The sequence below is a fragment of the Scomber japonicus genome, chromosome 4 (assembly GCF_027409825.1).
Source record: "Scomber japonicus isolate fScoJap1 chromosome 4, fScoJap1.pri, whole genome shotgun sequence".
NCBI lineage: Eukaryota > Metazoa > Chordata > Actinopteri > Scombriformes > Scombridae > Scomber > Scomber japonicus.
Window position 1 is genome coordinate 17,465,583 of NC_070581.1, and position 54,068 is coordinate 17,519,650.

Here is a 54,068-nt window from a genome sequence, read left to right on the forward strand (position 1 = left end):
CCCCTTCACCTAACAACCCCCCCTCCTCCCTCCCTCACATCTCCTCTCTATTGACTGGCTATACTGCATCATACTGGAGACCCCGTTGAGAGGATCTTTTCTCTCTATAAAGAGAAGATGCAGCTCAGGCGCTTTTAAGATGATCGCAATGATTTACTCCGCGCCTCTCCACGTCTAACTTCAGATCCTCGACTTCAACACTAAATGTTCTGGACTGCTAGCACACTTAAATATTTACCTAGTGGACTGAGGGACATTTGAATGACGCGGGATTTCCCTGTCTACACTACCAAAGTGTCGGAGTCATCCAACTGCCGAATGTGAAAGCATCGCTTTCTTCTGCGCTGTAGTTTAGACTTTGTGCGTCGTCGCCTCTCGGCGCAGTTTGTGTTGCAGGTGCAGAAGGAGCACAAGGACAGATGGCTGCGCTGACGATACAAAGGACTGACAACTTTTTACACACCTTTTTACAGGTTTGTTGTATGATCATCTTTTTGACGCAATGCCCCGGTTTATGACATGTTTTTTGTGGTGGTGGAAGCGCACTGCTCCACAGCTGTGCGTAATGAATTAACATGCCTGAAATGTCTGATCTGTATGGAAATAACTCAACTTATTGTAATTGTAAAATAAATTTCAATCATCGGTTTAATAGACAAAAGGCCCAGTTCGTGAAAAATATTAAGAAAAAGTAATTAGCATGTAAAAATAAATACATAATAAATTATTTGGAAAATTGATCATTAATGTAAAACTCCTTGGATAACATAAAGACTCAGTTTGTGAACATTTTTGATAGTATAAATTAAAAGAACATGCTTATATTATCAAGGATTTTAAACTTTTTTGTCCGATTGGTGACTCATGTAATCTGATGTGTGCTGGTGTTTCACACAGGATCGGACGCCCAGCTCCTCTCCTGAGGGAACCCCTAACACCCTCTCCTTCCTGGCCACCACCTGTAGCCAGGCTTGGCAGGTGGGAGGCGCAGCGGCCCCAGAAAGCTCCCAGTTCCCCTACGAGAGCACCGTCAGCTCCACGTCTGGAATGTTTCAACTGTGGAGCAACGAGATGGCACCCACCACAGCTCTCAGCACACACCAGATGACCTTCACAGTGCCCAAGGTGCAGTTCCCTGGACACATGCAGTCTGGCCTGGGGCACCATCATCATCACCCCCATCATCACCACCATGAACTGCCTCTCACCCCTCCAGCTGAACCTCCCTCATCCTACTCCTTCGAACTCTCCCCTGTCAAAGTTCTGTCCTCGCAGCCGCAGGCCAACAGCACCTATTATCCTCAACACAACAGTGTGGGACAAAACTTCCCCAGCTTCCTCCAGAACTCCTCAGCGAGGCATCACCTGCCTGGAAGCCACGTGGAGGAAGGGCAGCAATGGTGGAGCCTACCCCAAACCAACGCCACCACCTCCAACCATCCCTTCTCCCTGGGCAGACAGTTGGTTTTGGGCCACCAGCCCCAGATAGCTGCTCTTCTCCAGGGGACCTCCAAAGGCCTGCTGAGCTCCACACGCCGCTGCCGACGCTGCAAGTGTCCCAACTGCCAGGCTAACGGTGGCGGGTTAGAGTTTGGAAAGAAGAGACTGCACATTTGCCACATCCCAGAGTGTGGCAAAGTGTACAAGAAGACGTCTCACCTCAAGGCCCATCTGCGCTGGCATGCCGGGGAGAGGCCCTTCATCTGTAACTGGCTCTTCTGCGGTAAAAGCTTCACCCGTTCAGATGAGCTACAAAGGCACCTCCGCACACACACCGGAGAGAAACGCTTTGGGTGCCAACAGTGTGGCAAGAGGTTCATGAGGAGTGACCACCTTTCCAAACACGTCAAGACCCACCAGACCAGGAAGAGCCGGTCTGGGCAGCCTTCACAGAGCACGGACCCTCTGCTCACCAACATCAAGAGAGAGTAATCTCTGTGGTTCATTATTCAAAAATGATAATCAACAATGAGCAGACCAGGTGATTTACACTTACTGCCATAGGTTTGCACTAGAGGGTAAGCACCAAGCTCCCCTAACATCCTTTATTATCAAAGCCCTACTTTTGACTTCCAAGTATTACAATGAAAATATATCTATAGACCATTTTGTGTACTCTTTGAGACAAAGCACCTTTAAAGAAAACTTGAAGCCTTTTTTCTTTCAGTGTACTGTTCAAGATGCCACACAGACGGATTTCACCCAGAACAAAATTGATCTTATGCCTTTAACAATTCAAGATTTGTTTAAGTTTCAACAGATGTCAAAATCTAAATTTTCAGGTTGTGATGTAAATATTTTATCCGCGTGAAGGACACGGTACCAAAATTCCACAAGGTTAACTTTAATATGTTATATATTATAATGTTCAAAATAAATGTATGCCTTATTACAGCTGAAGGTTGCTGTATAAAAAAATTTGCTCTCTGGAAAAGAGGTTCACAAAGGAAAAATGCCTGTTAATAATTCGTTTTTTTCCCCCAAACATATCCTAATTTGTCCACTTCAAGGTAGGGATCTTTTTTGAAATGTAAACATGAAAGTGTTTGATCTACAGATTTATCTCATCTGCTCTTAAACAGCAGCAATGTTGAGCACAATTTCTTCAGATTAGAAAACATTTTAAATTTTTAAGTTCTTTGTAAATTATGTATAAATATCATTAGCAATTTTATTGGGGTTATGGCCGCATGTAAATTTTAATAAACATTGTCCTTGCCGAAACAATTTCTCTGTTTCCTAAAGTTGTTTTCTTGCATCTTTACAATTGATTGTGAAGTAAATATCTCCGCCTGACAGTGAGAGTCAATGGTTTTAACTTTCTTGCCCACTCATTCAATAAATGTGTGAATTTCTCTGAATGCCCCAGAGCTCCTAAAGATCTAACATTTTATTTAAATGTTAATTTGATTTCACTCACAATACCAATGCTGCTCATTGTGCTCTTGGTGTGAAGGAAGAAGCCCCTAAAGAAGACCTAACATGGTGGGCTGTTCAAAGATTTTCACACCTCAAAGTAAATACTCATGCCATTGATGGGGCAGTTTGTCTCGCCTTTTGCAATCAAGTTCACAGTCATGTGGCTTTTAATGAGTGTTTTCTTTCTCTCAATGGAGAAGATTGAGTCAACAGATGCAACAGAGGGCACTGGAGAGGAATTCCCTGTGAATGGGACCCCTGTTGCTAAGACCCCCCCAGTGGTGACAGGAACTCCCTTTGATTTTGCACCCTTGTGAAAGTTAATACCCCTTTCCCCCCCTCCGTCCTCAGCCTCCATATATCACAGTCGTGTTACGATCGGCCCTGCTTTACTGCCTAGAATGGGGCTTTATTCAGGGGCCAGCCAACCAGATGTCTGCTCATCCAGGGGTTTCTTCTCTTTGTCTTTAAACCTGTTTGAACCTTCTCCAAGGGGGTTGTCGAAGAAAGCAAAATGCTTTGGCTTTGTCCTTATCAGTGCTTCCCAAAGTCCATAGCAAAATACTTACAGTAAGTTGCACTGTTACTTAAATTTATAAGAAATAAGCACACTGAGAAGTCTTATCATATTGATAATATCAATTAATACAAAATATTAAATTCCACAGAACAAAAGATTATGTAAAGAAACACAAACACTGCTTTCAGTTTCATAAAGACACTTTTTATTTGATATGATACAACAGTTTTGACTCAGTCAAACATGGCATTAACCAACCCTCTCTTGGTCTATATGTCTTTTAATTTGTTTCTCTGTAGTGGTATTCCTTTGTGTTACATGCAAAACTGTCTAATCGGTAATTCCCATGAAAACAGACCAGTTCACATTAACTGCAAATTAATTTTTGAGAGAAGGTTCCACTTATCTGACACCTCACTATTCAGTAAACTTTATGGAATTTAGTTAAGCAGCTCTTGCTTCATCGTGAGCTCTAAAATGTGAGGCCTATTGATCTTTGGTGCAGCTGCATGGTCCAACTTAACTGGAAGTAAAAGCTTTGTGCGGCCCTCTACTGGCCAAAAAGAAGAACTGACCTGATACTGACAGGATAGTCAACCTCATCCTATCCGCTCTCCTCTATTTGTCACTTTAGGCGTTACAATCCAGATAGTAACACAGATATCTATGATTGTTTCGTAAGACTAGTGGCAAACTGAAACAACGTAGTAAAAGCATGAAACATCTGAGTGGCGAGCTGCTGTTTTTGGCACTGTTGTCTGAGGAAGAGGGGGCATGCAGATTCACCATTCTTATTCTGTTTAACCAGTAAAATATTTTCCTTCATTTTCACCAAATGAAACAGTAACCTGTCACAGCATGCCTGGGTCATTCTTTATCTTATGCAAGGAAATCCTGTCATGGTATGCACTGTACAGTATTAAGTCCATGAGGGCAAAAGTTAACAGAGATTATAGTGGTGCACAGTCTTGACATGACACCAGTGGACTAACAAAACTATTCATATTAGTTTAAACCAATGCACTTTTAAGGACCTGAGTCCCCAAAACCACAAGCGACCCACTTCGGCTGGGAAAGAAAGATCTGTGTAAAGAAGCAGTGCACCAGTCAGCCACCAGAGATGTTGCATGCAACACTTTGGGTCAGCACAGCAGTCCCGTTGAATGCACGTATCCAGCAAATCCTCTGGAGTTGCCCAAAGAGCAAAAAGTATTCTGAAGTGACGTCATACATAGAGAGAACCTCCAGGGGGCTCCCTCACACCTTTTTTGTCCAGATCAAATGAGGGCCCGTCAAACAGAATAAGAGAGCAAACAGAGGCTCTCAACACTGTGGCAAGAAAGAAAGTTCTTCACTTTCAGTTGAAATTCGAGTGAGTAAAGTCCTTGTAGCATGTTCACATCAAGTGTTTCATTTCCCGTTCTTGTCTATATAAACAGCTAACTCAGTTGTCAGCAGGGGAATGACAAAACATATTCATGTAGCTATATTTGTCTTCACAATGGGGCATCAGAAGAAAATAAAATTTAAGGAAATTTACCAGAGAGTGCAAGAAGAGTCAATGCTACTCCTTGCACACTCTCATGCACTCAAACACATCCATACATAGCTGCATAAACAGACACACACACAAGCACACACGTAACTCCAGTGACCGCCCCAATTAGGAATGGATATTTCGTCTTCAAACAAAGTCCCCTTGCCCTTTAAAAGAGAGCAGAGTATGGAATACAAACTCTCAAAAAGGTAAAAAGCAGAAATTGTCATAACAATGAGTGTCCATTGAGCGTTTCACTTTGAACCCAGTAACATCCCATTGGGTGCTATTGAGGACGGCCAAGGCAAGCCACCTCCAGTTGAATGGCTCTCTAAAAACAGGAGCGAAGTCATTTCATAATCCTTTATATGTTCCTTCTTATGATCCTTCATTGTTATCCAGAAATTATCACTGAACCAGGTAAGGGTTCAGCCTGGCATAAAAAGACAGTAGACAAGTCTTCTCGTCTCCACAGCTGTGGTGTTAGCTGTTGTCCTCCTAACCCAGTATCAGAGTTCATAGGTCATCCTCATCTAGCTGAGGCAGGTTGCTGGGGCGTCGTCCAGCTGAGGGACCTGACACTGGAACCTGGCTCCCAGAATCAGCAGCCTGACCCCTGCGGCAGCCCTCTCCTGCTCTCTGCTGGGGAGAGAGGGAACATTCATCATACAGGTATAAAGTATATCCATATAATGCATTCACATTACTACTACAAAAGCATCATTTTCAATTTCATACCCCACAAGAACAGTATAGCTGCTCTTGACCTGCCAAATATTTAATGCAAGAAACTGAGTGTGAGTGTTTGCCAGTATTTTTATGTTCAAGCCTTAGTCTAAAAAATGCATTGGCCCATGTTCCTCCAATTCACCCTAACACAAGCATGGGAAACAATTATCTGCTTTTGATAGGCATCTCCCTCTGACTTCCTCATGTGGCTCAGCCTGCTTCCTGTTTGTTGTGTGTGCCAAGACTATCCAGCTTGAGTAAACAGAGAAAGAGGTGGAGAACAACAACTGTTGCCCTGTCAACACAGCCCCGCTGACGACAAGAGCCCAGTGATGACAGAGGGAGATGTAGCTAATGGTAATGTAAAGCCCAACAACAGGATGCTTTCATAGCTGAATGGCCACATGGTTAAAACTTCAAAGTAAGGATTTACAGTCTTGATTTTTTTCAAAATGTCATGATTTGTGTAAAACATTGACATGGTGGAATTTCCTTTCGTTTTATTTAAATAATCAGCAAACTGCAATCCATGGATTTCTGCTGCTCTGAATTTTATTACTACTACTACTACGACTACTACAACTAATACTACTGCTACTACTACTACTAATAATAATAATAACAATTGTAATAATCATAATAATAATAATCATAATAAAAACAAAAATAATAATGAATTTAATTTGTACTGCACTTTTCGTTCACAGAGAATCTCAAAGTGCTATTATGTGAAAAAAAAAATTATAAGATAAAGAAAATAACAAGAGTTAAGATTAAGCCTGCCTGAATTCCTTTTTCCTCCAATAGGGGGAGAAATAACTCTTCTTATGGCTCAGCAAATCCCCTCACTGTGTGTGTGTGTGTGTGTGTGTGTGTGTGTGTGTGTGTGTGTGTGTGTGTGTGTGTGTGTGTGTGTCTAAATAAATGGTTACCATTTTCAATTCTTTCATCTTTTAATTAACATTAAGAGCACACTTGAATTATTGCTATACTTTGTACAATGGCCCATTATTTCCCTGGTGGTTAGCTTCCTGTGGCTTGTTTTATAATTAGTTTTTTTCCAATTCTGGTGTTGAATTATGACTGCTAGACAACCCAGGGGAACAATGTTCAGCTATGTGCAAAATAATTACATTTTAAATACAACATCAATGTTACCCCATTTAGAAAGCTTAGCATCTGTATATGTATGTGTCACTGCATGCATACATATACACTACCTGTGCACTTTGTGTGGCAGGTGTATACAGCCCATTTGACACAGCTTGACAGTTTGGCTGATCAGTGAAGGCCAGTTGGACATGTGACGGGGAAACAGTGTGGGAGTCAGCAGGGCACGGCTGTACCACAGCGGGCTGCAAATGTAAACAACTGTTGGTCAGTCCCCACTATAGTGCATGCACACAATAACATTTGCTGTTTTTTATTCTATCTATGCAGTGCCTTGGGTGAGTTGTGAATAGAAATACAGAGTTTGAGTTGGCAGTTTCTGCAGGACAGTGTCACTGTATGTAGGGCAGTGAAAGACACAACTAAAGAAACCTACATCTCTCAGAGAGTACATCTCGCCCTGTCCGTGGCCCTGGCCTTGGCTGGGCAGGTAGAGCGCGGGGAGGGAGGTGTTGTAAGAGTGAAGGGACGGCAGCTTATGACGGTCAATAGAGGCAGAGGAGTGGGGCCGCAGGGCACTGGCTGCAGACAGAGGAGGTCGCATGCAGCGACCCAGACTATTGGACTTGCTCTCTCGTCGCTGGTACTCAATAGGTGACTGTAAGGCTGAAAGACACAGAACAGAGACTCTACTTATGAAGCTCTATTACTGCTTCTGAATGTTTTTCAAAGCAATATAATGTGAATTCAGCATTTATTTTGTCTATGTTGTCTTAAAAGGATAAATGGGTAATACTTTATTTTAGCATTTATGAATGTCTTTGTTCACAACAACTCCTTTCCTATGAAGAATTCATAACTGGTATACAAACAGTTAGTTTAAAATACATCTATATACTCTTTTTGACTGTAAAAGCTGTAAAAGTTAGCAATTTTTTTTTGTTTAAAAAAAAATTAGTATGTCATTAGTATCATAAATGTCATTCATTATATAAATGACAAACATTTTGATTTTGAAGTCAAAATGGTGAGATTGTCCAAATGTAACAAAGTATTCAGAGTATTGCTTTTTAAAATAAAAAAATAATTAGTGTTAGAGTTAGTAATCAAAATGATTTGTTTTAGTATCTTATAATCCAATATTCTACTTACTATCTCATAATGTTAACTTAGTATAGCTATTGTTATGTCCAAGATTCCTGACATATCATTTTTGGGTTACAAGAGACAACAAAGACAAAAAACTCATATCCACATTCACTCCATTCAATTGCTTTCAGTGCATGTGAACTGACAAAAAAGTCAATAAATGGAAAATGTGCCAAGCTGAAACATGATTTATGGACCTCTGGGTGATGTGGCAGAGCCTTGTCCAGTTGGGACCTACCATTGAGGAAGTTGCGCTGGCTTTCCAAGATCTGAACCACATCGTTGACCCAGGCCCTGCAGATTTCAGGGGAGGAGGCCAGCAACTGGAAGCGCACCACACTCCCGTCTGGGTTGCGTGATGTCACTACAAAGCGTGCGTCATCGCCTTCCACACTGGGCTCCACCCCCAGGCAGCTCACCTGGAACACAACACATCTGACTAGCATCTGTGCAGAGTCCATCCTGCCAAGTTCCTCGTTAAAACTTCATGCAAGCCTCTTAAAGGTCCCTGCCGTGGGATTATGTAACATGCTGATTAAGGCAATAATTAGTGTGGTGTGATTCTGTTGTGTAACTCACGACATGGGAGAAAGTGTCTTTCTCATTTTTTGTTATTTCATTTTGTTAAAACACAAGCTGCTCTGGGTATACTGAAGCATGTGCCCACCTTGATGCTGTTTTTAAAGATGTATCCAGGGAGGGAGAAGCCTTTTTTCCTGTCGATTGGCTCGCTGAAGATGACCAGCTGCTCAAACAGGAAGACCCTTCTTTCCTTTGCTCGGGACAGGAAGCTACTGTCTTGCTCAGTGACAGTGAAGGTGTCTTGCTGGAGCAGTTTGCCCTGGGCTGTGATCTTACCCTGGTACCACAGCGAGGATAAACACAACAAACAGAGGAAACGATTACGGTGCGGTTTTCACGGGCTGAATAGTTGGCATGAGAAATGTTTTGAAGACTATGAAGGATGGTCTGAATTCCTGAGATGTACCTCGAAGCCTTGTAGCCGGCCCACATTCATCATGTCATTGCAACGTTTTGGCACAAAGCACATCACTTCTACTGCTTTCTGTTTAAAAGAACAAAGAAGAGTTTGTTTTCAAGAATACTAATAAGAACCATACAAAACACATCTTTAAAGTTTACGTTTATGTACCCACCTCCAGCTCCTCGGTGTCCATCCCAGCTTTGGTGTAATACTTCAGGAAGTCCTGTTCAAATAAACACAGCATGGTCACCAGAGCGTTCCAGGTTTACTGCTCAGAGTATGGTGAGGACATCTGGAAGAGTATTTATGGGTGCTGTACCCACCTTTAATTTGAATGCCAAAGGGCAAAGTCTTATATTTAAGCAAAGTTTTATACCAGAGATGTTTTATGATCATCTTTTGTTTGTTTGTTTCTTTGGAAACAAACTAGATTTGTTTCTTCCTCTCAGACCAGTAAGTAGCCTCTGCAGACAATATGCTCATGTGTGCCATCAGTGTTTCTGCTCAGAGGGGCGTATGCATGTGTTTGTGTGTATGTGACAGTATGTTTACAACCCTGTGACTGACCCTGCTGTGTCAGACAGCTGCTAAGTGAACACCAGTGTATGTGTGTGAGTGTGTGTGTGTGTGTGTGTGTGTGTGTGTGTGTGTGTGTGTGTGTGTGTGTGTATTGGTGCTGGTGTGTGATCAACAGCACAGCAGTGCACTGCCTTTCACCTTGAGCAGCAGCTGGTACTTCATGATCCTCTGTACAGGTTTGATGAGCAGGTCGTTGAGCTGCAGCCTGTGGCCCAGCTGCTGCCGCAACTCCTGTCAGCAAACAGTGGACACAGCAACACAACACCAGTCAACATGACAGCCATGGCAGGAAACAGGGCAGCTAATGGCTAACATTACAATATCTCACAGGGACCAAAGTGTTTGTCCATTTGTGTTGTGTCTACTTTCAACTAAATGAATGAATGAACTGATTAAAATCTGAATTATGAATGGCGGCTCAAGAGACACCCATAGTATATTATATAAAGGCACAAAGAGACATTATTGTATACTAAATGGCTTACTAACTACCAACCTGAGTGTCAGATGACCAATGTATCACGAGTATGTAAGTGTTCAATAAATAAGTCAATTAGAATTACAATTGATTGATCATATATAAAGCAAAAAAATGCCAATCATTTGCTGGATCTAACCTCTCATATGTAAGAATTTGCTGGTTATTTGAATATCTTTGGGTTTTGGATAGACTAGACTAAATATTGATTAATTTATAAAAACATTATAGGTTTTTAAAAAAAAGTTATAGCCTTGTTTCTGCAAGGAGATACTTACCTCAAAATAAGTTTCGATGTACTCTGAAACAATGTGTTCTGACTTGGGTTTGTTCTGACAGTATACAACGTACATATGTAGACGCCTCTCCTGCAATACAAGTGAGAAAGAAAAAATCATTCAGTCAAACCTTTGATACAGATTAAGCACAACTGAAAAAGAGAATGAGCCTTGTTAAAGAGAGAAATGAATCTTTAGTTACATCAAAAATAAGGGAAAATACACCTGAAAGTGAGCAAAAAAAACATTTTTAAAAATCCACATGCAGTGTCTCTGGTAGCTGTTTGGGATGAAAGGAAACAGAGCAATAATGATTTGTCTCAGACTGCGCTGGTCCTTTGAAGCTGACTCTGTCTGGTTAGCGCCTACTCTTCTGTGACTAATTGGCATGTGAGTGCAGATGTTGCAGTCCTAAGAGCCCTAATGGAGTTACGTGTAGATGAGCATCAGGTTATGTATAATTTACCCAGATTACCGTCTGTGTAACCAGAGCCTTTTAGAGCCTGCCGATATAAGACTGTACCTAGCAACAGGCTGCACGACTCTGTAACCTAGAGACCACTAAGCTGCTCCACCTGAATATGGACATCATGTAACACCACAGAGGAGGGCTGCATGTGAAATAATATGAGAGAGTAAAGTCTGAAGCTTGGATTCCTTAAACCAGCACTGTTGCAGTGTGTTTACATGTGTGTTTTCATGTTGTGTGCACACATGTTGCACATTGGTGACACAGCTCTTGTTAAAAGCACATTGGGCTTGCTGCTTTTCATTACAGCCATGTTCCCAGTCTACTTGTTTTCACTGTTTGACACCATGCTTAAATTTAGTTACAAGTTTCTTTATTCCCCCATGGGCTTCTAAGTTCATTATCCAGTGGGCTGAGCCTTATTGAATTGTTTAAAGAGCTACAGAAAAGAGAGTGACTATAGAAAGAGAGACACAGACTTTAACTTAATTAATCTTCAGACAAGAAACTAAGCCAAGTTGGTCAAATTACCCATCCTGTCTGCTCGGTCTGCACGTGCCACCATGTAACCAATAATCCTAAATCTAATTTTGCTCCCTGTATAAGCCCTGTGACTCTATACCGGCCGAGGCTCTATTCTAAGAACAATATACTTAAAAGCCAATCTCTAAAGCATGCATCATTTTGTTTCATTCTTGAGCCAAGATATGTAGGAAGAAGTAGGTCGCTGTTTTGGGTGGAAAAAAGCCTTCATATCAAAGAGCCTGAGCTGAGGGTTTGTTATTTCTCATTTTATTCATGTTGTCTTTTCTGGCTGTTTTTTCCTTGGTGTTTCCTGACCAGTCAAGCCCAGACTGGAAATTAGCCAGTCTGTTGTCCTCATGTGTTTGTGCGTGTGCAGTGTTGTAAAAACACTGCCTGGACTGAGACGTATCAGTAACAGGGAAGGAGAGACGCTGGCAGTTGAGAGAGAAGGAGAGAGAGGCACGGTATAGGATAAACAGGAGCTCTGCATGTTTTCTTAGCTCTATTTACCCTCACTCCAAACAGCACAAGGAAGCAGAGCCAGACGTGTGTGTGTGTGTGTGTGTGTGTGTGTGTGTGTGTGTGTGTGTGTGTGTGTGTGTGTGTGTGTGCCTGTGCCTGTGCCTGTGCCTACTACACAATAGTCATACTCACATGCTTAATGAAGAGCTGAGCCAGTCTCTCTGGTTCTGCCAAACACTTCTCCAGCTCTCCCAGGAAGTAGCTGTAGAGAAAATACACATATACACACACACAGGCAAACACACACACACACACACACACACACACATACAAGCACAATCATCCCCAAAACGGAAGGTCAGATTTGTCTCCTGACCTATTGTTCCTTTGTCCTCCACTCAGCCACAAACACAACACTCTGCAAATCACTGTTTGTCTCTGAATGCAACTGGAGCAAACAGACAATTTTTCACATGTGAAAAAGAAATGTATGCAAATGTATAACAAATGAGGACTTACTCTTTATGCCAGTCAAATATTTGGTGAATGTTCCCAAAAACAATCTTGTCTTTTCCCTTCATGTCCTCGGGCATACCTTTAGAGGTCATCGTGGCCATATAGCCCTGCAAGGAAATGACAGAGCTGCTGACGTCTGTTTACAATGACAAAACCCACACCTGGCTCTAAATAACACCAGTAAATATAGCTAGGCTGTTATAAAACACTGCAACAATCACACAGCTTTTATTCACTTTCAGATGGCAAGAATTTTCCTCTGAACCAAAACATCCCCAGTTATTTAAGGCACCGGGTGAGGGACTGCCTTGCAACATAATACTCTTCAAGCTAATAATTCACCAAATCTGCTTAAGACTGGAGACAGTGGGTTGGAGGAGAGTGGAGGAATTGTGATGATAATGATTTAGAGCTCTCTATGACAGGCTGGGTGTATGTCTAAGTCTCCTCTCCTGTCAGTGCAGATTGTGAGCTCTGAGCTGGCAGACTGCAAGATTTACCTCCACTATGAACCCCAGGTCAACTACATAGTGCTTCTCTGTCTCAATCAGCTCCTTCAGTACATACCTGTAAAGATATAAATGAGAAAAGATTAGTGATAGAACTTCTGTTACTGAGTTTATTTTTCACACTGCAAAAAGACTGCAACACCTTATTTTAAGGGTCCCAGTGTCCAAATGATTTTTTTTTAGACAGGAACCAAATTGAAACTATAATTTTGTGGAAAGTTTCTTGGAAAGCATGATGTTATTTGCTACAAATTGGAGGGAAGTGGAAAAAAACATTCAGTAGGTACACGTCAAATTATCTGATTTGGAGTCTTTAAGTGTAATCAACTGAGTCTTGTAGTCAGCACACAGTAACTCAGCAAAACACACGCAAACATGTAAACTATGAGTGTGAATGTTTTTTCTCTAATTTCTTAACTCAAGGTCTTTTACTGGTGTTTTCTTTCACCTGCTATTCACAGTGTGCCCAGTTGTCATGAAGATGGCTCTGTTGTCATCACACGAAAGAGCTCATGTGATAACTACTGATAAAGACCATAAGATATGGTTGATAACTTTAGTTAGGATTATGTTTTTCTCTTTTGTTATGAATGTAAATGGACAGGACTTATTTAGTTCTTTTCTACCTTGATGGACAAAGAACTTTCATTTTATGCTTCTCATTCACACACACACACAGTTGGTGGTGGAGCAGCCATGCAAGGCATTGGCCTTGGGAGCATCCTAGGGTTCAGTGTCTTGCTTAAAGACAGCACTGCAGTTACGGGAAACCCACTTTAGCACAGCCATATACATTATATGTGTCTCAGAACACTGTGTCTTATTATCTACGAGTAGTATCAAATTACACAAGTCTTTCCAGGAAACATCCTTTGAAATGTTTTTAAAATGATGAGACCAGTTAAACAAAGTGTTAACCATTTGTACGTATTCTGGTGCAGCCACTCAACTAGACCCTTTTCACAGCATACTTGTCATAGCAAGAAAAGCACAGGTGTTACTAATAAGATTAACAATGGCTCAGTTCTCTTTGAGTGTTGCAGCAAGCCCTTAAAGTGCGACAGTCAGCCAGCATGCACAATACCAACCCTGAAACTGATGCAGCTAAATGTGATCATTCATTTTATTATTTACACCTGTGCTGTCACAACAGCCTTCATAAACCTTGTTCTTTCTTGATATATTCTGTCAAAATAGGTTTATTTCTATTGAAATCATTCTTAATGCACTGGTAGATTGTTTTTTTTTTTTTATTTTTTTAATACACTAGTAGTGTGCCTCTAAGACTGGCATTGTCTTTAATTATGGGCCAAACTGAAATATCTTGACAAATATTGGATGGACATTCAGGTTTCCAGGTGGTGTATCGTACTAAATTTGGTTGTCCATAATTTTCCATCTATGTTAAAAAGTTCAGCTACATGATATTCCTATCAGACGCAGCTGTACTTTGTGTTTAATGCCAATTAGCAAATGCATGCTAACATGCTACACTAGGATGGTGAAGATGAAGATGGGCATGTTAAAATTGGTGTAATGAACATCTAAGGATTTTAGAATCACTTAATTTAATTTAGCTCAACGCATAGCTGTGCTTAAACACAGCTTTACAAAGTTGCTAGTGTAGCTCTAGACTCTTAGGCTTATTGAGATGATGAAGTAGAGATTTTTGCAGTGCACAGTGAAATCTTACACATTACAAATGATAATACATGTATTTACAGAACATGTGGCAGCATAGTCCTGCCATGAAAATTATCATTGGAGATGTGCTTTAGGATTTTTGTGCTGTTTTAAAAAAAAAAACAAAAAAAAACATACATGCTTTTCTCTAAGGCACTCCTTCTCTCCTCCTCAGTGTCAGCCGCAGCTGACCATTGGCTGGAGGTATCGTCCATTAAGACAGAGCCGCTGTCATCTGGCAGAACACTGGTGCTAGTATCCTGAGGATAGAGACAGACAGAAAAACTGTTCATCAAGAGTCCGGTGCCAGTATTGTGGCTCACGTAGGGAATAAAGTAAGCAAGGGGAGATAAAGAGCAGGAGAGAGATGATAATGATGCAGGTTGCCAAGGTGACCAGGGAGAGCGGAGAGACATGAGGAACAGAGATTGAATGATAAGAAGATCGAATTCAGATTGTCACCGTTAATGATCCGTGTGGTGCACATCAGCCACAGATAGATGGGAAGAAAGAGATTAAAAGATAGAGATGAAGAGTTAGAGGGAGCAACAAGCCCCATAGCTGTAGGAGATAATAAATAAAGCTGTGAAAGTTCTTGACTGAGTTTTGGTTTCAGGAAGAGGAATACAATTATTGTGCACCCGCTGGCAGTGCCATTACATTTCTGATTTATGTGTCAGTTAGTAAATGTTATTTTCTTGTTTACCATCTGAGAATCCAACCTCATATGTAAACACATCAAACATTATCTAATGCAACATTTACATCAGCACTTCCTATTGCCTTATTGTATCCAAATAGAAATGCACGCAGGATAAACCCAAGGTTGCTCTGATCTAATCAATTGTGTTCATGTGTTACATACATGACCTCCTTTTCAAGCTTATTCCTGGAATTGATATCATTTCCTCTGTGGGGTCCTGGTGCAAATATAGAGTCATTGTGCATATTTCAACAAAGTCGGCGAGTATAATCATCCTTAACTCAATGGATACATGCTGCATACACTACTCATGTTTGTGTGACCTATTTCTCACTCCCAATAAGCACACTTATCCCCTTTATGTGGCTATTAAATGCCTAACTACCATCCATCTCTGTGTACAATTGTATCAACTTGCAAAGTTCCTTCCTTTTATTTTGTAGCCATGTTGTTCTTTTTAGACTATTCACTCTCTCCTGACTGTGTAAATGCATAGGAGCAGTCATCTGTCTTCACCTAAATCCCTGTGTCCTATTGTCCAAGTCAAGCAGAACCTCCCCACCTTAAACACATACACAAACCTGCACACACACACCAGAGACCTAATCCCTCAGACTCCCCTGGCAGGCAGCTGCCTGACAGAGAAATAAATAGACAGACAGACAGACATATAAGCAAATGGAAAGAGGGACAGGACTTTCGCCTTTTCTCCTCTGGCCCAGTTCAACTTGCTGTCCACCTGCTGTCTCCCTGACAAACTTGTTGGTGTCAACAAGTTGTGAGCTTAGTGTTCTGTCATGGTGAGGTGTGTGTGTGTGTGTGTGTGTGTGTGTGTGTGTGTGTGTGTGTGTGTGTGTGTGTGTGTGTGTGTGATAGAGAGAGAGACAGATAAAGAGAAAGACAGAAAGGCTGCAAAAAGACCCTCCCTCCCCCAGCTCGTCTTGCCCCGCTAGGAGTGCTCCAGCCTGGCTGACAGGTCTCCCTGGCTCCCTGATCACTTCCAGATGTGCCGTGGCAAAGCCCACAGGAAAAATTCCCCTCGTCTCCCTCTGTTGCAAGTTTTGTTTTTCTACCCAGAAGCCCACAAAAAAAACTGACAACAGTTTGAGCAAAAGATGAGGTCAGGTTTTTTTAGTAGTAAGTCTATCTTAACAATTCAGTCAATCCAGAGCAGAATTGTAACCAATTGTTTCTTCTCAAAATATGAAAAACTGTGCGTCAAAAAAAGTCAAGCTTCAAGTTTCATGTAAAAACAATCAAACAAGAATTTTCTTCTTAGAACTGCAATTTTCTTGATATTCATTTCACAAGATGATAGAAATTGCTTATTATTTTGCTGTTTGAATTGTGGTAACAAGCACAAAATACAATTAAAACAACTGAACATTTTAGATGTATCTGCATCTTTATATATTTATATATTTCTCATATATTATTTTATACTTGCTATGTCTTAAGTTTTGCAGTGCTACATTGGGGATTAGCAAACCATTTACAACTTAAACACATAAAGTGCTGCAAATCAGCAGTATTAAAGTGATATTAAAGGGATTTTCTTAGCCTATATAAACAAATACTGCCTGATGTAACGGAATGCTAAATAAATCTATTTAGTTTATGAGATCTTTTAAATAAGATGTTTTTGACACCAATTGACACCAATCATGCCCAGAAATATTTGCTGGTGTTTGAAATTGATGTATTTAAACATTTCCAGCTGCGACACAGTCCTTTTTTTATTGAGGATGGAGGTGAAAGAACTGATTCTTAGACGTCTTGTTTCATTTTATCCGTCAATAGGGATGACAGTCTGTATAAACTGTTTCTTGAGAACAGCATTTTAATAAATTCTGTGATTTGCAGTTCTGGCTTACTTTTTGACACTGCAGCCTGCTTAACTGCTGACATAGAATGACAAGAACTTTCCATTGACCAAGAAACAATAAACAGCTAATCAAAAAGCATGCACTACTGTGGTGGTTGGATCCGATTAGAGACAACAGGGAAAAAAGGGGAAAAACAACAATGCATAGAACACTGGATATGTGGGTAGAGGGGTAGAGAAGCAGAAACCACAGCTATGAGATGAATGTCTGGTTGGACTGACCTATATAATTTAATCTATCTACCTCCACCTCTACATCTTTCTCCGTCTCTCCCTCTTTTCTAAGTTTGGCAGTAAAAACACTAAAGCACTGACCTCATCCCAATGATGTAATCACATTAATGCCTTTTGATGCATTGTTGAGACTGAAATTAGGATTTAAGTGTTCTGGTGTCGACTCATTAACAGGAAACGCTCCAAAAAGCTCAAATGCTCAGATATCATTACTGTTTTTATTGATAGAGCTCAGGCACTGCTGATTCATGCAATATTGCTGCCACTAAAGCAAATCCCAGCTTCTGCCTCATTTCTATCTCATGGCAAAAAGGGACCCTCTGAATTATATCCGACTCAAGATGCTCCTTTGCCACAAGCGACTGACTCCAAATGTTTGATGGAGAAATGAAAGCATATGTGCATAAATGGAGTTCTTTGTCAGTTAGAAGTGGAGTCATCTTTCATCACATCTGCCATTTCGTGCTATTCCCTATTTATCTCCAGGCATGTCCTTTTGTAACATGTTGAATGAGTCACGCATCACACAGGTCGCTGTCAGACTCTGCCCTCTGGTCCTCTGGTGCATCGATCTGCTCTAAGAAAGCCTTGCATTCATTTAGACTCCCGTCCGTCTGTGTCTGTGTGCACATGAGTAAGCTGTGTGCATTGATTTATTTGTGTGCATAGTGCATATGTATTGCTACTCTTATGGTGTGTATATGTCATGTGGTTGCAGAGAGTAGTGTTCTTGTGTGTTTGTTTTGTTTGATAGTTGAGCTCCACCAGCAGCAATGCAGTTAGTCATTTTCAGACCTGGCTAGAGGGCCATGGAGACAAAGAGTGCTGATGTCACCTCCGCGCCAGGCTGGGTCCTCACCGAGAATATCACTGCTACTCGTCTCAGAGACTATCTAGAGCAAACTGCTGGCTAAAATGAACCAGTAGGGAATCTTTTCCTCATAAAATCCCATTACAGCCAATTACTGATTCCGTAAAACACTCTACATAAACCAGTATTGAAGCATCTGACAGGTTCTGCTTGATTTTAAGTGACAAAAAAAAGTGACAACAGATACAACAGGTTAGATAGAGTTAGTTCTACATCATGAAGACAGACCTGGGTGTTAGGCAGTGATGTGCAGCCAATCAGCGAATCGGTTATGTAGCTGGGTGACTGTAGAGTAGCCGGTGACAGGTCCTCAGGGCTTGCCAGGCCATCTTTCCACTCCTGGAACACACACATACAATAAAACAAAATCAACATGAAGTAAATGTCCATAACATGTTTGTGCATTTGGGCACACACACAGGTGGCTGCACAAAACCAAAGAAGAGCAAATGAGTCAGAGAACACTGACGGTGTGAGTTCCTGCAGGCTGAGCCAGGAGAACTTTATCTGCCACCTGCCATGATAATTATTCCTCTGTGGATTAATACTGCATCAAACCTCTGTCTTCATTGATATTTGTGAACTATAACTGTAAACATGCCATGTCAGGATGTTGACTTTGCTTTTAAGCTCTGACTGTTTACCTTAGAATCAGTTCATACAAAGGCCTTGTGATAAGAGAGTGTGGGAATAATTCCAGTTGATTAGTTTACTTATAACGTGGTTTATCTCAAACATATAAGAAGTGCCTTGAACCACAAATCCATCAGGCAAAGCCTTTTTTGACTTGTTCAGGTTACCAGGAAAAATAGTACATCTTCATTACAACTTCAACTTTATTACTGCTCACCAGTTCTCTGTGGGTGACTGGCAGGATGGTGAGGGGCTCGTCAGGCCTTGGAGGGCTGCTCAGATCGTGGCTGTGAGACGGAAGAGGTGGGGGCTTTCCCTCAAGTTTACGAACTTGACGTTCCCCTTTGGCAGTGGCTCCGGCACTGAGTTTGCGGACAGGGTTTGTGAGCCACTTCTTCAGGGTGCTCACGGAGCGCCTGGAGCCGGGGGAGCTGGGGGCCGAGCTGCCTGATGCTTGTGGGGGCAGTGACGCCACAGAGGTGGAGATGCTGCCTTCGCTGCCTGCTGCCGAATATGAGTCTGCAGAGAAGAAACAGAGAAATAGAGAGCCGAGTGTTATTGGTAAGACAATGAACATCTAGGAGTGAAGTAATGTTGAGGTATTATTCTATTCTATTCTATTCTATTCTATTCTATTCTATTCTAGGTAGACAAATAAAGGTGTAATGTATGACAGGGCAGAGTACAACCTGACTCTCCATGTTCAGACCTCTAAAGTCAATTAATCAATTAAAGCTACCCTTACCATTGTTACATTTTTACACATTCTTTTGTTTAGGTTAAAATGCTATTAATAAGGTAATGGCACCAGTTGACACCAATGTCCACCAGGCATAGAAACTCATCATTATTCAATTCTCATAATATTCTGTGAAAACTCTGACCAATCATATTATTCGGCCCGAATTATATGATTTCCACCTCCAGCCACTCCCAACGGGGGAAAAGCAAACTATATCAGAACATTTGATTGTAGTGCGCGGAGGGGGAGTGCGGGGGTGGGACATAGGAGGGAGGAGGGGTTGTTGCTGTTCAAGTTTTTTTTTTCAAGTGCTGTGTGAAATGCAAGAAAGTTAAGAGTCCCTTTAATCTACGGACAAAAACAATATTGCAAACTGAGGATTTTGTTTAAAGGAAAAGGACACTCGATTATCCAATAAATGAGCACAGTGGTGCAGGTCCATGAGAGGTGATTGAGGACTGGAGACAGGAGACATGTATACACCAAGAGAGCAGAAGCAAAGAGAGAAATCAAAACAAAGAGTGGATATATAAATAGCCTTCCTCTTCAAACACAGCTCTGCAGCTGTGATCTACACCATAAAAGACACTGCTCTGTTTGTCAGGCTAACCATTTTTATATTTGAGCTGTGCATCCAATTGCATAACCAGCACACACTGATGCAAGGCAGACAGCAAGAAGTCAGGATGGTCAAGTTTGATGTGTAAAATACTCCACAAACCAGTAGGTGTAGGTCTGCTGCTGCGTAGTGATGTCAGGAGGACATGGGAAGTAAGCCTGGGGAGTGGGAGGGGGGGGGTTGATCTGGGACCGGACATCCACTTTAATCCTTTGTAGAAGGGAAGATCCTTGCTTGGGACTGTTTGTTTTTTCTGTCTTGTCCCCCATTCCCATCCTGTCTCATCCGCCAAACCCTACCGCCCTTCCTCCGGCCTTCCTGAGATAGCTGTTCCTCTGTGTGCTGTGTGTCTGGAGTGTTTTATCACACAGTTCAGTCATGCTTCACATCCATCGTCTTGCCCTCAACCTGACCTCTGACCCTTGATCTTCACTTTCCCGCAGATGGGGAAATACTCTTTCTTGCTACGACTCCTTGCCACAGCTTGCTATAGTTCGAATACAGAAGCGATTTCATAATAATTCAAAGTTGGTGGAATAATTTAATGACTCATCTTTAGTTTCCAAGAAAATACACTCCCCATTTCTTTTCTCCTGAGTTTGTGAATTGGTCATGCATTTGTTTGTAAGAAGACAACACTGACCCCATTTCAGTGTCCCTTATGTGAGCCACAGAGAAAGATCTTATCATAACACTCTGCGGTACAACTCAGACTGCAGGAGCCATACTGACACAGCGTGGCCCATTTTGTGAGTATCCCAACTTCAAAGGCCAAGCCAGAATAAATTCACAATTCCCTTCAGCAATAGAGCTTTTCCACACCTAATTCATGAAATTACTTTCCCCAAGAAATACAATAGCAACCACTGTAGCGGTCAATAAGAATGAGCTGTGTAAAAATGTCCTCTACTCTTTGCTGCACAAACCTCAGTCACAGTGTTTTCAGAAATGGCTAACCTCAGAGCAAAACCACCACTGCCAGCACACACAAACTTAGATAAAATACAACATTTGTGGATTCTAGTTGCTGACAAAAAAACCTTGTTTGTTTGTGTATTTCCACCACAGAGACATGCATTTCCTCTGTAATCTTTCTCCAGCTTGTCTCAGCTTACATTTTAAAGGCATCAAGCATGAGTGTATGTATGTGTCTGTGATCCCAGGGTGGCCAATTTTCCCATCCTCTCCTTTGCCACTCCCTACTCATTCACATGAAAGAGTGGAGAGTGTAAGGAGATCAGAGCCTGGCGGGATGGGGGTTGAGAAGAGGGTAGAGAGGAAAGAAAGGAAAGGGAGGAAAGAAATTCTGGGTTCAAGCCTTTCCTCTTTGTGAAATATCATATCTGCCAAAGACAATAGAATATCAAAAGCATCTGAGAGCCACTGTATCTATGGTTGGTGCTGTAAAAAGCCAGAGGCAGAGCATATACCTTCTCTGAGGGAGAGAAGGGAAAGGATGTGAAAATGATGCTGACCACATGTGATATGTGTGCCCCTCAACCCTGGCTGCTCTGACCTCTAACAAGAGCCAGGCCCAGAGGTTTGTGTTTCCCAGTGTTCCCTGCTCAGGTTTAGTCCAGCCAAGGTTTGGGTAACAGTGCAGAGACACAGCTAGTAACACAGTTTCTAACCATCTCCAGACATCAGCAGAGATAGCTTATTGAAAAAAGGGGGTGGGGACATCAAGGGGAAGGCTGACACCTTCTCAGTGCCTGGAATCAATTAAAAGCAAGCAGCAGTGCGGCTTCATGATTTGAAGCATAATGTCAGAATGACACACTAGCTCTGTCAAACGTACAGATTTACAACGTGCAGAGTGTACATAATTTACTGGCTTCATAATGAGGATCGTTATGTCTGCATCTGTCACCATGGCAACTCTGCAGTTTCACTACTGATCATTGTGTATATAGGTCAGTTTCCCTGTTGAACCTGAAAAGTTTAATTTCAGTATTGTTATGGAACCTTAGACAAACCATTACATGTACATCTATAACAGCTTTTTTTGTCTTCACAGTAACAGTGAGGAAACTGTAAAACACAAAGGGAGATGATGAGCCCATCAGAGTAGCATGCCTCTGCTCCCCCCCACACACTGCAAGATGAGAAGAGTTGATACAATATACACCTACAACATGGAAATTGGGAAGAAAAAGAAAACCCTTGCTGTATGCTGATGGTGCCTGGTGACATTCATCTCCATAATGAGGATTCTAAGAAAAGATTCCCCCAACTGATTTTGTTAATGCAATTTGACTATTGTTTATGTGCTTGTGATAATTAACAGTTGAAGGAACAGGGCAACAGGGCTGAATTAAGCTGGCCTGATCTGTGGTGATCAGATAATGCTGGGCTTTCACCAGTCGCCCACTCACTGTCTGAAACACTGAGTAGCTCTCGGGGAGAGAGGCTCGCCTAAAATTTTGCTATAACTTTGAAGCTGAGTGGGTGTCTGCAGCAAAGTAGGTCCTGACTGTTTCTTCGAGTTGTTTGCTCACGAAAACATTTGACTCCATGTCTTGTCTAATCATTAGATGTCCACCACATTTTTATAAACCCTGTGTTCTCACCAAAGTTTTAAACTTAATTGAAGATGAATTGAATTATCCAGTTACTATCTGTGACCAAGCTTCACCAGTCATGTGAAAAGGGAAAACATCCGATGCAATATTCTCATGAAAGTCACAAAGGTTTGATTTAGATATAATTGAAACAAAAAGTACATTTCCTAGAAATTTGTGAAACGGAAAACTGGAGAGAAAATAAGGGCAAATCAGCCTATAGTTAGTGGGTGGATGATGTAGATGGATGTGCTGTGTGTTCCCCCCTGAAGAAGTTTTGGTCCAACTTCCCTTTATTGATCAGTTGAAAAGTGAGTGCTGCTGAGCCAACAAATCAGGCTAAAAGCGTTGCCTCTAATGGAGCAAACTTGTTCACAGCTACAAGCTAGAGCCCTCTGTCAATCCTTTAGGACCACATAAGCAATTTAGGTATGACTGGACTCCACCAATACACACATACAAATAGACATGCAGGTTCCCACATACACACAAATGGCCTGTTTTTTCCAGGGTATGTGTCCACATGTGTGGTTGACAGTGTCATCTAACTGTCAAAGCGAACAACACACAGCACATCGGAGGCAGGCAGCCTGTTGTGGTCACCACAATGCCAAACATGTCACACATCCAGCTGAGTCTAAGTGACTCTTAGAGCTGCCAATCAATGACACAACACAATGTCACAACTCTAGAGGTCTGAGAGTGTGGTGGTCACCACACAGGCACTGGATGCCCACTTGCATCATCACATCATTATAACAACTCTCAACACAACACCATGCTTATCCTCTCCATTTTCTCTCTCTTTTTCATTGCCCTCGCCACCTTATGCTCTTCAGCCCAGGCTCTACCTCTATATTACATTTCACCCACTCAGAGGAAATGGACACTCTTCCCATCAGCTAGCAGGACCTGGGCTGCACTCAGGCACTCAGATTTGCAGACTGAAAGACCAGGGAGACAGTGAAGCACTTAGTACCTGAACCATATGACCGGAAATCCTCTAACTGTCCTCTGATGAACTTTTACAGAAACATATGACCATTTTGTACTTGTCAGCTCTGATACTCGTTGAAAAGACAATTTTTGGACCTATTTGAACTCTTTACTTTTTTGTCTTCCATCTCTGTCTCTTTCATTTTTTCATTTTATTTCATCCTTTTGGCCCTAGGCTGATTTATGTGTATTTTGTTTGTGTAGCTGATTAATAAATATTGGCACTTGGCTGTTCTCTCTCCTTTTTCCAGTCCTCCCCCTTTCATTCCTCTTTATCTTCCACTACTAAATTGTCCCTCCCTCTTTTTACTCTCTTGCCACCCTCTTTTGTACTTTAACCCTTTCTTCCCCTATGCAACTCTCTGCACTGCAGTGCTTTTTTAAGACTTTGGCTGGATTCTGCCGTGGGTTCACAACACACAGCTCCCTCCTCTGATGCAATGCCCTGTTCTGCCCCAAAGCTGCTGAGACCAGCACAAGTTAGACATGCAAAACCAGCCAGCAGAGAAGACAGTGACATGGGCGGAAAGAAAAAGTACTTGGAAAATGTCTCTTCTCTTCTCTTCTCTTCTCTTCTCTTCTCTTCTCTTCTCTTCTCTTCTCTTCTCTTCTCTTCTCTTCTCTTCTCTTCTCTTCTCTTCTCTTCTCTTCTCTTCTCTTCTCTTCTCTTCTCTTGTGGAAGTTTCAAGACATCAGTTTAATAGCACGACTTAAGCAACTGTCTCCCCACAACAAATTATCAAGCTGGCACGTCTTACACACCACTGAATATGAACATGTATTTTAATGAAAAGTGGAAAGAGGTAGAGGCTAAGAAATGGGCTTATAGGGAGGGCAGGGATTATTCATGATTTAGCACATGAAGGTTAAGCAGGAGAAAGGCAGACAAATAACCAAATTGAATCTAAAATCTTTAGAGTCGAGGAGGAGACAGTGAAAAGAGGAAGGGAAGGAGGGCGATTAGAGAACAAGCTGCCTTTCAGATTTACTTAGTGCAAATGAGCACTGTGTGCTAATATTAAATTGTATGCATAGAAACATGAACATGTATGTTACAGCACAGCTGTTGTCCTCCTTGAGTATATGTGAGTGTGTTTGCGTGCAATAACTCCTGGAGCGACACGTTGTAGTCAGACAGACAAGTGAACAGAGATTTCCTGTCCTCCTACTGACCTAGTTTATGCAGACACACACATGCACACACTGCCATGATTCCAGAGGCACAAAAGGAAATACATGGTAGACAATAGTCTAGTGACACACAAACAAGCCATCCGGGTCGGGCTCCCACCATCAGTACTCACAGCAAGACTCTGAGGCATATTTTTCATCAGTGTAAAGCATCAAAGCAATGTCAGTAACAGACAAATTGGTCTGAATCGATGACACTGGCATTAATCCCTCTTTCTATGGACCAATGTGGAAAAGTGATTCAAACACTTCTCTTGATGAGGGCTTATGAAATGGCCCTGAGTGATAGATAGATCTAAACCACCACTAGTGCCACTGACTGTTAAAATCGGGTCAACACTGGTGTAGAGATGCATTTCAAGTGGCAAAGGTTGTGCATTTACATCACAGTTTCTGCACTAACGTTTCAACCATGATTCCAGCAGCTACTTTACGTCTGAATTAGATCATACTTTGTCACAAATAAAGGAGCAGCATAGGCAGTATAGGCAGCCAGCGGCGATCACACCACAGACACTTTTTTTCTTCAGCTGCTGCTGCAGGCTCCTGGCAGTGTGAGACTGGAACCATGCTTGTGGTTAGTAGGCCTGAAAACTCCAGACATTCCTCTAGAACAATTTCAGAGAGAGACTCGCCAAGTTCCTGGCAGCGTCTGCCTTTTTACTAAGATATTAACAAATAGAAGAATATGGAGATGGAAAGTTTCAGTTTCACAAATCACGACTCATTTATTTCTTAAAATCCTCCACAGGCACACAGAACATGTGCATGACTTCTAAAAGTGTGTGTGAATAATGTCTACCTGCTGTACTGGTCTCACCAATCGTAACCTCAATTTTGCCCATGTTGTGCTCGGGGTAAATATTATTGATCACTATTGAGCAGAGTCAGGCACAAAAGCTGTCCATGGCAGTATGGCTGTAAGTGAGCACTGCTGATTCTGAGCATTTGCACCTTGCTGTGTATGTCTCAAACAATTTAGTATCACAATAACACAAACACTGAATGGGTTCTGAAAAGCAGGTTGAATTTCATATGTCTTCTTTTAAAGATGTTTTTATTTGACTGTAAAGAACAATGTTTACATAATCTGAACAGAGTCAGTATGATTTCAGATATGTTATACTGCCAAAGTATACAGTTATGAGAAAATCACACACAGGTGTTCCTCTTCTGTAACTTCTAACTTTTCTTTCTTTCTAAAGTTTCTTTCAGGAGCCACAAATGAGGAAAGACCTGGGTTTTTCTATAACCCGGCAAACAATATTGACATTACTCATTGTGTTCTGACAGGCACATGAATTAATTTTCTCAGACACACATCATGTCAAGTATGCTGTACAACTTGATTGATTTATCTACAGTGTTAGTTTTACATTGGGCTCCAGATCCTCACAAAGCTGTCCAGGGTTCAGTGATTGCACTGCTATGAACTGCACTTTTTGTCAAAAGTAACCTAAAACATGGCAGTTCTTTGATTATTCAATAATGTTTTGTGATCCTAGAAAAGATTTCATAGCACTTGTGTGACTTTGCGTTGTCTAGCACTTTGTTTTAGTGTGAGTGTATGTGTGTTTTTTGTCACAGTGTATGAGTGTGTCTCCAGATAATCAAGGTTCAAATGTGCCAAACGCACAACAATTACAGCCGTGGCAGTCATTCCTGGCAATTAAATGCTTGGGCTTCAAGCTCTCGCAACAGCAGATTGGATAAGATTTTTAAAAAGTTGTATCCAATGGCATGAAATAAAGATGTATAAAAGTAGCTTCAAACTATGAAATGAAATCTTGTAGCATGCTTTTTTCACCTCCCACTATTAAACTTTGTAGTCGATGTGTAAAAGTCTCACTGTATGCTACACTGTGTCTGAAATCCCTCCCTTTTCACTATATAGTGTGCTATATTTACCCTCCACCATTTTATTTGTGTCCGAATTCCGAGTGCATACATCTGTCCAAACTTTTACGCCCTCAAAAATTCCACAGTAGACCAATAAAAGCGGAGTCCATTGCGTGCACACTACTTTCTGCTAGCAATCTCACAATATAATGTCCCATGTTTTTAAAATGTCTATTGTATGACTTGCAGCTGTCAATTGTGATGCAACATGATGATGATTAGTAAGTGTCACAAATCAAAATGTACTGCTCACTATTGAACAAATTATCAAGTGTCTATTCTAGAGGGACAAGTGGACAAGGAAGTGAATTCGGCCACAGTCCTATTCATGTTGAGCTTTCTTAGCCTACACGGGAATAAGAGCCATTGACTTGCCATCTTTTGTGATGGATCCATGACATGTCTTGATATGGACACCAAGAAGCCCAAAACGACTGACTCTTTTCACTGCAGTCCCATTGATGGACATGTCCTGCCATTTCTTGTAATCCACAATAAGGTCCTTTGTTTTGCTGACGTTGAAATGCAAGTGCAGGTTGTTGTCATGGTATCGTCATTTCCAATGATCAGGCCAATGACAATGTATTGTCAGCAAACTTAAAGATGGTGTTAAAGCTGTGCATGGCCATGCAGTCATGAGTGAACAGGGAGTACAGAGCGAGGCTGAGCACGCAGCCCTGGGGGGCTCCAGTGCTGAGAGTCAGTGAGGAGGAAGTGGTGATCAACAGTACCCTTTCAGCCTGTGTAACAGCAGGCAGCACACACGCACACTAACACACATAAGGCACTGCTGATCTTAAGAATAATTATATGGGCACACGCACACAAACACACACACTCACACACACTCAAAGAAAGTGAGACAGAGAGTGGATCACACTTCTGTTTAGGGGTAAACAAGGCTGCCTTTAAGCCTGAGGTGACTGAGAACACAGAGCAAATTAAAAGCGATTGTGATTCCATATGGCATCTGTGGCAGTGCCAGTCAGGGGGCCTGTGAGGAGAGCTGGAGACAGAGCTGTGGTGCCTGCTGGGCTCTGAGGACGTGGAGCCTCTCTACTTGGCCCCAGACTGCCTGACAGCTCTGGTACTCTCAGCTCTGGGCTCTTGCTGTTTTTCACACTGGCTGTGTACAAGGTCATTTCACTGAACTCTGAACGAAATGTACTTAAACCAAACGAGTCAAATGTGTACGTTTCCAAAACACGGCACACAATCATGTTTTTATCATCCAAACCTTCAACACATTTTGACATACTGTGCAGTTTACTTGAGCTGAGCACAAGAGGTTCACATGCCTGGCACACAGTTGACCTGAGGTTGTGTGCCTGCTGTATAAGATGTACTGGTACAGTGATCCTCAGTCAGACTTGATGAGCTTTCCAGACACATATTCTCATTCCTTTCCATGGTTCTCCACCTCCCCCCACTCTCATCACCATAGCAACTAAACCCAGATGGAGCGAGTGAGGGATGGCCGCACAAAAGATTAGCTATCAGCAAGACATGATCAATCAACCTACACACACACACACACACACACACACACACATACACACACACACACACACACACACACACACAGTGTAATAATTAGCATAGATTAGCATCAATATTTATACAGCAACCCACCACTTAATGTTGTTATATGGCTATTTGTGAAACAATACTGTGTGCACAAAGGACACCTCTGAAAAGTTAATTCCAAATTCAAGAAACCAATCTGCACCTGTCAGCTTTTGTTTATTTCAGATCAAATCCTGCATTTGGAGCAAGAGCTCTCCATATGGTCATTATGAGGTTGTCTTATGAATACGCAAAATCCATTCAAGTATGAGCCCCAGGTCTCTGCATTCTGGATTAGCTCTAACAAATTATGTAGTCTGACCTCAGAGAGACATCTTAATCCATCATAAAGACTAATTTGCTATCACCTCAGGTTAAATTAAAATCTAATGATGCAGGAGAAGGGAAGCAACGACAAAGTTGCAAAAATGATTGCAGAGGGTTTACTGTGGTGTATCCATTGTTAACAAACCACAAACTGAGCATGTTTTCCTCTTTGTCAGTAAATCAGCACATGTCACCACCACCAGGCTATCTCAGAATCAATTGAATTGATTCTGAGATAGCCTGGTGGTGATGACGCTATTTTTTTAGTCAGTTTTGTTGCTATTCAGTTAGGTAGTTGCACAAAAGTTAAGATTGATATGAAGGACTTTATCTTTTTATTAGGCAGTTTACAGGAAAGATGCTGAGAGCAAACATGGGGAGAGAGAGAGAGGTATGGCATGCAATAAAGGTCCCCAGACAGAATCAAATCAGGGACAATGTAGTTATATGGTGTGTTTCCTATCAACAATAAGGCATAAAGACTGATTTTAAAACCAAAGTTTTGGCCACAATTGACTAGCTGCAGGCTATCTCTGAACTAAGAGCTGTGTCTACAGTAACAATCAATGACACCTGCTGACAACAGACAATCAGTCTCATCTGCTGACAAAGAAGAGGAAAACAGCTTGATGTCTGGTTAGCTAACAATGTCAGAGCAGGCAGACCAAAGACAAAAGTTTACTAATTACTGCAGGGACCTCTTGGAAACTTTTTTCTGTTGCTTTCTTTCCCAGTAGGAACTTTTCTTGTGATTGCTATATTCTTCCAAGTTTTCTGCTGGGATTAACAGAGCAAAGAAGCTTTAAGCAATGCCTAGGTCGGCTTTGTTTTTAGTTTGAAAATAATCTTAATTTACCAAGAACTCATTATGATTTAGTAGCACTTATACTCAAGAACTGATGAACCATGAACTTTTACAATAGCACCTGATCACAGAGGGAAGAGAGAAGAACAACAGGGGAAATTCAGGTCAGAAGTCAACACAACAACAATATTGCACACTTCTATTTCAGGAGTTCTATCTCACACAGGCACAGCCCTCTATTGGACTCAATGGATAATGCTCTCTTCCAATCACACTCACGTAATCGTCCACAAAAATCTGCAGCCGGCCAATCAGGATGTGCCTACAAATTGCAATTGTCTCACCCTAACCCTACCCAAATGCTCTCATCCTTCTCACTTCAGCAACGGAAAGCTGACCCTTACAGGGGGTCAGGAGATAACTGGTGATATTTGTCGCTCCACCCAATAGGAACTACCCTATGGGCACATCAGTGAGGCAAAATTGTATCTATTGTGCCCAGCAAACAATGAGCAATATACATCTGCATTATCACATGATCCATGACGAATGAGGTATGCAGGGTGTTTGTTGTGTGATTTTTTTTTACCCCTGTGAGGTTAGGCAATAGTTACACCCACTTTCATGTTAACTGGGCTGGGTTGGAACCCCTACTGCTCCACTGAGGCAGCCAGGATTATAAAGTAGTAGGAGGGTTAGGGTTAGCAACAACTAACTTATAGCTGGTCGGACTCAGTGAGGTAGTCAGAGGACATGTTGCAGGAGCACATCCTGATTGACTGGCTACGTACATACAAATGTCAGTGGTGATTGCATGCATGTGATTGGATGAGAATATTGCCCATACAATCCAGTATATGGTGAAACCTGTCCTTATAGGAGAAGGCTTACAATATCATAACCTTCAGTCTATTTTACAGGGTTAGCTACATATGATGTTTGGACAGTAGGCTACATTTGATTTAGCGCAAGGTAACCTTTCACAGACACAACAGACAGATGTTTTCAGGGTCAGTTCATACACAGTAGAAGCAGCATGCTCAGTTAATCTGCACTGTAGTCAAATCTGAGGCGCTTCTTCAACACTACACACCACATCACTCACTTTCTATTGTTTGCTTTGCATACTGTTTTGGAACATTTCTCAGCTAGGCTGAGTGTTCTTTGTGGACAACTATACAGAGGAACAGCCAAAATGACAATACTTTTCTACTTTGCCAATCATGACTAAGTCACTGAAGTAATCACTGTAGTCAATCTGTTACTAAAACTTTTAAAGTAAGCATGTTCCAATCTTCACTCAAAACTAAACAACTTTTCCACTATAGTCAATCAAATTATATTACTTAGAAACTTAGTAGGAGTGAGTAGAACTACCTAGTCATAATACAGTAAGACCTAAAATCATAGACACCCCTAAAGAGTGCAGACATAAAAAGACCCATATGGGCTGAAAGTGGGGGTAGAAACGCAGGGGGGAAGTGGCTCCTCTCCCCCTCTGCGCCGTTGGAGAATTCTTTCTAAACAAGGTATGGAATGCACTCCTGTGTTTCATAATTTGTTCCCTCATTCTCCTCCTCTTCACGTTTACAAACAGAGCCCCGAGAAGGGGAAAAAGAGAGGGAAAGAGAGCATAGGAGATAGGAGGAGAAGTGCACGGGAGCCCTGGAAATATATCAGAGCAAGGCCGTTTAGTAGAGCTAAAGGATAGGAGAATGAACTGTGAAAAAAATGGAGATGGTGAAAATAGTGAAAAGGGGAGAAGACATAATGAATAACCGGCTGACTGGCTGTGTGCCGACCAGTCTGAGTGAGAGAGCTTGGGGAGAAGAATGAAGAGAAGAAGACGAGGAGGAGGAGGGAGAAACAGAGAAAGAGAGAATGCCCTAGGAATGATCTTAATGCTCCACTTGGTGTTCACATTCCAAGCCGGCAAATCATGCAACATTCAGCCCAAAATTCAACGTGCTTGGACACTGGGAGCTCTGGGTTGCTACAGGTCTCCTAGTCCTCTCTCTCTCTCTTCTCTCTCTCTCTCTGTTCCTCTCTTGCACGTGAGAGAGAGAAACAATATGGGGGAGATCGTTTGCACAGCAGAGACGAGACAGGGGGTTGGGTGGGAGGGTAGATGACGATGTGGAGAGTGGGCCAGGGTGTAAGTTTAAAAATATCTCAGACTGCTGAACACAAGGCCTGGCCACAGCAGCCCAGCAGCATACCTTCAATTTCATCTATTTTTGTTGCTTTTTCCATAATGTCTGAATGTCTGCCTTATAAGCTGATGACAAAGAAGGTTCTCGAGCTGAGACTTAAAAAGACATACTGCGTCTGTCACAGCAATTTTCCCTTGCATTTGCCAACAGGGCTGCTTTATGTCAAAAGTGCAATTGACTTTATCAAAAATATTCATGGGTCTCGGGGGTTGAAGGTTAGCTACAGAAATCTTAAGGGTTCATGCCCTTGTGTCTGAGAATAACCACACAGAGTGCCCCAACTACCTTCAGGGATTGTCACACATCATTCAGTCTGACTAGTCTGAGGAGGGGGGCAAGTGCACCAAAATAATTCCCCTACAGTGACAAAGTATTTTATTTTAAATTGCCTGGAAACTGCAGCAAAGAGCCATATGTTATAGCTGAACATTGCCAAAGAGCTGAAAAGTACAAGGGTTGGAAAGAATAACAAGAACTCTTTAGGCAACTGGATATAGAGCTGAAACAATTAGTCAGTCAACAGTATTCAGTATTCTGATGATTGATTAATCTATTTCAGTTGAGAGGATTTGCTGCTTTGGGCTGTTGGTTCGCTAAAATCTTCTCTATTTTCTGACATTTTATAGACCAGACGTAAACTCAATCATATGACTAAATAATTAACAAATTATAAATAATGAAAATAATTGCTACTTGCTGCCGTAATTTCATAAATGTTAGCTCTCTGATAATCTGATCAATAGTTTAGACTTTGTCAATTTCTTGTATATACAGTGTTTGTGAAGGACTGTTGAATGTACTATCTTGCCAATTATGTAAATGATGCACATTTACCTTGGAGCCTTGTAAGATAAATTGAAATTGATTTGAAATTTCCATATGTGTCTTTGGATTTGAGTGGCTATATAGTGCACAAGACATACATGCACATACACACAAACAATTGAGTGTAAGATAGTTATAGCTCAATTTATTGTTCTGTTCTTTTTTAATGCTTTTCTGTGTGTGTATGTATGGTTGTCTTTGCCTTTGCCATTCAACCATGTAAATATACTGTGTGAGCGTGTGTGTGTGTGTGTGTGTGTGTGTGTGTGTGTGTGTCATTGCTGGGAGGGATCCTTGTCCTAACTCACTGCATGCATGAGTCAACACCAGCCCCCAATGCTCACAAACAAACATACAAACACTCACACACACCAATACACATGTAGCACATATAGATTTATAATGTTCCTTTTCATTCTTTAAAGGAACATGAAAAAAAGTGAAGGAAAGAGAGAAAGCAAGTGATAGGAGTATAGGAATAGATAGTTATGCAGGAGGAGACAGATATTTTCAGTCCACAGATGGTAAAGTTGTTGTTGTTTTTGTAGTTGCTACAGCTGCAGCTAAGTCATCTGTAACCTTAACTCCCAGACACAGGTACAGCTGCATGCTGCCTCAGTGGGGAGACAGAGCAGGTCAAGGACATGAAGAAAAAAACACAAGAAAAAAAACAACAAAATCGGTTCTGGTGAGTCTTTAATGTCTTTCAAATGCATTTTAAAAGTGTTGCAACTCTAAGCCAAGCCAATTTGATTTCTTTGTCTAAACCAATTGTATATGTTAACTTAAACTGCTAAAATAAAACACTTTCAATAAATGTATTTTCTATATATATTTTAGTTTTTTTAATGATTTTTAGACCACATTTGAGACAGAAGTGTAGTTATTCTTGCATGACTAAGATGCAATTTTCATAAAAGCCAGTTCAGTGACGATGTGACACAAACTAAGAAAAGAAAAGTCCTATTATATTAAAAACATATTCTAAAAGATATTATTTTCTGGCTGACTATCTGCCCTGTTTAAGTGTGTTCTTCGCTTCACTTCATCCTTATCTTTCTTTTGTTTTCCTCTTTCTCTCTAGCAGCCTGCGTTTATGTATGTCAGATTTACCTCAGGGTGCATCCCAAATACCATTAAGTGTGTGGGAGGCTGTGCTGCAGTAAAGATGCAATGTAGAAAAGGTTGTGTTAGCTTTGAATGCAGGGGTTTATATCATGCTTGACATGACCATGGAAGCATAAAGGGAAATGTTGTCAGTGTCATCACTAGGAATCTGTACAGGCTTTTTATGTGATTTCCTTCATTTGGTCTAAAGTCAGAATTTAATCCTCAAAATGAAGTAAGCATTTATTTGTTCAGTGTCTTGCTGTATGCTCTGATATTACCTTTACATGAAATCATTTCTCATAACACAACTGTCCTATCAGATCTGATTTGATGAATCCACATGTTCATCCCTCTGAGCTTTGAAGGCAACTGACTATCTATTTTTTAGTGATTTGTTAACTGTCTTTGCTGGGAAGGAGCCCTCATTAATGGCCCTCTGGCAGCCAATCTGCTTATGTGCCATGCAGAGCACCGTTAACATCATAGCTAAAATGATACATGCTTTTCTCTTTCATTATACCCATCTCTCCACCTGTCCATCTTTGTGACCTTCTCTATCATATTGAGTACTGTTCAGATCAATAACCCGTCCCTGAACTGCATGGCCTGACAGCTCATATTTATATGTTGTAATATATTTCCCCTAACTCTATTTTTTCATGCCCTCTGGCACTTGCCAGTCCTGTAATAAACCTACAAAACACACATTCACACATCATCATTTGCTGCATGTGTGTGTCATTGGACATTCATTAAAATGTGAAGAAATGTGGGGTCAGTCTAAGAAACCTATTGATTCACTTGTTTTTCTGTTGTTCTGCAGTCCCTTTTCTGTATTAAAGTGAATGGGACGTGAACTGATTACCATATTTGGAAAGTAATTTAGTCTGAGTTACAGCAGTAGAAATTACTTCAACTTTAGCTATTTATCCACTGATCGCGTTGGGAGTGTGTCTGCATGTGAATGAAGGCATACCCTGCATGGGTACACACATGGTGTGACATAATGGTATACTGTAATGTGTGTCATCATCCAGTGTACAAGTAAGTGTTATTATGCCTAAGTAGGGAATGAATCATGCAGTTACACTATAATTTCCTCTTGTGCCACTGGAGTGGCTTTTTTAAAATAAGTCAATGTTGTAGATGCAGTGCTGTTTTGTCCCTAACAATAGACCAGGACAGCCTGTCACAGAGATTCAAAATGACTTGTAAAGTAGAAAAATCAGTTTGTTCACAACAAACCATTAGTTTGTATTTTGACTCTCCCAGAACAACATCTTGGGACAACTAGAGGTGCCGAGCTGGCAAACCCAGCCCCACATTGTTCAGTACAGTGTTCTTCCTGTAAACACCACAACAGAAACATCAGGTCATGAGAGCCATCTAAGTTCATGCTTGTGTAAAGTTATAATCCTGAAACAGAAAGACACAATAAATTAGATTAAAAAGGCAAATGTGTCAGAAAATGGACAGAGTTGTAACAGCAGACGAGAAAGAGAAAGTGCTATTAAAAAATAAAAAATAAAATTTTAAAACAGTTTCCCACTGACATTACATTAATAATAGAAGCTTCTTTACAGATGATTGGGCTGCATATGAGCTCTTCAGCATACTAGTGGGGGCCAACTAGAGGTAACAACATCTAAATGTGCTGTATGAGGAGCTATATTTTATAGAGCACACATCTTCACATTAATAGTTAAGTTACTCTAAGAGGCTTCTGTAGTTTTATAATACGGCTTCTCCAGAGGGGGTAGCAGCTTGTGTTTCTCCTTCAGACTTCTTCTGACTATAAAATATAAAATATCTCATCTTCTCATGTTGGAACCAAAAACAGCCTCTTATTGTACTGTATGTTTATAAAGATTTCTTTTAATAGCCTGAAATGTTTCATTCTTCCAATCCCCCGCATGTTTATATATTATGATCTAAGTGTGAGTATATTTGCTATGATAACACGGTGGAGGTGCAGCAGGGAGCTGCAGGCTATGGAAAAGGAGAATATCCATTACATAAGAGATTAAACTGAAGGAATCTGAGGTATGTATCCAAGAACACTGGCCAATAATATGAAAGCCTACTTCATGAGCCCCCCCTATGTGCAGCACCTCAGTGGGTAGGCCCGACTGTTTATCCCTTTGATGTAGGCTTGTAAAAAGGGAACAAACACACAGCGAGGCACTGCAGCGTACATTGCCATTAGACACCATTGTTGCTTTAACTTTGCCTCCAAGCCACAGTGGCAGAGGTCATGTGCATGCACAAGACAGTGACAGGGACAGAAAGAGATGGAGAGAAGTGAATTATAAACACATAGACAACAATTTTATTTTTTCCTTCTCCTATCTGCATGTTAGCTTGAGTTCTGAGTTTAAAAAACAAACAAACGGCAAAGGCTGTGAATGACTGTGAGTGTGCACCAGCTTTGTTGTTATTACATATCATGCCACCCGCTGCTTTTACTCAACCACACTATTCTAATGGACTGCTGCTATTCCTGTTGCACTTCATTACAACAAACAGGAGAGTTGGTTGGAGGGAGAGGTGTGGGAGGGTGGATGGGATTACTGCTGTTTTGTTCAGCTCGCACTGTTTTGGGTAGAGGAATGTTTCTGAGCGGCTCAGTCCCCCTGTGTGTTTCATCCATCCACGTGCTGCACATACCCAATTGACACACACTCATCATGATGAGGACAGTCCCTTCCCAAATCCCATACACACACACACACACACACACACACACACACACACACACACAGCGTCTCTCTCTTTCCTGTTTAGTTTTTTTAATGGAAGAATGTGTGATGCATGTCCTCTTTCCTGTTCCTCACTGTGCAGTAATCTGTAGGAAGACTTTCTTTTTTTCTCTCGCCTGCTCGGATGTGTATGTGATACTCATCTGTTGCTTTAGCAGGAGGCAGAGAGAGCAGGGAGGATTGAGGTTCACACTTAAACCACTAGCATATGCTCACAAGAATTGAAGGAGAGATAAGACAGAGGTAGGAGAGGAGGGGAGAGGAGAAGAGAGGAGATGAGAGGAGAGGAGAGGAGAGGAGAGGAGAGGAGAGTTATTGCTTCATTCCAGCATGATCAACAAATGCACATATACACAAAAATATCCACAACAACTCTTAGAGACATTTTTTCAGTACCCACCCAAACGCAAGGAAACTTAGAGTAGCAATGACATACTCAATGAAAATCAACTTTTGAGTGTGTTTGTAACACTGACCTCTGACTCTGGCATAGCAGCAGCCACACTTGGCCAGGACTTTACGGAACAAGTGTTGGCAGCCACAGCCTCGGTGGTGGCGATGGTGATGGTGGCCCCCTTTCATGCTGTTGGACCATGAGCAGAGGTGGGCATGGCCCGGCACACTCTCTCCCTCTCTCCCTTTTTCTCCCACTCTCTCTGACTCTTTTACTGTACCTCTCTCACCCTCACACAAGCAGCAGCCTCAAAGTTTTAATCCCCAAAAAGGTCTCAGTTGAGCCTCCTCCTCAGTGGACTGCAGACAAGACTTAAAAAGCCCACATCCAGACAGAGGAGAAGGGAAGGAGCCCACAAAAGCCGAGAAGAAATCCACACTCACAGGTTTTCAGTTGGTGATAAACAGCCATGGAAACATTCCAGCGAGCTTATCGTTTATGTTGACAGTGCTGCCTTCTCTCTGTCTCTCTCTCTGTCCTTTTCTCTCTCTGTTTTCTTTTTGGTGCTGAGCTCTCGCCTCTGTGAACTGCCTGGTCAAATGACAGACTGAGAGACTGCTTTGTAAAGAGAGAGAGAGAGAGAGAGAGAAAGAGAGAGAGAGAGAGAGAGAGAGAAAGAGAGAGAGAGAGGGAGGGAGATAGCAAGGGAGAGAGAGTAAGGGGAGGGGGGGTGAGAAGGGTGGAGTCTGCGGCTCTAGTTGCTGGCTATTCCAGGATAAGGTTCCCACTCCCCTTATTTTCTGTCTTCCTCTCATCTCCCCCCTCTCCCTCCCTCTCAGCTGTTTTTCCTTTGCTCTCTCCTCTTTCCTCTTTCCTCTTTCGTCTGCTGTCCCTGTCTTGTCTCTTATCCTCTTTTCTACATGCTTGAGTCTCATTTTGGCATGGGTAATGCTTACAGGGGCTCTTAAATATTCAACTACGAGACCAGATAAAATGCCACGCTCTCTAGCGTCTGCTCCAAACTGACCCTGGAAATAGTAACACTCAGGTCTGTAATGATACACAATGCTATTTACAGAGGAGAGGCCATGTTGGGTTGAAGGTGTCATGTATTTTCCAGTAAGGCGATCACAGCGTCATCACCAAGTCTGTGAGTGTGTCACACTGTCTGACAGTTTAGGAAGTGAGTGTGTTCACTTCATGGATCGCAGTGGGCTTTCCTGGCTGGGACAGTTCCAGTATTGCCTTCATTTGATCATTTGTGATTGTGGGGTTGGCATAGTGAGCTTTTTTTCCTTTTTGTTTCCATGGACTAAGCAGGCAGTCTCAAATTTCACAATCATTGCAATGGCATTCTTTGTGTGTGTGCGTGTGTGTATGTGTGCGTCTGCGCGTGTGCGTGTGTGCGTTCGCATGCGTGTGTGTGTGTGTGTGTGTGTGTGTGTGTGTGTGTGTGTGTGTGTGTGTGTGTGTGTCATTTAGCCTGACAATTCATCATAGTCACACAGTTTAACCAAGGGAGCCTATGGGCTGAAGAAAAGCTCAGTAAGTCAAAGTCTTGATTTAAGTCTGCTAAAATAGACTTAACTAATCCCAGATGAACTGCACACACAAAGATTAGGCTGATATTGATCATCTCATCAGTGAAATGTGAAATACATAAATCAAGCTTCTTCATCATATTGATGCAAAAATTCTGTAAAATCCATCAGTGCAAAAACGATTATGGTAATGTCAGTGGTATACCAAGAACAGAAAAATCTCAAATCTCAAATTCCTATCATCAGAATATACATATCACCCAACCAACACAGCAAACAAGTATGTTTCCAAAAGTTTCACTCATCAGCACTTTTCCCCAGTATACTGTAAGTTTTGCTTTTTCTTGATTTTCCAACTGCTAATACAGAGAATAATATGTTTGTGTGAGTGACATTATACTCAGTGTCTGTGACTGAATGAGTGCTCACATCATCAGACATTTGTGTCTGGTGCTAGGCATGAGTGTGCATATCTTATGGACGGGTTGTGTATGTTCTGTGGTCATGCCCACACACAAAGGCACAATATTCCAGTCTACTTAAAGCGTTCATCATCATGATAATGGCTATGTTGCTTTTTTTATAGTTTCTTGTTTTCTCTCATGAATCTGTTTAATGAACCTCAAAGCGGCACAAGTTATGTAATTACCAACATAATGGGGCACACTAAGGACACCATATTTAGACTTGTGCTTTACATCAGGGCACATTAAACTCAATCAGCACAAAATTATGACTTATCAGCCTTCCTTACAGATGAAATCAGAGTGTGTTGAGATGTAAACCACAGAAGAAGGAAAACGAAAGAGTTGGTGATAACGCTATTATGAGATACTGCATGTTCTGAGACCCAACCATTTATTTTCTGACCAACAAACAGTATTTGTTATGCCTGAAGCTTTTGAGCTTATGACTCAGAATGCAAGTTCATTTCATTTTTGCAGCATGCATCACGCTGTCCTCCCCTCACACAAGCTAACATCCAACTGTATGGAGATCACCACCTGATTACTACAACAAAGATGGGAAGCGTCACAGCACCGACTCAGGTTCCTCTTTGGGGATATCGAAACAAGAGAAGGCTGAGTATCGGCTGGCAATGAATCAACATGCACACATACAAACAGGCATGCACACCACTAAGGTGCACTGTCAAGAGTTTCAACGGTTGACAGGGTGGTGGCAGCCTGCTGTCAGGATGTTCCTGTTGTCTTCAGGGGACACAGCAAACAGAGAAGCCTGGCTGCCTCGCCCATTAGAAGTGTACACACACACACACACACACACACACACACACACACACACAGATACAGAGACACAGTTGCATCAGACTATACTTGCTCTCTTTTCTCTCACCAACACTCTGTTTCTTTTTCCTCAAAACCATATAGAGCAAACTAAAGCAATAACGTGTAAGAGAAGAATGGTCTTCAGTAGACAGAGAAATCACACAATGACAGATATATCATCTATTGTCAGGCTCAGACAGCACACCGGTTTGCCACATTCACCTACACTTAACACTTATGCTGCACAGATACAGATAGATCACAATCCTCCCCGTCTCTGCCTCGCGGCCTCCCTCCATCTCTCCCTCTCTTTCCTTTAAATGGATGCTTTAAGTGACTGTGATTGAAGGGGCAATTCACTGGAGGAATATTGAACAGCGCTCCTGAATGTCTCCACTTGTCTGATGCTAATATGGCTGCCAAATACTATCTAAGCATAGGAGCACAGTTCAAAGCCAGAGCTGAGAAACAATGGGTTTGACATCAGAACAGAGGGTTTAAAAGAAGCGTGATCAAATGAAGACACCAAGACAAGAATTCAAGGGCAAAGCATTACAAATCGAGCGAACACTGCCTGCACTATCAGTCTACACAAACACTGATTGCACAGCAGAGAGATAATAAAGAATGCATTGCTCCTAAGATGCATTGAAAATTCATGAAGTGAGTTTTGAATGCCTCTTTTCATATGCTCTTAAGTTAGAAGTGCCAAACCAGAATGTGCCTCTACAAAACACCCAACAGGGGGCATTTGTACTTGTTGCATAAGGTTGATTTAGTGTTGGTTCACTCAGTCACCAGTGCTGCTTTAAAGAAGTGCAAAGAAATTTGGTTTGCTTGTGCTTTCATATATCGATATTATCTACAATAAGAACATCGCAAATATTTGGAATACAGCATTTTTCACACACATCTGACAAATCTGAAATACAATTAGTATATTCAATGCTAATTTTTGCGACTGAGAGGCCTATGTCTGTGTATCAACCCTGACATTCAACACCTACAGTATCACTTTCTCAGTATGGAATGAAACCTTTGAATTAATGACCATTAAAATTGGCCCAGGAGACATGTACAAAGCCCTGAATGTTAACAGAAATATGGAAAAAATGTTCCTCCTCTGGCTTAAAGGGAGGAGTGGTGGATGTGAGGTGAGGCGTGCATTAACACCCATTCATCTCTCTCCTTTTATCTCTGTCTTTCACTTTCTCACTCCTCATCTCCTACATGAGACACACACACACACACACACACACACCAAAATATTTTATCTGCACATGTATGCTTGGTCAGATGTGGGAAGAGAGAGAGAGGATAGCTACAGTGATAGGGTCAATATAATCTATGCATAAACGTTCACACTGGACTTGTTTTAAAGGCTTGTCTGAAGATTAGCATGCTGGTATGTGTGTTTCTATCAGAGCCAGACAGGGGGAATGTATTGTCTCTTCAATCTCTGTAGGAGACAGTCAATCGCATTTAGGAGGCGTGTTCAGGGTGGGATCATGAATATGATTTATGAATGTAGCTCAATTTCCTAAAGTGCTTCTTCTGACAGAAAACCTGTCTTAGAAAACATAGCACAGTAAATACACTTATTTATAATATACAGAATAATGCGAACACATTTGATTTAAGCTTCAGGAAAAATGACACAAGCATGCATACTACTAGCTACAGCAAGTCTCAGTTCAGCAGAATTGCAGTTGCGTATTTGCAGTGTGTTCCCCAACCCGCCCCACTGACATTAGCCTCTCCTCACCCCATCCGCCAGCTGAAGTCCTGCCAAAATATGCTCACTTAGATTTAATTTTTCTTCCTCCTCCCCCCTCACTTTTTCTCCCGTAGTTCCTCTCTCTCCCTCTCTGTCTCTCTCTGTCTGTCTGTCTGTCTGTCCCCCTCTCTCTCTCTCTCTCTCTCTCTCTCTCTGTCTGTCTGTCTGTCCCCCTCTCTCTCCCTCTCTGTCTCTCTCTCTGTCTGTTTGTCTGTCTGCCCCCCCCCCTCTCTCTCTCTCTCTCTTTCGTTCCTCCCTTCATCTCTAAGCTGAGCGCCAATTAAGGCAAACTGGCATTTTGGACAAGTCAGTGTGAGGGGGAGGTTTTTATTTATTGGCTTAAGTCCCATCTTGGTGCAGAAGTCATAGACTAACTGTTCTCTTCTGTCCTGCCAGTCTGCAGAGAGCTGCTGTTTTGACCAATTACACTAAACAACACTGCTGGCATACACCAGGGAGACAGATGGGTGTGTGTGCATGCATGTGTGAGGGTGTGCACTTCACCACCAGTACCATTCGGTTCCTCCCTCTGTTGTACCTCATCACGCAGTGCAGGAGTTCTGCACTCCACAGAGGGGAGGTAAACCACCCGTGGAGACTTGTTTCTCAAAACCTCCAAGATACTCACGTACCACCCACAATTACAAGCGTACACACTGAGACACACTTTGTACAACCACACATTCACACAAACACAGGCACACTCCAACCATTGCACATCTCTCTGGAGCTGCTATCTGAACCTTGCTCTAGAAGCAGTACTCTAGCACTGAGAATCTGTGGCTGCTGCTGACTGTATTGAAGACCTAAGCCTCAGCTAAAACGCCACCCAAAGGAGAAAAAGTTAATTAAATGAAAGCAAACCTCGGGACCACACATGGAGAAGCACTGCCGCTTTATCTTTGATTAATAATTACTGAGATCAGAGGTTTTGCTGTCAAGGGATAGAGACTTTCTGTTGGAAAACGAGATGTAGAGAAGATGTTCCTGCTACATTGTTCAGTGTGTATAGTTGATTTTATTTAAGAGTGTACATGGCACATTTGGGAGTCCCTTAGTATGTTGTGGATGTATGTATCAGTGCACACACGTGTCCCTGTGAGGTTGTTTTATATGTCTGCATCTGCCTCCTCCTTTCCAGATCAGTCAGTGGCTTAAATTCCAGCTTTGCTGTGGAGCAGTGACCTGAGGTGTCTGAGTGATTTGACTAACCTGCGCCCTCCAGCTAGGCCCATACCGCAAATGTCTAAAAAACAGTTTCAGAACATGATCAAGGTCATGAATTTAAGAGTAATAATTATATCTATTAATCTATATGTAAGGTTAATGGTCACTATTTCACAAGAGGTCCGATCTATAGTTCAAAGGTTCAAATAACAGAATCAGGACTATTCTTTGTTCATTGTTTACAAAAACAGGAAGGGAACTGGAAATATTCCAAAGCAGATGTGAAATAGCAGTCTCACGGTCACACACATCACAACAACTATTTGTAGTGCTTAATACAATTTCCATAAAATACAGTGCAGCTCTTCTGCATTTAAGTGGGTGAGAGATCATAATTGTGTAAACACATTCACACACAAAATTACACTCTCCACATGTATATTACTAATCTCTGGCCCTTACAATACAGTATGGTATAAAATACAGCTTCAGGTTGATCTCTGCCCATTTACGGTCACACACACACAGTTCAGTCCTATAGGGTCCTCTGGGATCAGCACTTCTCCTTGGATGGCACACCCTCCCAGCCTCTTACGATACCCGATATGGACAAGGGCATGCATTTTCTGTATAGTTTACCTCACATCCACTTATGAATATGGTGAAAGATGTTATTCAAATTCTACTCAATGAGGTGCTGAGTACCAAATTGGATGCACAAGCCTTCCAAACATAATCACATTTTCAGTGGTTCCACTTTTAATCAGGAGACAAAATGGCATAGGACTGTTCTTTTGTTTAATCTCTCCTCAAGCTCTCTCTGGGCTTTTGTAATCCTTTAAATTATTTTAGGATTTAATTGGTATAAAATTAGGGAAATCAGTAATAAAAATATCCACTTTTAATACTGTAAAAAATTGTATTTTTGTGTGGTACACAGAAAAGTTGTGGTGTAGAGAATATTATGTAAGCGTTCTTCATATTATGTTCCCATACATTTTTATTATTACTTTTGTATGACAATATGCTAGGTTTAAAATACCACTGCAAAAGACAATTGCTTTGAAGAAGACGAGAGACGAGATAAAAAGGGATTGGAGAAGAAAAGGAGAGGGACAGGGAAAAGTGGATAAGAGGAAAACAGAAAGTTGTGATGTAATAAGATTCAAGAGGAAAGAGGAGCTGTGATGAAGAAATAAGATGATTTTTTTATTATTATCTGAATCTGAGTCTGAATTTGTGGAGGTTGGCACTGTCTTGTGATTCCTCTGAAGCCACTAGCAGGCATCGTGTTTCTAACACATAACAGATGGATCTTATGGCCCCATGAACCACATCTTTAAAGAAAGCAGGGGCCTCTCCTCTTTCCCTTCTCCTCCACATACACAGCAAGAGATGGAAACAACACTATGACCTCTGCCAGTCAAACCATAACAAAATACAAGCACATGTCTCCTGTTCTACATGATTGAATGTACACTTTAATAATTACTTTAAAGTTATTCATAATAATGATGACCAAAATTTTTCTGTATAACCTGGGTGGAAGCCTAAAGTATGTTGCATTGAAATATTAAAGGTTCATTTAAAAACATGAAATTTAAATCATAAAACAAAACTTAATAAATATATATATATTAATTTCCACCTCATTAATCTTTCAACAAGTAAGTTTGGTGAGTAAGTTCTAGGTTGCCAAGCCTGTTAATTGGCAGAGTAATATATGATTGTATCACTTAAACTGACACACCATTTACAATCACAATTAACAGACTTGTCAACTTTAGGGCACATATATCATCATGTCAAGATTACAAGCCATACAAATTCAAGGTTTTGTGAGGACTATACTTTATGCCCTTTATTTTCTGACATCTCTGGGCTACAGGTAGATGATAAACTAAAGTGATATTGCAAAAACTATAAAAGATCTGTTATTGATAAAATGTTCAAAATTTTACTTAAAATGCATGTTTTTCCATTTTTGCACTCAAAAAGTAAGTAAGTTTGTTTTTTAATAGCCTACTTTATTTTTAAAAAACAACTAAACATTTACTCAAGTACGCTGCAACAAATTCAGATTAAATTAATTTTTTTTAAATCTATGAACCATGATGTTGTCTTTGTATGGACAATATATGAAAAGAGTTGCTAAATTACTTAATCTGGGCTGTGGCATAGTCTGTGTTTTGTTGTTTGGGTTCAGATGTTTTTCTGCCTTGTGTTTCATTGATTTTCCATCCAATTTCCCATCCAGAGGAAATTGGGCTATGCAAAAACAATTGAGCAAAGGAGCTTGTCTGGCTCGGAAATAAGCAGTCTGCCTTAAGGTCATCATCCTTCCACACGGCCCTAATGCATTTCTTTACCATTTTTACTTTTCTGAGCCATGAGTTGTGAACTAAAATAATATTTGGCAGCAACAACCTCACAGGCCCACCCCATGCAAGTAAGACCATTACAGATAAGCATCGCTGACAGCTTCCTCTGGCTCCACTACCCCCACCTCACGCACACCTCCTCTGTACACCATGTACTGTTCTGCACAAAAGTCAGTGGTCCAGCCACATGGTACACAACACACACACACACACACACACACACACACACTTACACACATATATACACATATATGTATATGATATATGTATATGTATATGCACACACACACACACACACACACACACACACACACACATACTCCCTGTAAACCAAACCTAGATCCAGCTACAAAGCTCCTTTTGTTCCTTTCCACTCAAGGAAAATGGAAAAGCATGCAAACCCTTAGTACAACCAACAGTGTTGGGGCAGAAGGGGAAGGGAGGCAGCTGAACATGTTTTCTTGCCGCATCTGGAAAGTGTTGCATGTATGCACTTACACACAAAACCTCTTTCTCTCTCATAAGTATTTATGTATGGTACATTACAGCAAGGTAATTTACTGTTATCAGTGCTAATAGAGGATGGGGTGGGGTTAAATAGGAAAAACCACCAACACTTGGATGACTCCAATCTGATATTTTCCCTGAAGTTATTGCAGCCTAATGACCACCATCAGATATGGCAGATGGGACTCAGGCCTTTTTTGATCCTGAATTCGCATATGGTTAACATGCACACTAGAGCCTGAGCTGAAAGCAAAGACCTGGGCAGTAGCTCACACCGCACGTACACACTTGTAAATTCAAGCTTGTTTATTGGTATAAATCTTAAATGAAGAATTTATCACTGTATATATGTAAACAGCAACACAGTTTGTAGCCAGTAGTGATTGAGTGGCTGAGCAGGCTCCTTAAGATGTCACTGCACTGAAATCTGAGACCCTCCACACAAAGAATCCTAGTTGAGCCTAGAAGTTTGTGTTTCGGTGAGTTTGTAAGCTCTGACTGGTTTGGTGAGGGCCAATGTTTGGACTAGCATTGTGGGTTTGGGTACACAAAATGGTCTGTCACGCTCATTCCAGTTCTTTCAGGTCTTACCTGTTCTTTCTCTCTGCTCTGAGTTTTCTGTGTTGGCCTGCTGCTCCCAGTCTGGCCCCTCTGGCTCCCACTGTCCCTGGACAGGCCCCTTTTCCTCTTCACTTGATGGGAGGTCCGCTTCACCACCCTCTGAGAGCTACACACAGAGATGCCTTTGTCAGCAGCAGAGCCCTGCTCTCAAGGAGGAAGTGATGGTAAGATTGTACACAGTGCTTATGGTCATATTACCACAAAACATTATACCAGGGGCTATATTTCTCCACAATTCACTGCATCTTTTTCAACCCTGTCTCCATTACACACTGAACAAGAATGCAATGGAAATTGTTGAGGTCCAATTTTTGCCACAGTACTTGGATATGAACTGTTTCTCAGACAACAGTTTCAGTCTTTATTTAAAACCCATCAGCACCAGAGGACAGGTCAAAAAGAGGTAAATACAGTTATCACTTCTCTGCTGGGGATAGAAGGAGATTGTAATCACTGTTATGGTTTTTACCATTATCTGCCATAGCGGAAATAATTTATCAAGATAAACAGTTGTCAAAGAGAAACTAGATTTTCAAAGAGAAACCCACTGGACCTTTTGCTGTACTATGAACTCTGTATGTATTACCAGATGCTGTGTAACAAACAGCATGCCAATGCCTCTAAAAGAGAGAAGAGAGATGGAGACAGATGAAAGGAAGGAAGGAGGAGAATGAATTTGCCGGGTTGCAGTGAGGCGTTGGACCTGCGTGAGTCAGACAGTTTAATCACCACTACTCTGCTTCCTGTTCCTTGGAAACATTCAAGATTCCTCCCAAGCACTGAACAGAAACTGGCAATCTGTCCACTCCTCTTTCTCCTCTCTCTCTATTTATGCGTATGTGGCTTGACCATTTTAGGTTTATGACTAAGTTATAGCAATGACACAAAATAAACTTGGTATTAAGTGATGTGGGCCAGAGATAAGCAGGACGTCAAGCTCCGCAAGCACAGAAAAATACCTCCATATGTTCTTTTCTTTCGTTTTGGATTTGTGGCACTATGTTTTCCCGTAAGCAGCCAGTAAATACACAAACAGAGCTCAACAGAGCCAGATTAACAACTCACCCACTGTTGATTGGGCATAGCCACGGACGTAAGCACGTCAGCCATGGCTCCCAACATCTGGTCAGTGCGTCCCTGATTCTTCTGTAGAGCCTTCATCCTTCTCACACCAACAAACAGTTTCTTCCTGAAATGATTCTCCTCTGCTGCTTTGGCCTTTGATCTCCAATTGTCACACAATCTCTCTGTGTCCTCTATCTGTCTTGTCACCCCTGTTTTCTGCTCCTTCAGCTTTTTTCTCTCAGCACAATGTGCCACAATTTGGAGCTGAGCCACTGCTGCCCGCCCGCCTCGTTCTACACACAGGAAACCTTAAGCGTATGAATAATTGATCCTGGAGGAGGAGGGGGGCATGTTTCTGTCTGGACCTAGGAGCTTGCTATTAAGAAGGCGCCCCGAAGCTCTTTCCCACTTGTCCTTATCTTTTCTTTCTCAGTGCACACAGGTGAGCTGGCTTTAGGGGTCTCTAACTCTGACTTACTCCAGTGCAAATGTCCACCTTGTCCTCTCAATATAGGGCTCTGCTGGAAACACAGAGTGAAGAGTGAGTTAGGCCTTCTTGGGCAGAGTCCTCTTCTTTGGCATTCTTCTAAATGAGAAGTCCTGACAATATTCTCTGTGTGGTTTTGTTGGTGAATTGATCCTCTCCTGTCCTTCTCTGTGAATGCTGAAACGGTGAGCAGTGACTTCAGGACTGAGCACATCACCCTCCCTGAAATCCTCCTTTCTTGTTCTTCATTGGCTATAGAGGATCACCAACCCCTCCCCAAAACCTCTCCTCCCTCTATCACCCTTTCTGTTCTTTTATTTTCTTCCTTTTTGTCTTCACTACTTTGAGTTTTCCTTCAATCTTGATCTATCTTTATCTTTCCCACATCTCTTCTTGTCTTTCTCTGAACTGTCCTGCCACCCTAAGACTCCTTCTTCATCTTTGCCCAAAGTCTAAGGCAGTGACACATGGATTGTGTGATTTCTTGAGCAGCGGGGCAGACCCAAATAAGGTATGAACACACAGTCCATGAAGCTCAACTATTTAAGACACTGTCACAGTTTGCACACAGATCTCACTCTTTCAACTTCTTTAACCTCCTTAGTACTGATTGATGAAACCAGTTGTATGTGTTTTAGCTACTTGAAAGATTATTTGCCAATAAAATATTAGGAGGCTTACAACATTGTTTACTAGCAGATTGACCCTGTACACCAAGTGTAAGTGCCTGTGTCATGGAAAGAAAGTGTGTATGTATGAGAGAGAGAGATAGAGAGAGATAGAGAGAGAGAGAGAGAGAGAGAGAGAGAGAGAGAGAGAGAGAGAGAGAGAGAGAGAGAGAGAGAGAGAGAGAGAAAGAGAGAGAGAGAGTCTTGCAAATATTTAATTATTATTGGAATACACCATACATGAGCACAATTCATCGATGTTTACAACCAAGTGTAAATAAAAGACTGACGCCCAAAATGTTTGTATCATGTGTCATTAAGAATGAATTTGTCTAATACAAACAGGTCATGCTACAATGTCTATAACTGTGGACTTTAAAACCATTAATAATCATGCTATTCTAATGTCAGTTTCAATGACCATTAGAGTTACATAAAAGCTTCATTGCAGCATTTTCACTGCAGCATTCATAAAATCACATTTCCTGCACAGCTACCTATTTTTTATTGAACAATTACTCCAACAGAGAATATGAAAATTAAATTCTGCAAACTAACTGCATGATTAGTTTACAAATATTAGATAAATGTGCCTACGTAACTGCGTAATATGCACACAGTGTCTGCACAGTACTGCACGAGTAAAAAAGAAGCAAAAAAAAGGAGGAAATGTCAAAATATTTACAATGATCCTATAAACTGGAACAATATGTATATTGATTTTTTAAAAACACATCGTCATTGGTGATATATTATCAGATAAAGCATCTTGTACTTTTAAATCTAGACTCGTAATTATCATATAACATAACATGAATATCTGCACTAAATCTAATTCTATCTATCTAAGCAACCAAGACACAGACATTGCCGTCCCTATAGCTGGACTCAGGTTGATAAGAGGTTAAAAAGTCAGCAATGCAAGCAGGTCTAGTAAGTTCTGAAACAGCAGGTTAACAGTACCTGTCTGCAAACTGACTGATAGTTCATAAGCGTGAAGAATCAGGCCAGATTAAATGACTTTTATTCAGAGTTGTTGGACTGAAATTATTATTTTCTCTAATCATGTTTTAGCTCCAATCCAAAACAATCCAGGTCCACTCTTTTACAGATCTATCTTCAGTTTGGAGGCAACTTGCCAAGAAAAACAGCAACTTGATGCTTTGTTTTTGTCTTTGCTGTCATCAGCATTTACTCATTCTTTACGATTCAGAATATAATCACTCACATTTTTATCTTGTAAAACATCTTACATCATTTTTTCTTACAGTTTGAGTAATGATTGCTTGATTATTCTTTCATTTCAGAAGTTTTCATTCAAATCCGTGAAAGCTTAAAGCAGCTTTATAATGTTTGATAAAAATGGATGTCTGAACAGAGACTGAACATAACTGCTTCTACTCGAAGGATTGATGCTCAGTTTTGATGCCAAGCTAAGCCTGAAGAAACATACAAAGCTTTGCAAAACAGCTGTGTCTGCAACCAATCACAGACTCTGACAGTATCTGCCTTTTAATCACCTGGAAACTATGATCCATGCCTTTATTTAATCTATAAGTTCAGTAAATCCTTGTTCAAGTGTTGGAGCCATGAGTATTTCCAGATTGCAGACAGCCCAAAATGTTGCCGGCAGACAAAACAGTACACTTTCCATTTTAGCTTCACCTTGTTGGCTATACAGCAGATTTTTGATTTTATTTAGACTTTATTTTAACTATCGAATTTCAGGCACATTTTGGACAACTTCCCAGCTATGTCTCATAGGTTTTTTTTATACCTCCACTGAGCCAAAGTGCAGCCTGAGATCCTTGTGCTGTCCTGTTTTGGTCATACACAGTCTAGGCTGGTTAGGGGTGATCGAGCTTCCTCCATGGGAGCCTCTATGAAACCTGAAGACCTGCCCAGCATAATAAGGGATGAAATGTTGTTTGTAGACAGTCATCTGAATAAAGCAAACACCATATAGTGCATTATTATTATATATTATAGTAGTAGCGGGTACACTGCATGTTTATAATGCGAAAGTGAAAGTAAAAATGTCAACAAATATAAATACAATGATTGCTTATGTAAAATCTCTCAGCGGAATGGAGACCTTCTCTTATTTACTTTCTTGAATATTTGATTGAATATCTTTGAATATTTCAGAAGAGCCAAACGTACCACAGAACTTGGTCTAGCAACTGAATTTATTCTATTAAATTAGACTATAAGATTGTTACTCTAAATTGTAAGTTACACTTTAGCACCTTATCTTTAAAATCTTTCTCTTAAAAAAAAGTCATAAAGGACTAATATTTATGTGACTCCATTTACATTCTACCTTCCCTTGATTGCTTTCAACAGCCATTTTGTTTCCACATCACTAACAGCCATGACTGTTGACACATCAGAATCACTTTCTCTAAACCAGGTCTGCCAGTAATGACAGACGATTGACACATGGAGCTAATTTTAGTATTTTACACTGTATGTATGGCACTTAGTCTCAGAACGTAGGAACCCTTTTCTGTGTGCGCAGTGAACTTGATGACTCAAGACCAATGAAATGTTTAAAATGACATCATCCTTTGATAAATATCTCTACGGTGGCCGAGACCCGCCATAGCTGCAAATAAAAGTAACGCTGCAAACAAAAACAAATGCTGCTGCAAATAAAAAGAAACGCTGCTGCATATAAAAGAAACGCTGCAAATAAAAAGACACACCACAGCAAACAAAAAAAACCGCTGCAAATAAAAACAAACGCCGCTGCAAATAAAAAGAAACGCTGCTGCATATAAAAGAAACGCTGCAAATAAAAGAAACACCGCAGCAAACAAAAACAAAAAAAAAAAAACACCGCAGCATTTAATAAAAAAAAACGATGCAAATAAAAAAAGACACAACGGAAGTGGATTACCGGGGACTGTTTTTGCCGAAACACCGGAAGAAGAAACAACAACAACAGGACTACGAATTGGAAAACGAACTAGAAAGTAAGTGAAAATGGTAGTGTTTGAGGGTGACTTGTCTGTTTCAGCCAACATGGGGATGAGGATCGGAACTGCAGACACTTAAAACACGCTGTTCCGCCTACGGGACGGGTCGTAGGTTGGGAGGTAGCCACAAGTCCTTCTGAATGTTTTAAACACCAACCCTTAAACATATTTATTCATGCCGTACATTGTTAGAAAGCATAGGTTGCCCTGATTCATTCAAGACCACTCACGAATTATATTGGTTGCTCACAGCCGTAATAGTATTCAGCCACTCAGCTAAAGTAAAAACAGCTATAATCTCTACATACCTTCAAAGTCTTCCCTTTATCCACAACGATCATCTTATGACTCAGGACTTTCTGTACAGCTCGCCAAGTATCCATTCTTGTGAAATATGAAATCCGTTTCCATAACATCGAAATACTTTCCTCAATATGTCCATGTATTTAGTCCAACACGTAACGTAATAACACAAATAACAAACCATATACGGTCCCTTTTACGTCTTTTCCTGACCTACACGTACAAGCAACAACAACAACGACAGTAATAAGCTGCCGGAACTATGTAGCCGTCAGTTGTTTCCACTCTCGTTAGTGGTCTCCCCGTGTTAGCCGAAGCTAACAATACACCGGCATTCTCCAGTTCAACTTCAAACATGGGGCTACATCGCCTGACCAAATAACACATTTTTTTTTTTTTTGTTTGCTGCGGTGTTTCTTTTATTTGCAGCGGCGTTTGTTTTTATTTGCAGCGTTTTTTTTGTTTGCTGCGGTGTGTCTTTTTATTTGCAGCGTTTCTTTTATATGCAGCAGCGTTTCTTTTTATTTGCAGCAGCGTTTGTTTTTGTTTGCAGCGTTACTTTTATTTGCAGCTCGGTCTCGGCAGCTATGGCGGGTCTCGGCCACCGTATATCTCCACTGGCTGTCAGACATGCAATTACGTGGTGATGTTCATCTGGACAATCAACAAATGAACAGATTTATATTGCATTGCTCTGTAAAAGAAATACCCACAAGAAACTCAGAACTGTTCATCTGTGCAAATAAAAAATATTTTTGGTCATTGCTGAATCTTATATGTAGATGCACTTAAGCACAGATAGTGAAAGAATATGTTGAGGTTCATACTTCTATATGTGCATTTGACCTGCACCCCCAGCAAAGCAAACACTAATACACACTATATTTTGGTTTTGAATAATTTGTCTCCTTAGTGTGCAGTATTTACTTCTGCCTTATTCACCTGCCTTTGAGTCATAGTACAATCATCACACACTTCCAATTCCCATTGTAATAGTGTTCCCAATATCACAGAAAATGTCCTTGCCTTGCATGAAAAAGATTAGCTCTGTTTCCTTCCTGTTTCCCTCTATTTACTTAATTTCTGATGTTCACGATGCTTTAGAGCAAATAGCAGAGTGACATTCTGTCTATTAGCCACATATCTGGAAATAATATTACAGAGTGCTCACAGAGTTCTGGTAAGACTGGTCCTGGAGAGACTGCCAACCGTCTAATATTAGCCGAGCACATGGCTTTCTTTAGAATCAGTCACTAAACTGGCTAAACTTAGTTCATTGCTTCCCAAGCCTCTTTCCAAGTTCTTTTGCTCTAGTACTGACCTCTGCTGGGTATACTGGCGTCTGGGGAGAAGTTGGACTGCCATTTGCAGTGATGAGTGAATGACTCTGAGAGGAATTTACAGAATAGGAAAGAAAATAACCCATGACCCTAAAAGGAGAGCGTGATCAGGAGGTGGAAATCAGGACAAAACGTTCTGTAATTTATTCATTGGATTGGTAATCAATCAAAATTGGTTGGATTTTCTTTGAGGAAGCCAGGGCAATGACTGTTTTCTGAGATAAACACAAACCCGCTGATGAAGTTTAAAGCTGTGTGTGCTATGCTGCCCTCACCTGGCAAAAGTTGTTTGATCATTCTTGTATATCTTAAAGGATAAAGGAAAAACACTGAAAACACACACAGCACCTCTACCTCACCCTTTTGTGTCAAACAGACTTCCCTGTCCTCTGTATTATGTACCATATCAATTTCATGTCTATTTTTATAAGCTATAATTCTTTGCCCTCAAGCATGCCTTTTTTTCCTTTTCCTGTGTTTCATATCAGTGAGGAGTCAAACCCCACTTCAGGCTCTTGCTTACAAAAGCAGCACTTTTTGTGTTATAGGCCAGGTTAGTGTGGTGATATATATCTGATCTGATGATTTACAGCCTAAGAGGCAGCTTCTGATAAATAAATGGGATATATTTAAGAGATTGCTTTGTTCAAGAGATTTATAGCCTCATTAGATAAATAGATAGATAGATAGATAGATAGATAGATAATGTGTAACGCCCATCATATTATTAACAAAAGATTCGATCCATCAGCCAGCAGTAATATGTAATCATAAATTATTAATACTCATGTTATTAGAAAGGCACAGAGGACCATTGTACAGTAAAAGAAATGCTCAGTATCACTTGCCCCCACCAACACACTATCTTCCTTCCTGTTTAGTTTTTATACAAATGTATACCAGATATTTGTAAGAATATCTCCTCCCTTTTCTTCCCAAAGTCAACAACAAACTACTTTGTTTTAGTGATATCTAGGTTCAAATAATTAGCTTTGCACCATTAAAAAGAGATAAAAGAGTTGACCTCCTCTTGGTAATTTAAATCAGCGACCGATAATTTGTTAATGGTGTTTCCCACTCTTACAAAGTGGTAACGTGTTGGTTCAGTGAAAACAAGATGTGCCTTGTTAGAAGTTTGTGTGTATATCTGGAGGCGATGT

At 41.1% G+C, this 54,068-nt stretch overlaps 2 protein-coding genes across 2 annotated transcripts; one reads left to right on the plus strand and one right to left on the minus strand.

Annotated features, from left to right (window-relative positions):
- Positions 1 to 419: 419 nt before the first annotated feature.
- sp5l (Sp5 transcription factor-like) lies at positions 420 to 1,932 on the plus strand. Its single transcript, XM_053318381.1, has 2 exons — positions 420 to 473; positions 898 to 1,932. The coding sequence occupies exons 1-2, from the start codon at positions 420 to 422 to the stop codon at positions 1,930 to 1,932; spliced, it is 1,089 nt and encodes a 362-aa protein (XP_053174356.1).
- Positions 1,933 to 3,629: 1,697 nt separating this feature from the next.
- Positions 3,630 to 37,024, minus strand: arhgef25a (Rho guanine nucleotide exchange factor (GEF) 25a). Its single transcript, XM_053318383.1, has 16 exons — positions 36,864 to 37,024; positions 18,992 to 19,293; positions 18,370 to 18,480; positions 14,587 to 14,708; positions 12,757 to 12,823; positions 12,260 to 12,363; positions 11,933 to 12,002; positions 10,285 to 10,374; positions 9,667 to 9,759; positions 9,122 to 9,172; positions 8,953 to 9,030; positions 8,632 to 8,823; positions 8,203 to 8,383; positions 7,252 to 7,481; positions 6,926 to 7,060; positions 3,630 to 5,618 (listed from the first exon to the last, which is right to left on the minus strand). The coding sequence occupies exons 1-16, from the start codon at positions 36,967 to 36,969 to the stop codon at positions 5,493 to 5,495; spliced, it is 2,058 nt and encodes a 685-aa protein (XP_053174358.1). The 5' UTR covers positions 36,970 to 37,024; the 3' UTR covers positions 3,630 to 5,492.
- Positions 37,025 to 54,068: the final 17,044 nt, after the last annotated feature.

Coding starts and splice junctions, on each gene's coding strand:
- sp5l (XM_053318381.1), top strand. CDS start 420: ATGGCTGCGCTGACGATACAAAGGACTGACAACTTTTTACACACCTTT. Junction 474..897: donor TTTTACACACCTTTTTACAG/GTTTGTTGTATG, acceptor TGTTTCACACAG/GATCGGACGCCCAGCTCCTC.
- arhgef25a (XM_053318383.1), bottom strand. CDS start 36,969: ATGAAAGGGGGCCACCATCACCATCGCCACCACCGAGGCTGTGGCTGC. Junction 14,709..18,369: donor CATCACTGCCTAACACCCAG/GTCTGTCTTCAT, acceptor CTCTATCCTCAG/GATACTAGCACCAGTGTTCT. Junction 7,061..7,251: donor AGATGTACTCTCTGAGAGAT/GTAGGTTTCTTT, acceptor TTACATTTGCAG/CCCGCTGTGGTACAGCCGTG.